The sequence below is a fragment of the Theropithecus gelada genome, chromosome 18 (assembly GCF_003255815.1).
Source record: "Theropithecus gelada isolate Dixy chromosome 18, Tgel_1.0, whole genome shotgun sequence".
Taxonomy (NCBI): domain Eukaryota; kingdom Metazoa; phylum Chordata; class Mammalia; order Primates; family Cercopithecidae; genus Theropithecus; species Theropithecus gelada.
In genome coordinates, this window is record NC_037686.1 from 56,333,865 (window position 1) to 56,405,953 (window position 72,089).

General features: G+C 38.4%; 2 protein-coding genes across 6 annotated transcripts in view; both read left to right on the forward strand.

Annotated features, from left to right (window-relative positions):
* The first annotated feature begins 31,551 nt into the window (after window positions 1-31,551).
* SERPINB12 (serpin family B member 12) lies at window positions 31,552-42,741 on the forward strand. Of its 2 annotated transcripts, none has more exons than XM_025365560.1 (7): window positions 31,552-31,719; window positions 34,021-34,155; window positions 35,133-35,273; window positions 36,639-36,756; window positions 39,526-39,668; window positions 40,972-41,139; window positions 42,126-42,741. In XM_025365560.1, exons 1-7 carry the CDS (start codon window positions 31,552-31,554, stop codon window positions 42,528-42,530), a joined length of 1,278 nt encoding a protein of 425 aa, XP_025221345.1. In that variant the 3' UTR covers window positions 42,531-42,741. The 2 variants fall into 2 exon arrangements, with proteins under 2 accessions (XP_025221345.1, XP_025221347.1); XM_025365562.1 differs by having other exon boundaries at window positions 34,021-34,095; window positions 42,126-42,711.
* A 19,016-nt stretch (window positions 42,742-61,757) lies between these two features.
* Window positions 61,758-72,089, forward strand: part of SERPINB13 (serpin family B member 13) — an 11,780-nt gene continuing 1,448 nt past the window's right edge. Inside the window, exons 1-9 of one of the 4 annotated variants that reach the window (XM_025365358.1) lie at window positions 62,087-62,220; window positions 62,505-62,543; window positions 63,747-63,930; window positions 64,782-64,841; window positions 67,441-67,569; window positions 67,948-68,065; window positions 69,447-69,589; window positions 70,121-70,276; window positions 71,755-72,089. The exon at window positions 71,755-72,089 is cut by the window's right edge and continues 367 nt beyond it. In XM_025365358.1, coding sequence (XP_025221143.1) covers window positions 63,766-63,930; window positions 64,782-64,841; window positions 67,441-67,569; window positions 67,948-68,065; window positions 69,447-69,589; window positions 70,121-70,276; window positions 71,755-72,089 — 1,106 coding nt within the window. In that variant the 5' untranslated portion in view covers window positions 62,087-62,220; window positions 62,505-62,543; window positions 63,747-63,765. Of the gene's footprint in view, window positions 62,544-63,746; window positions 63,931-64,781; window positions 64,869-67,440; window positions 67,570-67,947; window positions 68,066-69,446; window positions 69,590-70,120; window positions 70,277-71,754 lie in introns of those variants that run through there. The other 3 variants (XM_025365356.1, XM_025365357.1, XM_025365359.1) reach the window with 3 other exon arrangements.

Here is a 72,089-nt window from a genome sequence, read left to right on the forward strand (position 1 = left end):
TTTGATTTTTCATAGAGATGGGTTTTCACCACATTGGCCAGGCTGATCTTGAACTCCTGACCTCAAGTGATCTACCTGCTTTGGCCTCCTAAAATTGCTGTAATTACTGGCATGAGCCACTGTGCCTGGCCACAATTTCTTTTATAAATTTATTATTTATAAAACGTTTACAAGATGCTCAGAACTTCTACAACATGCTTGGATCTTTAGTTTTGTAGTTTTGTGCTATACTTCCTTTTACCAGTCGTTTTATTTTTCCCTTTCTTTTTTTTTTTTTTTTTTTTTTTTTGAGATGGAGTCTTGCTCTGTCATGCAGGCTGGAGTGCAGTGGCATGATCTTGGCTCACTGCACCCTCAGCCTTCTGGATTCCAGTGATTCTCCTGTCTCAGCCACCCCAGTGGCTGGGACTACAGGCATGTGCCACCATGCCTAGCTGATTTTTGTATTTTTAGTAGAGACAGGGTTTTGCCATGTTGGCCAGGCTGGTCTTGAACTCCTGACCTCAGGTGATCCACCAGCCTTGGCCTCCCAAAGTGCTGGATTACAGGCATGAGCTACTGTGCCTCGCCCCCTTCCCATTTTGAAAAATTCTTTGGTTTTTAACCTTCCTTACCAAAAATGTATTTTCATACCTATAATTCTTTTTAATTTCTTTCTCACATGCTTACTGGTTTCATTCTATGTTGTTTCTCTTTCCTTTCTAAGTCGGTATTTTGAAACAACCATTAAATGACCTCCGACTTAGACAATAAATAACTCATTTTCTATGCCTTTCTTATAATTTTTTCCATCAAAAATACATCTTAGTTTTCTGATATACTTTGAGTACAGATTTATATATACTAATTAGGAATTTTACTCATAGTAATCTTAATATCTAGTGAAACCTTAGAAGTGAGCAGTTTTGAACTCTTATTCTTATACCAACATCTTATAAATACATATTTTATAAGTTTTAGAAACATAGCTTCTCATAGAACAATTTTTAATAGTTAACAATTTTATTAATAGAGTCAAATATATTTAGTTGTTCTATAAAATTTAAGAAGTCAAGAACAAACTTGTACTTGTGTTCAGCAATTTATTTTTCACAGTGGAAATGACCCAGGCACTTAACAAGTATTTATTACTTAATTCAGCATAATATTACTCTAACATTTCAAATTACATGAAAAGTTCATTTATAAATATTTATCCAACTTATGTTTACCAAATTTATTTATTTTTTAAACAATTATACCTAGATTACTTATGAAAACTGCAATATTCAACGGGTCTAGTCATTATTTCAAGTGATTTCTTTGTTAACTGCTTTTATAGCCTGTAAATATTATGCATTTATTGCCCAAGTAAGAACTTTAAAGTAAATATGTATTTTGCTAATAATTCAGAAGGTATAGCTATTTTCATTAAATTAACAATATTAAGCTAGTCTTATTCGTCAAAAACTTACACAAAGATCATTTTATTTTTAAGCTAGATTTATACTTTCATGACTTTAAAACATCTAGGGAAGACAAATATAATCCTGTCTGACCAATAAACCCAGGCAAAAATGTATGCTGATAATTCTGAAGACATTTCTATTTTTATATTATCAATAATTAAAAAATCATGGGAACTTAAAAACATTTGAGTTAGTTGCTATATTTTCGATAACATATTTGATTTAAACACTTATTTTTTTCCTTTAAGTTAGTTAATTAACTAGTGCTCTTTCATGAATTTTGGTTGAAAGGTATTACATACACACAACATAAAAAGATACAAACAACGTAAATACAGAAGCAGATTTCCTAGCTTCAATTTTATTTATTTATTTACTAATACTTATTTACTTATTTTTAGAGATGGGGTCTTGCTCTGTTGCCCAGGCTGGAGTGCAGTGGTGTGATCACAGTTCACTGCAGCCTTGAATTACTGGACTCTACTGATCCTCCCACCTCAGCCTCCTGAGCAGTTGGGATTACAGATGTGAGTCATGATGCCCACCTTCCCTAGCTTTCATTTTAGAATTTTAGTTGTGAAACAGTAAAATATAGTAAAACAAACTCATGACATTAACTGTTTTATATTTTTATCCCAATTGTGTTTCTGACAAAATGGGACAAATCTATCCTGTTTGATAGCTTAGCTTTATGATTTTTGTTTGCCTGATAATCTTATGAAGACTGTGGAATACACTTGGGATAAAACAGTTTGGTGTAAAAAAGTATTTTACCATGTTTTCCCCTCTCTTTTCAATTTTAAGTGAGTTGAGGGATTGTTTCAATGTTTACATTTTACAATCATGTGTTGTTTAACGATGAGGATACATTCTGACAAATATGTCATTAGATGACTTCCTCATTGTAGGAACATCACAGAGTGTACTTACACGAACCTAGGTGGCATAGCCTACTACACACCTAGGCCATATCATATTGCCTATTGCTACAAACCTGTGCCACATGTAACTGTACTGGACATTGTAGGCAACTGTAACACAATGGCATATTTTTGTGTATCTAACATATCTAAGCATAGAAAAGGTACAGTAAAAATACAGTATTATAATCATATGAGACCTCAGTCCTGTATGTGGTCAGTTGTTGACTGAAATGTTGTTACGGAGTATATGAATATAGTTAGAATTGGCTGAATTGTGCAAGACCATCTCCAAGTGGTCTTACATTTTAGTAACAAATTTTCCTTTGTTTGCTGGTCTGGTTTGCTTGACTAGTCAATGCAGGCAGGGAAGCATTTTAGAAAAGTTTATTCACAGTTTTTTCTTTTTTTATGGCAGACCAAGTAAGTTTTATGCTGGACAGAGATATATTATAGCTCTGAGCTCAAGATATTGACCTGTTTGACCTGGAAGCCTTTTATAAGAACATTTATCTAGTTCTTTCCTTTCAGACTATCAATCCTTCAAGTAACAGTTCCATTACTCTAAGTGATTATTAGACAGTCAAATCCAAATTTACATTAAAAGGGATGACTCCTTAAGAGGCTGTCATTGAGAATGGTCTTCTGGTGGGGGAAGTGGAAGTTGAGAGAAAGATTGCATGGACCTTTTTCTTTTGTGGCAATATTTTTTTTCCAGTCAGCTGCTTTTTTATACTAGTTTTTATACAGGGAGCTTCTATCTGTCATAATTGAAGTTTAAGGGTTTTAGTGGTTTTCTTTGTAGTAGCATCCTCAAGAGTGCAGGCAAGCTGGTTTGCTAAATTAATTATAGGGAGTGGGCATAGTTTCCTATTCTGTGTGAACTCCTTTAACAAACTGGGAAAGTTTTTAAGAAAAGCAATTCACAAACATAGAATTAAAATTACTCAAATAGAATCAACATCAATAGGTAATTGATACGGTTTGGCTGTGTCTCCACTCGAATCTCATCTTGAATTCCCATGTGTTGTGGGAGGGATCTGGTGAGAGATAATTGAATCATGGGGGCAGGTCTTTCCCATGCTGTTCTCATGATAGTGAATAAGGCTCACAAGATCTGATGGTTTTATAAGGGGGAGTTTCCCTGCACAAGCTCTGTCTTTGCCTGTTGCCATGTGAGACGTGACTTGCTCCTTCTTGCCTTCCACCATGATTGTGAGGCCTCCCCAGCCACCTGGAACTTTAAGTTTATTAAACCTCTTTTTCTTTATAAATTACCCAGTCTTGGATATATCTTTATTAGCACCATGAAAATGTACTAATACAGTAATCAAGAATTAGCTAGGAAACTTCTAAGAAAAATAAGTTTAGGGAGTTTGAAAGATCTGTTTAATAGCCACAAATTATCCTTGGTGTAATTTTTCCATTGATTAAAAATGTATACAAGAATGGACCGTAAATTTTGAATAGATAGCTGGCTGGAGTCACAGAAAATTTGGCATGCCTCAAGATTTGAGAATCCCATTTCATTTCTTCGTCTTTGAGAGCAAAAAATAAATAAATAAATACAGTCCGTAAATCCTATCAGGCCATGTCAGGGGTTTGGATTAATGTTTTAGATGGTGGATACTGCCCTAGGTCTTTTGATTTTGGCCATCTTGTGCCTACCATATGGAATGTTCATTTTTAGTCTTGGGAGATGTTCAGAAATGAGGTAAGGGGAAAAAAGTAAAATAGCCAGATAATTTACAGAAATGTGTAGCCAAACCAAGATGAAATTAAAGAGTGCTCACAAAAATTTTAGACCAGGCAAGCAGACCAAACAAAAAAAACTTAAATTAGGCATGTAAAAAGATCCCAAACTGAATTCACCAGAAAAAAATGAGGTCCTTACAAACAATGTAAATTTGGTAGAAGCTAGAGTACTCTCCAAAAGGACACTCGTCTATATCAGAAAGGGCTTGCCAAAAAACACTTTATAGTCTCAAGAGGGATGCAGGGTCCTTCATTTAAGGCAGTCTTATACCAAAAGAGAAGATCCCAAATAAAGTCAAAAGAACTCATCAAAAGGAGGGAGTACAAGAATCAGAGAGGAGATTCACCAGAGTAGAAAAGGCGACTACTGGAAGTAGATAGTGCAAAGAGCTCTGCTGGGACCACTCTCAGTTCCAGGGACTATTGATCCATCTGAGTTGAGCTCACTCTATCCTGCTTCTGGACACTATTGTGTCAAACTAAATAACAAGCAGAGAGGAAAATTCTCTAAATAAAAATATTTATTCAGGAGTAGCATTGCAGTGGGAATACATGTGCCTTACTAAATCGTATGTGTATTCAAAGAGGTTCAGGCAAGGGGAAGTTTTTGAAGGCAAAACAAGGAGGATTATGTAAGTTGCTTTGAATTCATTATCTTTGGCTCCAAGAATCAATAGCAAGGATGGCATCAGTCTAAGGTTGGTCAGGAGGTTGCTGGACAGATGCCCTCAATGAAGTATTTTCTAAGGTTTTGATGGCCTGTATGCACAGTTGCAGTTTTGCAGAGTCTTTGGTGATAGTTCTTGTTATCAGGCATATGTGTGTGAGAACCTCCCTTCATGACTTTCCCAGGCTACGTTTTGTCAGGGATTGGTACAGGTGACTCGATTTTGATTCGACAGCTTTCACAGATGACAAGCAGTTTGGAGGAAATAGATTGAATTCAGTTTGGATTTGCTAGGTTTGATGTGTTGACAGTTTTCTACTGGCCCAGATGTCAGCACTTCATTTAAAATTATGTATCGGAATATTCTTTCATAACTTTACTGCATAAACTGGTGGAATGCTCTGTGTGTGTGTGTGTGTGTGTGTGTGTGTGTGTACCTGTGTGTATAGTTTGGGTGGGAAGAGGTGTTTAAACCAGTGAAACATAATTATGCCAATTAAAAAATAAAATAAAATAATGTTTTGTTTATTGATTGGGGCACAAGATTAGGTTCCTTTTTTCCCCTCTGTTCATATTAAAGAACTCTTATTAGTCATCTCACTTGTTATGTAACGTTTTTCTTCCCTTTTTCAGGAACTCCTTCCCATGACAATTAAAAAACCTACAGGATGCACACTTGCTCCCAGGAATCATTGCAATTGCTAGAATACTATAATATTGAGGAAAAAAAGTTATCTAAGTCTGTGAAGGGGTCTCATTCTATTGCCGTGGTCACTGTCCCTGTTCAAACACAGGCACAAGGTACATGACTTCATTCGCTGCTAAATGATCTGGGTGACCTGGGTATGTAATGTCCCAGCCAGGTTGCTTTTCAGTGGTAGGGCATCCCTGTCCAATGAAACAAAGCTCTTTGGTGACCTAAGGCTGAAGCCAGTATTATTGGCACAAGGATGGCATTTTAAGGATAGAGTGGGAGATGTCTTTGCCTTGATTAGTATTCTGAGTTACAAAAAGACCACACCACCATAGGCCTGGACTCTCTACCGTTACACTGCCATTTGGGTGCTGATGTTTGTTTATTAATGTATACACACTTGCAGCCATTTTTCTAAGGAATGCCACAGGATGCCCAGGTCTAGACCCACCTTCCCCCTAAACTTCCATATCTCAGCTTTTGAAGCAGAGGAAGAACTTCCTTCCGTTGGATTCAGGGCTTGCTTCTACTTCTTGTCCTAGAATGACACTTCTTTAACCAACTTGTTAGAATCAATCAAACAATAGATGAAAGTCAGGCGGCTGTCCCACTGCTGCCTTCGAGAGATGTCTTACTTTCAGAGGTGCCTCAATGCCCGGTGTCAAGTTGTACTAGACAACATAATCAGGTCGTGAGTACTTATCAGATGCCCACAGGGGGTGTAATACATGGTGCTCACACACTCAGGCCCTCCTTCAAGGATTTATAGGTGATAAGTTCATAATTAAGCGAAGTATATCACAGAAAGGCAGTAATTACAACTGTATCCTTAAATGGGAGGGGAAGGTTAGAGAGGGGGAGAACGAATTGGGAAAACCTAACCAAGGTGACCGACTTTGAACCATTCAGAAACTCAGTTTCATATTTAATAAACACTTACTGATCAGCTACTAAGTGCCAGGCACTTCCACATAATTATTTTTGCTCTAAGAAATAGAATTCATTCTCAAGTGTATGCTGCATGGCTCGAAAAAAACAACAATTCTTTAAAATCATAGAGTTCTGCAAGACCGAATAGACCTAAATCTTTCATTACAACATTGTAGCCTAAAGAGTGTAGCCTGCTTGCTCAAATGTGCAGGAGTTTGCCAAACCCCAGATGCTCAAGAGAGTTCAATGAGCAATTGTCGATAATTATGAATCCATGCACAAAAATGGATGAAGAGTTTCCTTGGGTCATTAATTTTCTCTTTCTTTATAGATCCTGAGACTATTAAGCTTGAGTTACTGTGGCCTTTCTCAAATGGTAGTCAACATTTGGATTACTAATTTGTTCCAACTTCCCAGGGAGGGACAAGAAATGTCAAAGACCTGGACCACGTCTGTGTTTCTCAAACATTCAGGGATGGACCGCCGAGCAATTTTTACTATCAAACTCAAATAGCATTGTTCTTTGGATGTAAATACAGGCAAATAGTTTTTGAGGCAGTAAAGATTTAAGAGTAGGAAAGATACGGGTTTGAGTTACCCTACAATTTAGAGTTCAGAGACCTCAGCAAGTCACTTCACCTCTCTGAGCTTCCATTTCCTAATCTGTAAAACTGAGATAATATTCCCTGTCTCCTACTGAGGGTTAAGTGACATGAACTAATAAAATACCCAGTTTAGTGCCTGGCAATAGTCAATATTCAACAAATATTTGTTACTTCTTTTTCCGTTCTCCTAAATTAAATATCATCTTACACCTGGTCCTAATATAGATAACTTGCAACAAATGCCAAAGCTTTAAGACATTCTTTCAATGAAATATAATTGTATTTATTACCTTTTCATTTCTGTGATTTGGGGAAATGCTGTTATTTAAATATGGTCGAGGAAAATTTTAATCCAAACTGTGGCACCCAGGGCATTGTGAGATCACAGCTTGAGACCCTCTAGCCAGTGTGGTTTAGGGATGACTGTTGCTTTCCATAATAAGGTAACCGTGTAATCACATAATTCCCACTGATTTAAATAGTTATTTCCAAGATCTTGGGAAAGAGGATCATTGTGAATTTTCAAGATCTTTGGAGTAGTATCTTTGTATTAATACAAACCCATCAGATGGATTTCAAGGCCACTTGGACTCTAGCTCACACTTTTGCCTCCTTGTACCTTATATTCTACTGGGAAAGACAGAAGACATCCTTTCAGTGGTAGACACCCTACACAGATATAGGACACAGTCATACATCTTCGTTCAAGAGACTCAGGGGTTGCTTATCTCCAGCCTTCTGCTTACAGTTGCTAAGACCCTGACGTCCTCTTTCACATGGTTGAAAATACTCCCCATCGATATTTTAATGGTTGTCCATCAAAAACAGGGACATCTAGAGAAGGCCACATAGGTTATAGTAAGTTTTCACTTAGCACTAGTTTGTCACACCAGCTAGTTGACATCTTCCACTTCCATGGGAGTGATGCAGACGTCAGTTTCTGGCTTGGGGCCTGAATATTGGGGGTTTGGGGTACAGCAAGAGAATGCTGATTAAGGAAGTGGGTACTATGTGGTATAGCCCTGGGCTGTATGTCTATAGGAGTGGTGGGGATTTAGGAGGAGGAGACGAAAGTTTTGGACAGATTTTACCTACTCTACGGTTTTGTCTTTTACTTGCTCTGGCTCATCTTCAAGAGCAGGTTGTTTGAGATTAAAGAGATTGTCTCTATGGTAGATGTAAATGATTCTTGAAGTTCAGTAAGAGCTTGCTGAAGGGTTGCTAACCTCTCAGGGTGTGTCCACAAATCAGGTGGTACTAATTCTGGCTTCTGAGTGATGTTTAATGAATATAATTGAAAAGTAAGGAAAACAACAACAGTAGCAGAAGCAAACCTCATCCCCATTCTTGTTTTTAGACCAGAATATGTTTGTAGCATGTCCCTATGCCTTTCTGAGCCTGAAAAAGTTGACCTAGCAGGTAATAGAAGCTTTTTATTATGTAAACCTTTGGTACCTAGTAAGTACTCAGTTCATGCTTGTTTTTTTTTTTTTTTTTTTTTTTTTTTTTTGAGACAGAGTCTCGCTCTGTTGCCCAGGCTAGAGTGCAGCAGTGCGATCTCAGCTCACAGCAACTCTGCCTCCTGGATTCAAGCAATTCTCCTGCCTCATCCTCCTGAATAGCTGGGATTACAGGCGCCCAGCACCACGCCCGGCTAATTCTTGTATATTTGGTAGAGATGGGGTTTCGCCATGTTGACCAGGCTGGTCTGGAACCCCTGACCTCCTGATCTGCCCACCTCGGCCTCCCAAAATGCTGAGATTATAGGCATGAGCCACCGTGCCGGGCCTCATGTTTCTTAATGAATGAATCAAACTTAAGTTCTGGTGGTAGGGAATGTGTAAGAAGGTTGAATCCTGAGTATGATATTTAATGAGATATTTCAACCTTGACAGCTTGATAAGATTACCAGTTAGTCCACTGTCCTCCCATACATTTCTCTTGTAAACAAATATGGCACCCAATTACACCTAATGCCGAGTCTGAAATTATAGAACAACAGAGCTGAGAGCAGTCTTAGAGTTTCATTTATCCAACCCCTTAATTTTGCAGATAATGAAACAGAGGCATAGTTTTAATCCTTTTGAAAACACGTTAATCCAGATTCCCTCCTGGCTGTAATGAGTAGGTGCTGATCTCTTTCACTGCTGACCCAGAGCTGGGATTTTAGAGATTAGTTTGCCCAACACTATCTATAATAGAATATTTGTAACTCTGGCATTTTACCACCTCCCTTTATGTATACCCTCCCACCTCTTGAACTTTCATCGCCAAAGGAATACATCTACAAGCTTAGAATTACAGAAATCCACTTGTGCATGTGGGAAATAAGCATATTTGGAGAAGGGGAGATTTTTTTCCCTCCCTCACATTTTCCTAGATGTAATCTTTTAGGACCTTTTGAAATTTTGGGGCTGAGATATAGGCATAGATACAGAGAATAACTGACTAAATGGGAATAGGTTGAATTCTTCAAGAATGTATATCATCTCCAGAGAACAAATCTGTTCTGTGAGGTAGTTTTGGGATGCACAGACACTGCTCTGGGCAGAGTTTGAAATCACAATGACACATCCTACTGCTTCCAGTCTTACTTGTCCTAGCCTTGATTCTGGCTTTGCTTTATGGCGTGATTTAAAAAATTGATCCCTGTCACTCAACTCACAGGCCTTGTTGGAAAATTCCTCACCAATATTTTTAAATTAATGTGGCTTCACTGACAGTCTTAGAATCTAAAAATAAAGAACACACTCATCAAAAGCAATTGTAAGACTAGTAGCAATTGATACTCTGTTTTTTAAGGAGACAACTCATTGAAAACAAAAACAAAAACAAAACAAAACAATAAAACCACCTAACAATTATCTGTGGATACCTGTGGGGAGTTACCAAAGTTAGAGGGCCCTGAATTTGTCAACTGTGTCCTTGCTGCCTTATTGTATTATTATTTTGTGTATCACACAAAAGGACCAGGTTTTCTAAATCTGAATTACTCAGTACTCATGAAATTGTTTTATGAACTTTTCATGAACAGGTATTATATTGGCCAGCACAGAAAAGCTAGACTCTGCTGATACAGATAGTAGACTTGATTTCTGAGATTTTAATCTAGTGGAACGTGGAAATAACCTGAAATTCACAAACTTTTGTTTTCTTTTTTCCTGGTAGAAAGAATAGATGTTTAGGAGAAACCCCATCAAGCAGAATCCCTGGTAATTTGTATTCATTTCCATTCTAATATGGTTTCTCTGTAGTCGTCAGTACTTGTCTTATGAGTTGCTTTTCCAGAAGTGTTGACACTTTGCAATAACACTTTTGTCTTTGTGGCTTCTGATACAATGATTGGGTGGCGGAGGAAGCTGTTTGCTTGTGATCGAACCTATTTGGAAATTGAAACTGCAGAACATGGTCGCATTCACAACACATTATGATCAACAAACGAGTGCAGAGCACAGTCACATATGCATGTGAAACACCCTTAGATTTATCATGAGCAGAGTAAATGTCGCAAATAAAGAATATTTTTCTTGAAACATTTTAGATGAGAGATGGAAAGCAAAATATAGACAAACTATGCTTAGTCAGAATGTTGCTAATGGTTTATGGATTTTTCAGAACAGTTTTCCAGGTTGCCAACTAATAAATATAGAGAGAATACTGGTTAGAAACTAACTTTTAAAACATTATAGTAGTCATTGATTCAAGCAAAAATCATTAGTGGATGCTAAAATTTGAAAATGTTTGATGAGGGCAAGCATACTTACAGTCTCAAAATAGCTCCCTCCTTTATATTCATCCAATAAAAGGGGCAGTAATAACTTTACAATGGAGAAATCTACAGGACATCACCCAACCAAATGATCAAAAGTAGAGTGCTCAAAGGTAGAATGGGAAAAAGGAACATGATGCGCCTCCCGAGGTGATGCCCCAAGATAACTTAGGCATTGTGCTTGCCAAAAATGCGTAAGTCGAATCTAATCATGAAGAAACTTAAAAATAATACCCCAAACTGAGGGAAATTTTATAAAATAACTGGCCCTTACCCATCAAAATGTTAATTCCATGAAAGTCAAAGAAAGGCAGAGAAACTTTCCTACATTAGAAGACAAAAAAGAGATGACAACTAAATGCAATGTGCAGTCCTGGGTTGGATCCTGGACTGAGAAATCTGGACATAAAAGACATTTTTGGGATAACTGGTGACATTGGATTATGAACTATGGACTGTGGATTATGTTACATTTCCAGATTTCAGTACTTGTGCTATGGTTAGGTAAGAGCATTCCATTTTCCTTAGGAAATGCATAACAAAATATTTAGAGCTAATAGGACATGATGTATGCAACTTATTCATATATAAATATACACACACACATATATACACACATACACACGTGTATATATATATATTCAGAACTATTAATAAGTTACATAGATGTGTGTGTATATATATGTATTCAGAACTATTGATGAATAAGTTGCTATACATGTGTGTATATATATGCATTCAGAACTATTTTCTCTCTATGTATAATATTTATATGTATTCAGAACATATAAATATTGTATATGTAGAGAGAATTGTAAAACAAATGAGACAAAGTGTTAATAATTGGTAAATCTGGATAAATGATATACATAGTTCTTTTAAGTATTCCCACAACATTCTATACATTTGAAATTAATTACAAACAAAATAGAAAAAGACAGACTTGATTTAATAAAAATTAAAACCGTACGTTTTGAAAGAAATAACCATATTTAAATGTCAAATGACAAAAGTGGAAGAACATTCACAGTAGGTACAGTTAATATTTATAACAACAAAAGAGGAAGTATGAATCAATGAGAAAATATAAATTACTCAATTTTAAAAATTATTGATGGATACAAAGACACAGAAAAAGAAATAACCTACAAATGCCAATTAACATGATTAGATGCTTAACTTATAACTAATAAAAAAATGCAACATAAAGCAAAGTGATTCCACTTTTTGCCATTTTTGGAAAGTTTATAGGAATTAATGTTAGAAGAAATTGTCTTTCTTATAGAGAGAAGAGGACTTCCTTTTTTTCTATTCTTGTGAAAGAAGCACATAATGACTAATAATTCCTCTCTTTCTACTCCCCATCCATTTCACCCAATGAGGATTGGTTAGATTGGACAGAACCTGATCTCTATTGGTCTAAAACAACTAATCTCTTTTGTTGAGAACATTTGTGTGCTAGGTACTACATGGTGTATTTTATATACATAAATTATTTCATTCACCTATCACAATAATTTGTTTTACAAATAATAATAGTCTTATTTTACAAATGTTTTAACTTTATCATATATATAAACTAACTAGATGGTAAGAGAAGCAATGCCAATCAAAGGAGGAGTTGGTAATTCATATAGTGCTGGGAACATTGGCTGGGTATTTAGGGGAAACAATTTATTTAAATCCCTACCTCACATCATAGAACAAAATAAATTTTTGGTATACTAAAAATAAAGAGTTAAAAATAAAACCTAGAAGAAACTGAAGATGAATAACTATCTGCTCTCTGGAAGTGGAACAGCTTTGTAAATATCAAATAATTAAATAAGTTATCAAGAAAAGATTAAATTTATCACATGAAAACCTATGTTGATCAGAATCAACTAATACATCATGGACTACATGTCCAACATATCTACATCATGGACTGATTGCCAGCAATGGTTTGTTTGGAGACAGCTAGGGCCCTGTGAAAGAAGTGGCCTGCAGAGATGGCAGGTTGGCACCAGGTGCACTCTGTGTCTCTCCTAATAAGCTACATGTTCCTCCAGGGAAGCTACTGTGTTCTTCTGACCTGTGTGTTCCTAGTTTCTTGCACTGCACCTAGTACACCTTGTGCATTGTGTTTTCTGTTTTGGTAAATCGAGTAAATGAAAGAATGTATTCAGGTGTGGTCAAAGGAGAATGATAGAAAAGCACAAAGCCATGTTCCTAGACTGATGGCATACCAGGGGTAATGATAGTGTTGGAACAGTTTTATGCTTGAAAGATATTTGATTTAATTCTACACCCATATTTCTAAATTTGTTAGGAGTGTGGATAAATTATGTGAATATTCTTTCGTGCCCAATAAATTGTTATTGGAAGCTTGGGAGATGAAAACAAATCAGCGGAACTCTGACTTTCTAGGGAGGCAACTACAAACAATCAAGCCCAAGTTTTAACACTACCTGAATGAAATCTTACCATATGGAATCCTTCTTGTGCATGGTTTGAAAAAACTCATAAAGGTTGTCACATTTATTAATTTACACTTAATGACTAATCTTCAGAAACCATTTAATTACTGTTATTCAAAAATAGCATTAAGTCTTTGCACTTAGAGATGAGGTTTAGAGCCTGAGGGAGCACATTTGGATCAGTTGAGAGTAGGTGGGCCAGGTATGAGACTGTGGTGGGATGAAGGCTATGGTTGAGGCTTTTCTGATATATAGGAGAAATTCCACCAGATGCTAATTTTGGATCTGTCTTATTCACTTCTAGATGCATCCACCGTAGTATTTAATAGATGCGCAATGATTATTTGTTGAATGATAACTGAGTGTAAAAATAACATGGAAATAAGATATGGAAGAACTTCAGGCACCAGGACTGGGTGACAGAGTCACAGAGTCTGCTGGAAGCCTTGATCTGTTGAAAGCAACATGTCTAGCACTTTTCTTAGAAAACTACTTTAGTAAAATATAATTCACATGCAATAAAATTCACCCTTTTAAAGTGTATAACTTAGTGATTTTAAATAAATTTACAGAGTTGTACAGCCATAACCACAATAAATTTTAGAAGATTTTCATCATCCTGAAACAAAACTCTGTGTATTAGTAGTCCTCATTACCCTTCCCTCTAATCCTGGCAACTACAATAATCTACTTTCTCTGTCTGTAGATTTGCCTATTCTGGATATTCATGTAAATGAGATTGTAAAACATGTGGTCTTTTGTGACTTGCTTCTTTCACTTAGCATAATGTTTTCAAGGTTCATCTATTGTTGTAGCATGTATTAGTTACTTCATATTTTTAAAGGCCAAATAATATTCCATTGTGTGAATACATTACATTTTGTGTATCCATTCGACAGTTGATGGACATTTGAGTTGTTTTTTCTTTTTGGCTATTATGATTAATATTGATATGAGTATTTGTGTGCAGGCTTTTGTGTGGACGTAGGTTTTCATTTCTTTTAGGTTTATACCTATGAGTGGAATTGCTGGATCATATAGTAACTCAATGTTTAGCATTTTCAGGAACTGCCAGACTGTTTTCCAAAGTGGCTGCATCATTTTGTTTTCTAAAGTGTCTGCATCATTTTACATTTCCACCAGCTATATATGATGGTTCCAATATTTCCACATCTTTACCAAGACTTGTTATTGTCTGTTTTTCCATTATAACCATCACATGTGTATAAAGTGGTATCTCATGGTAGTTTTATTTTGCATTTCCCTAGCAACGAATAATGTTAGGCATTTAAAAATGGTGGCCGGGAGTGGTGGCTCATGCCTGTAGTGAATTCTCCTTGAAAATTTCCCCTTTGTTTCTGACCAGTATATAAATGATAGGGATCCACCTGGGATGGCTGAGACCACCAACCTTTCTCTCTATGAGAAGAGAATGAAGGTTTCTCCCTGACCAGGGTTATTTCCTCTCTCCTAGCACTGTTTTCTGTCTATGACCATGACTCTTCTTGAGGTCTCCAGTAGCTATCATCGGCAACCATAGCCAAGGCCCTCCCACAGGCTCAGTCAGAATGGATAGGGGGTTTGGAAAAAGAAAGCACGGTCTCTATATGCTTGTCCAACTTTTCAGTAATTCTAAAAGTGCGCTAAAGAAAATAAAGTCTATTCCACTTCCCCATGTCCCCTGAAAAAATAGAAACAAAATGCACAAAATTTCCATACTTTTTCCAGCAAAGCTGAATGAGCACCAGGAGGTGCTGCATGCCCCAGTGGTTTTATCCCCATTTCTCCAGAAGTAGGAAGAGAAGGGTTCTAGATACATGAGATAGGGGACAGCAGAAGGGATGTGGGAGGATTGTTTCCTGGGCCTGGGTCAAGGAACTAATGTCTATTCCCTCAATTTATCAATCTATTCCCTCCACTCATCAGGCGCCCCCCCACCCCACCCTGCCTGCTTTCAAAACAAAACAAAACAAAAACCACAGCAAAATCTTTTCATTCTTTGGGGGCATGCACACCAGTGTCTGGCACGGTGGAGTTTGTCTAAAATGAGTTATATTCCTCAAGCACACTGAGAGGCATGGTATAGGGTCATCACTCTCCCAGAAACCCTCCTGATAGAAGGGAGAACCGACTGGGCATTATTTCCATGTATGCTGTTTCTTTTAGCTTCCATTTTGTGCACAACTTTTATGAAATAAATTCAGTTTTTGAGGGTGATCTTTCTGTTTTTCAATGGTGTGTCCTATAGAAGTCATTGCTGGGTGCCACTGGAGACAGTTAGTACATGGACATAGAGAATTGCAACTGGGTGATAGAGTCACAGGGAAAATAATACAAGAAAGGTAGGCTCCAATTTGTTTTTGGTGTTCCCCTAAGAATACTCAGAAAATTAGGTGGTTACACCCTGTTTCCACTCCCTGGTGAGAGACTAGTTTGAAGGATGCTTAAAACCTGGCTCAAATGAACTGTAGAATGTCTAAATAGTCACTTGTCTGATTGTGCAAAAGAGTGATTTGTGTTAGAGGAGTTGTACAAAATGCTGATCTTTTTCTTTCCTCTCCTGAAGAGAGTGGAGGTTGGTTACTAGGTTTTAGGAGAGGAAAATGGGATGAAAAACAAAATAGTGCGAAGGCAGTAGATTCCATGCATTGCTGATAGGATCTCCCTGGAGTACAATTCAACGCGACACATTCAGGCTTAAAAATGTTTGTGCATTTTTATCCCGTAATTCAACACCTAGATATTCTATGCTAAGGAAATCATCCGAGATTCAGATAAACTGTTAAAATCCCACTGCTGATGGGATCTCCCTGAAGTACAATTCGACACAATACGTTTCAGCTTAAAAATGCTCATGCATTTTCTCCAGTAATTCAGGACCTAGATAATCTATGCTAAGGAAATAATCTGAGATTCAGACAAGCTGTTAAAATCGCACTGCTGGTGGGATTTCTCTGGAGTAAAATTCAACATGATGCGTTCAAACTTAAAAACGTTCATGCATTTTCATCCAGTAATTTAACACCTTGATATTCTATGCTCAGGAGGTCATCTGATATTCAGATAAACATATTAAAACCAGATATTTATTAATAAAACTGTGTATATAAATTAGAAATCACTTAAATGTTGAGTTAATAGGAGAATGGATGTCATTAACATAGTCACTAAAATAATTCTTATGATCGGAATTTTAAAATATGAAGAAATATTTAGGTTTAAGTATTAAATGTTAAAAGGATACAAAATTACAAATTAATATGAGCTCAGCTATGTATAAAGTGTGTATAGAGAAAAGGAAATTGTGGATTTTGATGGGCTTACAAATTATCTTTACTTTTATGTTTTCAGTATTTTTCATATTGAAATATTTTCTCAAATGATGTGTATTATTTAAAATTCATTTGCACTCGACTACCCCAAATTTTCTACCATCTCCTTAATTCAAAACTTTTATTGCTTTGATAATTATATTCTCAGTTATATGATTATTCTGTGGGTTAAATCTGGTTCATGGGAACCTAATTTCATGTTTGCAAGTTACATGCCACTCGTTCCCTCAGATTCTCTTACTACCTGGTTTATAGGTTAAGCGTTCACAACTTTAACACCCACAGCACCGTGGGGCTTTCTCATGTAGTGGGGTAGGGTCTTCATTTTTAATACAATTGCAGACAGTGCATGCTCCCCAAGTTATGATCCTCACTCAATCATGATGCACGATGGGTTTTTGTAGATCTTGAGTGTACTATCCTAAAGTTACACTTCGTGACAGGTGCCTCAAGAGGAGGAAACTTTTTGTGGAAATCCAAGGGCATGGCTTTGCTTTAAGACTGCAAATTGAACTAAATGTCCTCAAAATATCTCAAAAAACCTCCAAGGATGTGTTATTTTTCTTAACCAAATATGAACCACATTTTGAAAAAGAGCTGATGTTGTTCTATGATGATAGGTAATATTTAGTGAGTTTTGCAGGTGAATGAAGTCTTCTGAGGTGTTTGTACTGAGCTAAGGAGAGGAAGAGGGAGAGGGAGAAGGAGAAAGAGACAAGCAAATGGGATGGGGTGGGACAGAGGCGAATGGGGATGGAGGAGATGAGGAAGACAGAGATGAAGAGAAGGAACAGAGACAGAAGGGAAGAGGGGAGAGATGCCTTTTGTTCATTTGCTAGGTACAGTCTGAGATACCAGAAGAAAAAACAATAACTGGTGAGGATGCTCAGGGAATTATCCTAGACAGCTGTGGAGTTGCAGTCATGATAGAGTAGCTAATAACACTTGATAATACCTGAAAAGTCTAGCTTCACACTTCACTGAGAACCTCACAGTTCAGTCACTACTCAATTCCTTTGATAGTGTGCATTGGGATAGGCCAAGAAAAATATTCCGCCTGGATTTTGTGTATTCTGTTATAAATGATGAACTCATGTGTTACACAGTGACTGCAGGGCTCTGTAAGTTGTTTAGGGAGAATAAGGGACAGAGATATGACGCTTCCTCTTTACTGAAGGCTCTAACCCCTAACCTGTGTTTTCCCACTGTTCCCCTCGAAAGGAGAGGCCCTCGTGGTGGAACAGCTTGTTCTAAAGGAGCGATAATGTAGAGATAATCACTTTAACTTAAAATTCATTGAATTGATGGCCATAAATGCATGTCTTGTTTTCCCCCTCATATGTTAATTGTCCTGATTCACAACTAGTATTTAAAGTGACAGAATAGCTTGCTCAATGCCTCTCCTTGTAAGTTTTCACAGGCTGTAGGACTTGCCTGGTTCCTCCTCTGTTTGATTGATTTTTGAATTGACTTCATCAGAGCACAGACCTTAGCTGGGGACGGTCCTCACTGGCTTCCAGGTAGGTGCTGGGAAGTGGACAAGCTATTGTTGGTAGAGATGCCTCTGGGGACTAGTTGTCCTGGTAGTGAAGCTATATGTGTTGCAGATCTCCATTTTTGGGATCAGAGAGGCAGAGAGGTGCTAAAGTTATTCTGCTACTTTCTTTTTTTTTTAACTTTTATTTTAGGTCTGGGGGTACGTGTGCAGGTTTGTTATATAAGTAAATTGCATGCCAGTGGGGTTTGGTGTGCAGATTACTTTGTCACCCAGGTCATAAGCACAGTAACCAATAGGTAGTTTTTCGATTCTTACCCTTCTCCCATCCTTCACCCTGAAGTAGGTCCCAGTGTCTGTTATTCCTTCTTTGTGTCCATATGTTCTCAGTGTTTAGCTCCTACTTGTAAGTGAGAACATGTAGTATTTGTTTTTCTGTTCTCGTGTCAGTTCCCTTAGGATAATGGCCTCCAGCTCCATCCATGTTGCTGCAAAGGACATGATTTTGTTCTTTTTAATGGCTGCATAGTATTCCATGCTGTGTATGTGCCACATTTTGTTTATTTAAATCATTCTGCTACTTTCTAGCATTATGATTATGAGCAACTTAAGGCCTTCTCTGAGTCCTTGTTTTCTTATTCGTCATATTGGGATAATAATGTCTCTCTTCCTACTTATCAGGAATGAATGAGATAATGGGCATGGAAGGGCTTGTTACATAGTAGTTCCTTGAAAAATGTTTATTGTATCTAAATGCAAGTCATCTAGTTGGACTGTAAGCTCCTACTGCATGAGGCATCATGAGTGCAGGGACAATGGCAGTCCCCTCTACTAAAGGCTCTAACCCTAGCCTGTGCCTTTCCCACTGATCCCCTTGAAAGGACACTCTCATGGTGGAATGCTTCATTCTAAAGGAGTGATAATGTAGAGATAATCACTTTAATTTAAAGTTCATTGAGTTGATGTATACTCAGTACCTGACACATTGTAGACACCTGATAAATAATTGTTCAACAAATGAATGTCTAGGCTGTTATTTTACTACAATACTGAAGGGCATTAAGGTTTTGCTTGGGGTTAAGATCTAATCAAAACATACATTTTATTTATGTATTTATTTTTATTTTTATTTATTTATTTATTTATTTTTATTGAGACAGAGTCGCACTCTGTTGCCAAGGCTGGAGTGCGGTGGCGTGATCTTGGCTTAGTGCAACCTCTGTCTCCCTGGTTCAAGTGATTCTCCTGCCTCAGCCTCCTGAGGCAGGAATTACAGTCTCCCGTAGCTGGGATTACAGGCATGCGCCATGACACCGGGCTAATTTTTGTATTTTTAGTAGAGATGAGGTTTTGCCATGTTGACCAGGCTGGTCTTGAACTCCTGACCTCAAGTGATCTGCTGGTGTCAGCCTCTTAATGTACTGGGATTACAGGTGTGAGCCACTGTGCCCGGGCAAAATGTATATTTTAGATTTAAGAAAATAGGTTTCTTGTTAGCATATTACAATATTTATTCTATGTAAATAGAGGTTATGTATCTAAGGATGTAAAAACTTCACAGGTTTTAAAAACCATGGTATTTCATCATTTAAAGCAGGGATCAGCAAACTTTTCAGTAAAGGGATAGATAGTAAATATTTGCAGCTTTGCAGGCCATGGGATTTCTTCTCCACTACTGCTGTTCAACTCTGTCATTGTAGAGCAAAAGCAGCCATAGACAGTAATAAACGAATGGATGTGTTTTGTTCCAATAAAACTTTATTTACAAAAACAGGCAGAGGGCTGGATTTGGCCTGTAGGCTGTAGTTTGTAAGCCATGATGTGAAGGATGAAGTCCTCATTTCCAGTTTTGGAAGAAATAGATAATGTTATAAAGATTTGGCTAAGAAATTAAAAAAAAAAGCTTTGTGCAATACTAATTCTATGTAATTATATTAAAAACATGAATAGTTGTAAACACATAAGAGCTTGGAAAAACCATATTATTATTCTTATTTTTTTATGGGTGAGAAAATTGAAGTTTTCATGATGTAGTTGCCTGAGGTCTCAGGCTAGTAAGATTCAGCCCAGGGTCTGCTTCTTCTGATTGTCAAGTTTACTGCTTTTTCTATGTGTTCTTTGCTGTCTCATGGCTTTGCCTGTCTTTGATCTCTGTGTCTCTGTCATATTGGGGTGGACAGTTGACATTTTTTCAATCCTGGAGACGTCAGTTTTGAAGCTGAAAGAACTAAGGGCTTTTATGAGAGGGGTAATTGATATCTTAAGGGTGATTGCAAGTTTTGAAACGAGTTTGTGTTTTAGTCTTTATTGTTGTTTTAATAGATTTTTTCCTCTTTTTATGTGTTATAAGACTCTTCAATTTGGAGGATACAAGATGAACATCAGGAAAACTGTCTGCTTTAGATAAAAGATGCGTTTTTTCATTAGGTTGAAAGTGTCTATGCTGATATTTTTCCTATAAACGTGTTTTCTTTTCTCAATATTGGGTTGTAAAATTAAATGTCAAAGAGCCTCTTTATAATACTTCAAAAATACTTCCTTTATCATTAGGGGAATATTAATCATATCATTTTGCATCATAAACTGGCAAAGACTTTGATTGTTGAATCATTCTGGCATCCTCACATTTTTAATTCCAGGCAGAAAAAGCCTAATTGCTGAAAGATTGATTGGCTTATAATTCATGCTGAGTTGTAACATACCTAGGAGGAATCATCTAACTCTATACTTGATGAAGTAAACATTATTTTTACAGCTTGTTGACATAGAAACGTAGACCTTTTTTTTTTTTTTTTTTAGCTTGCCTTGAATAGCACTGTCAGGCTAGTTGACCTCCAAAATTCTTTCAAACCCTAGTGTAATTCTCTGGCACTTGAAGTCACTGATACTAGAGAGGCTCGCTTTCTTCAGTCATTCAATGATAAATTACATGTGTAAAGTACCAAATGCAGCTGGGCATTTATTAAGTGCTCAAGAAATTCTCATCCCCTTGTTAGTGATTTATCAAACTGCTTTAATGTTTAGCTACATTTAGTGTCAGATTTCATCATCACTCATTGAGCAATTGCACCACACCAAATTTTTAGGCTTGTAGGGTACAATTATCTGTAGTTAGATCTTTGTTGAATGATTTGAGAGGATAAACAGATGCAACCCCAGATGAAAGATATTCAAACAAGTTTATACTCTTCTCAGGTACCCAGAAGGCCAGTGAAATTTGAATATTATCCCCCAACAGTAACAGATGTGACACCTGCTTCCAGGAAGCCAGGCAAGGACTCATCCTGTTCTGAATGTGAATGGTATATACTTTTGGAAAGGCTATCACGGGCAACATGAAGTAGTAATCAAAGACATAAGATACGTGAATTAAATAATTCACATGTTAGAATTTTCCAAACTCTTAAAAATCATAACCAATGACTAGACTGGTTTTTAGAATTTTGTGGAAGAATTTAGAAAAAATAACCATAACTATTTTCAAATGATCACGGAGTAAAGAAAACTAACAGCACCTTTCTTTTCTATGCTTACTATTGAGAATTCAGAAAAACTCTGGATGCTTACTAATTTCCACTGGTCAATATCTTATAAAATGTTTTTTACTTGTTTTATTTATACACTAGCTACATAAGTAGCTTATATTTTCCATAAAGGCCATCTCTCTAATTTAAAAAGTTTTCTTTTGAATTTCCCTACGGCTAATATATTTGTAGGGTCATGGTTCAGATAATATTGTTGTCTGACAACAAGTTAGAAAAGGAAGATAAAGGGCTCAGCAGGAGAACCAGGTCAGAGAGGAGCCCTCATTTGTCCTTAAGTCAGGTCAGTTCCTGGAGTTTGACTCTTCTTAGCTTTCTCCTAGTTGCTCCATACTTTTTGCTCTATCCACTGACCCTCATGTTTACAGTCAGTAATATAACAGGATTGTAGAGTGCTAGAACCAAAAGTAACATCAGAACATGCTTTGGCTAAGTTTAAAAAGTTTTGTGTTTTCAGTTGTAAAATATGTGTGTCAATAATCAAATAAGAATTCTCATCCCTACCACACACCTACTGCAGGGAAACAAAAACATTGGAGTAGCTTAGAGCACATTTTGCAAATCCTATGTAATAACTTACAAAGATTTTAGAACAATGCAAAAATTCAAGTGTAAGAGGTCATCCAATACAATGCATATTTGAAGTAAAATACATTTCTGCTTCATGGTCTTCTGGTATAGAAATTTGAAATGAAAAGTGTGAGCAAGTGTTGTTTTGAGGGCTCTATAAATTGGAAAGAGCAAAGAAAATATAAGCATATTAAGATAAATATTCAATTACTTGAAAGCATAGCATTTGTTTTAAAAAGTGTATGCCACTCTTTTCCTTTTAATCTATCAATGATGATTTTACTGTGGGTTCCAAAATGGCATTGGAAAAGTGCCACAGAGGGAGGGGCAAAGTTGATATATTTCCATTCCTGACAGGGTGTGTCTGGAAGCTTACCTGACCAGCTGTTAGCAGCAACTCTGAAGGCAAGAAGGTAAATGCTTGAATTGCCTGATATAATTTTTAACAATGAACACTGCATTGGAAAACCATTTTAAAGAATAGAAACCCAAAGGAGATGTGATTGAAATAGAAGGATACACTTTTTAAAAAATTAAGTCAAATACTTAAAAAAAGAGAGTTAGTTTTATGATGTTCTGGATTTTCTGCAGATGTGGCAGTCCTCACTGGGAGATATTAATAACACTTGTCGCCTCGCTCAGCACCAACCACCTGGTCAGATGCCTGATGTATATGATTGATTTTTTAAAAAATGTAGATGCTTGAATAACTTTTTAAACTTTCACATAACTTGACATATTGTATTTTATCTTTCAATGAATTATTTCTGAAACAGAAAATGGTATAATATTTAGAATATCTATATTTTAAACAATGAGAGTTTAGATTTTTTTTTTTGCACCGTAAGTTGGAAAGCACTTTCGATGGTATCTTTCACAAGTATTTCTTTGTTTTTAGATATTGGTTATTATTTAGTTCGCTATAACCTGGTTTCAATATTTGTTCCTGCAGAATAGCATCTATCTGTGTAAAGTTTGAATTTCATTCTTGAGTTGTTAGCAGTTTTGTGGGAATTATAGAAATTATGAGACATGAAATATTTTTGGAGTTAAATATTTTTCTTCCTACTATATATAGAAAAAAACAGTTTTACTCAGAATATTTTGGGTTGTTAGAACGTCTATCTTGTCTAAACCTTTACATTTTTACTACAAGGGAAAATTGTAATAAATGAGCTTTTTCTTATATAGTAAATGAACGTTTTCTTATATTGTAGTAAATGAACTTTTTCTAATATAGTAAAAATTAATAAAAAGTTGAATCTCTTATGCAGAATCTGTTAATTACAGCTGCCTGCAGAATGTATAAAGTTAATATGAAATACTAAATAATCTTCTAGCATATCAAACATTAGGATTATCTACAATGAAAAATGGGCAGATGATAGCAAATCAATTCATAAATATTATGAAGGGCTCTCATGTGCTGCCATTGTGTTCTTCACTGATGGATAAAAAGATGAATTAAAAACACTGAACATACCTTCAAGATAATTATGATTTGGAAGTAAAGACAGCAGTATAAAAAATAATTACCTTACAGTGTGATAGAGGAGTTAAGGGAAACAAATGCTGTATGGTTATTGTATACAGTGGTGACTAATTAACTCTTTAGAGGGAGAGGTTGGAGGAAAGTGAAAGAAGGTTTTACATGTGTAATAAAGCCAGAAGGAAAGAAAACAAGCAAAATAGATCATTTGTTGATACCTCAAACACTGTAAAAACGGAAAAAAATACCTTTAAAAAATTAAAAATGCTACACATTCCAGATAATTAATATTTAAAAATGTATCTTCAAAGCTAACAACATAAGTTAAAATCTTACAGGAAATATTTTTTTTCTTGTAAAAAATTGAAAGTAGATGAAGCTTTAAAATTAAGTTGAAAATACATTACTTTCAAGGTTTTGAAGTGATAGAAGACAGCGCCAGAAAATATCGATAATTTTAAGTAAATAAGAGTAAAAACAGTTCTATAATAACAATAAAGAAAATAAATAAAGGAGGGTAACAGCTAGAGGAATTTTTTTTAAAGAACAAGTTTGAGAAACATAAAATGTTTATATAATATGAAGAGTTCATAATGATCAATAAATAAATGATCAAGACTTCAATAGATAATTGACAAATAAGTAAGAGACAGTTAATATGTGAGAATTAATAAAGAGAAAAGAACGCATGGAGAAACATTCAAATGTTAGCAAGTATCAATGCCATGTAAATTTAAAAATAATACAATTTTCTTTTTATTTTTTAAGTTATTAAGAATGATAATAATATCTGAAAAAGGTGATTATGATATAGCTGTTTCATCTGTAACTTTTGGTTGACAGTACGAAAGTTAAAAATCTTTATAATACTTGACCTAGAAATCCCATGTTGAAAAAGATACTCTGAAGAAATAATATGAAGGGAGATAAAAGCTCTATTTATGACAATGTTTATTGTAGAATTATTCATATCAATAAAAACTGGGAAGCTAATTTAAATATCTAGCAATAAGATATGTTTAAATGTTTAGATATATCAATATAATGAGACATCATAAGGCCATTAAAAGAACATGTATGAAGGCAGCATTAGTGAGGATAAACACTGAAGATGCAATTCGAAGTGAAGACAAGTGAACATAAAATGTTCATATAAACAGACACACACACACACACACATGAATGCAGTGATTGAGAGACTGGAAAGCGCATGGAAAAATAAAGGCAATTTATTTGTCAATATTATGAGGGCAAAATTCCTCATTACTATTATTCTGCCATCTGTATAACAAATTAGACTTTGAGAATAAAATACCTTCTTCTGCTTCATCAGAGGTTAAATCGTGAATCACTTATCTGGAAAACATTATAGGCAAATATATGATAGTATTTGTATCGATATAAAATGAATTTTTTTCTTTTTCTTCTGACTAGGAACTGCTTATCATCTCCTTCCTATATAGCTATGGTCAGTAGGAGGTGACGTTGGGGATAGTACATGGGAGATACCATGTAAGTCAGTCCCAATTAGGCTAAGATTGTTTGCAATCTTGAAATCTCAATCTCTATTTATGATACATTTGCACAGATTTCAACGCAATTTGAGAAGGATTTTTTGAGTAAATTTTCAGTCTAGAGAAGCAACCCCCATAAAGATTGTAGGAGTCTTTGGAGGACAAACTGGAGCTTGAGATGTGCCTTCCAGAGAGGGAGTTCGAGGCCATCCTGAGATGGACTCTCAGTGCTAGGGGGTCCTTTCTATAACCAGTGGCCTTGGTAAGAGACACAAACAAGACATGGACCTGCTGGTGGCATCTGCATCTCATAGAGCCACATGGTTGTCACTCAGGACACGGCCTTTGTGAGCACAAGTGTTATCTGCTCCAGAGGGTGGCCTGGTATAGGAAGAAAGAGGGTGGCTTTGAAATCAGACTGACAGAACTGATTTGCCCACCACCTGTGCCACGTAGTGGTTGGATGTAAAATGAAAATTATTTCTAACTTACAGGATGTTTTGAAAAATAGAGACAGTATTTGTGAATTGCCAGACATATCACAAGCTCAAATTAAACGGTAGCTATTAGGACTATAATGTCATTGCGGGTGGAGTTAGCACCAATTACTTAAGCTGAATGAATTTTCGGGGACCTTACTATTTTAAAAGGTTATTTCAAGTCTGTTTGAAAATAATGATGACTGAAGTAAATTGCATACAAGTTTTTCAAGTTGTAGCTTACTAAGAGGCAGCCTGTGTGAGCAATTGCCTTTAGACTCAATCAAACAGTAACTTCTTTGTGTGGTGGATATTTTCCAGAGTAAACACCAAGTACGGCCTGTGAGTGCTTGGGGAGCATTTCCTAAATGCACCTGGAGCCAAAATTTCATTGTGAAAAATTTCTCTTCCATTTTCCATACACAGTATTCTTAGCTATTGGGTTAGGTACTAACTTGCAATGTCTTAAAATTAACTGCCATGTTTAGTAATACATCTACAATACATTTTAAAATTAAACTTTATACATATATGCCTACATGAACATCCCCCCACACATTAATACATAAGTGCATAAGAAATAATTGTAAGTTTAATGTGTAACCAACACTTCAATCAAAAAAGGAACCAGTACCAGCTTCCCAGAAGTCTCCTTCATGCCTAGTTTACTTCTGTACATCTTTCCCCAACTCTGGGTACAATGGTGTCTTGTTGGCAGTTTGAAATTAACCTTAATGGGGTATTTACACCATAGAAATGAGCAAACATTGTGAATCATGGATTTTTGTTGACTTTTGTGTTTTGAGGGACAGTTTACTAGTCTGCTGCTGCCCCTACCTGTGGCTAACCACAATTCTCCCCACCCATTCCTAAGGGTAGCCACTCTCTTGACCTCTAAAACTGCAGAGTAGTTTTGCCAGTTTTGGAACTTTATGTAAATGGAATCATACAGTATGAAAGTTTTCATGTATGATTTCTTTTTCTTTTTCTTTTTTTTTTTCTTTTTTGAGATGGAATTTCGCTCATTGCCCAGGCTGGAGTGCAATGGCATGATTTTGGTTCATTGCAACCTTTGCCTCCCAGGTTCAAGCGATTCTCCTGCCTCAGCCTCCCAAGTAGCTGAGATTACAGGCATGAGCCACCATGCCCGGCTAATTTTGTATTTTTAGTAGAAACAGAGTTTCACCATGTTGGCCAGGCTGCATGTATGATTTCTTTTACTCAACGTTATGTTATGATGTGATGTGAGATCCATGCTATGTGTTTATTCTGCTGATGATGGACATTACGTTGTTCCTGAGTTTTGGCTATTATGAAAGTGTTGCTATGAACATATTTGTACATATTTTAAAAAAATTCTCAAGGTGATTTTGCTACATACCTTTGAGAAATCTCTCTTACAATTACATTTTAGTATTATAATATTTAGATCTCTGCCTTTTCTATTTCTTGCTAAATGGGTCCTATTTTGAATCCAATTGATTCAGAATTTGTGATTTAGTCATTACTGTTTTCACATTAGTGTCCATGTAAAAGGCATTATTGAAATGCCAGGGGTTTGGTCTATGTCCTATTGCTCACCGCACAGACAGGCAATCACTGAGACAAGTGTTGCCAGGGAAGAAGGCTTTAATCAGATGATGTCAGCCAAAGGGATGGGGGATAAATCTCAAATCATTCTCCCTCGACTGACTAAAATGGGAGGTTTATATAGTGGGGAAGAAACATAGCTACATATGGGAAAATAAGAATTAGGGAGCAAAAGAAAGCCATCAAGATGAGTGAGGGTTCTGCCATCTCTCTGCGTGGCATGATGTAAATTTTAGTTGCTGGATACTCTCTGGGAGGCCTGACGATGGGTTTCCTGAGGAAGGAATTCAGATAAGACAAATGTGAGTTTCAAGCTTTAAGACCAGGAGGGTCAATTTCTATGTTTATTCATAAAGACCATAAACTCACTTCCATGGAACAATTACGCTGATTTCAAAGGGATGTTTGATGAGGACAAAACAACTAACCTTAAATTTCTTTTTCTTTTCTTTTTAATTGCAACAGCATAGCATAACATGACTTTTACTAAGTGTCTAAGCTTATTTTTAATAAATAAAAGCAATGTTAAAAGCTTAAAACTATTTTTAAAGTCTTATATTTTAAAATTGCTTATTTGAATCTGTGTTATTAGAATAATCAAATCTTAATGAGTGCTTCCTACAAAATACTCATTTTCCTTTTCTATTTCATTTTATAAATTAATATCTTACTCTTCTATGCTTCTTAAACTCTACTCCTGAACCTGTGAATGCATTATCTGCTCTGTCAGGTCATAGATTTCTTGAAGGCAGAGATTGTGTCTTGTTCAGTTCATCCTTTTATTTAGAGTGACTAACCCAGTGGGAGAACTTCATAATTAGGTTGGTGTCAGATTTAGGCAGTTTCTAATTTAAAAAACTGACTCCTCCCAACGCCCCCCAAAACCAAACAACCCTTTGGAAGGTGGTTAGCAGATGACATTTCAATCAAGTCATTAAATGTTCATTATTTGCTATGTTTCAGACTTGTATGTAAAGCCAGGAAAAATCTTCCTATTGTAAGTGCTTATATATAGTCATTAAACTTTAACAGCAACTGTCCAGCTGTTTCTTCTTTTTTTTTTTTTTTTTTTTTTTTGGTTGTTTTCTGTTACTGTTGTTCTTTCAACTCCCTTGGAAGGTAAGGCAGCATTAAAGCTGCACAAAACTGTAATGAAAGCTTAGAACCAGGTAACACTCAGAAAAGGGAATTGTTGCTGGGGTGAGAGCATCACAGTACTCCTGGAAAGTAGTTCACAAAGTTTATAGAAGCTTGATGCAGAAATGGGCAGAGAGAGTTTTGGAGAGTTCTGTAGCCCACAGAGTGAGTCAGTGTAGTGCCAGAATTAGAATGGAATGGAATGTGAAAAACTGTGTGATCTAGGAGGAAGCAGCCCTAGGCATGAGGAGGTCTTAGCCTTGCTTTGCTTTTGGACAGCTGCGTGATTGTTGCAAGTCACTTCACCTCATTTGACCTCAGTTTTTTTTTATCTTGAGAAGTAGGGAGTTGGCCTGCATGAGTAGTCATGTCCTTTCTAACACAGGCAAGACTCTGATCATTCAGTTCTGGGAGTGCTCATGTTAGAAGACAGCAGGAGTGAAGCTAAGTGATTAACTGGAATATTTGAAGAGCCAGGTTGGGATCATTCAGTCTTTCTATCTAATCGCTTCTTTTCCTTCAATATAGTCAGGCTCTAGTCTTCTTTTAATAGTGGTGACCAAATGGCCAGAATGCCCTTTACCTTCGCCTCCTTTGATGCTGAAGATTTTGATCAAATATCAACCTAAGTTATACAACAAAGGTTTTAAAAAATATTAGACTACGTTTCACACAAAATTTTATCATTAATCAAAAGCCTGTGAAATCCCCCCAACTCAGACCATCTTTAGTTTGTTGGTTTTCTTTTCTTTGTTAGTAGACTTGTTACTATATGGGTAATGTGAGCCATGTGTAGAGAAAATATGCTGGACATCAAGATGTTTACCAATATATGCAAAGGTAGCTTTCTGAGATGTGAGGCGTTATTGAATTTTCAGACACATCCAGGACATTCATTACTCAAAAAACACCCACCAATTAAGGCATAATGCTCCTGAAAGCACTCTGGTAGTCTCTGATTACCCTGAAATTCATTTGAAAATACAAAGCATGTCTCAAACCCAGTTCACAGATGCCAGATGAGAACTGTGAGTCAGGTACAAACTTGGCAGAAATAAAACGTAAGAATAAAATGGACTATAAGCTGAATAACGCGGGAAAGTACCCACATAGCAGGCATGTGTTTGATCATCTATCATCAGTTGAGGGGCAAGTTAGAAATGGTAGATACAGTAGAAAGAGCACTAGTTAGTTTTGGGCCAAATATATGTGCTGTTTGATTCTGCAGTTTTCTTCTCTGAAAAAGAGGGAATGATCACATCTACCTTGCAGATTGTAGGATTAAAGCTAACATATGTCAGATATTTAGCACACATTAGACACATTTTTTTAAAAGTTACATAATGTTATCTTTTTGAATTAGGTTTTATAGGCTAAAAAAGTCTATTTTAACTGGCTGGGAAAGTGTTAAAATAAATTACACCATTCCATTCAATGCAGCAATATTTCTTCATGCTTATGGTGTGCTGTATCTGATGATAAAAGCACGAATAAGAGGATTTACATTTCTATCTTGGAAATACACAATATCTATAGGCAAAGAGACAAAAGAAAAAGTATTTCATTTGAGAGGCATAGGTCAGTGGTGAGATCTACATATTCTCTTGATACTCTGGAATAGATTGGGTGGGGAAGGCAAGATACCTGTTCTTAGGAAGTCACTGTCTTACTTTGGTTCTATATTATCTGTGGTTCTACACTGTCAAAGAGGACATTGAACCTGGTGATACAGTTTGGCTCTGTGTCCTTACTCAAATTTTGTCTCACATTGTAATCCCCATAATCCCCACGTGTTGAGGGGGGGACCTAGTGGGAGGTGATTGGATCATGGGGGCAGTTTCCCACACGCTGTCCTCATGATAGTGAGTGAGTTCTCACGAGATCTGATGGTTTTATAAGTGTTTGGAAGTTCCTCCTTTTCTCTCTCTCTCTCCTGCCTCCTAATGAAGAAGGCACTTGCTTCTCCTTCTCCTTACACCATGATTGTAAGTTTCCTGAGGTTTCCCCAGCCATGCGGAACTGTGAGTGAATTAAAATTCTTTCCTTTATAAATGACCCAGTCTCTGGTATTTCTTTATAGTAGTGTGAAAATGGACTAGTACACTTGGTGACATCAAAACTCCCAGCATCATTCAAGATTTATTGTTTCTTGAACAATATGAGTGATTGACTGAAGTGCCTCAAGTTCTGTAGTTTGCATGTGGCATGAGTCAAAAGGGGGTGAGAATGTTAACAAGGGACATGACCCATGGGAATTTGCTGGGCATATCCTCAGTCGCAGAGCAATGAGGGGAGAGTACAGGCAAAAAGTGTAAGCTGAACCAGCCACAACCTGTGGAGAACAATGAGATGGGATGATGTTTGCTTGGCTGCTAACTCGATAGTAAAGAATGTTAGCCTTTGGCTTCATTTTGCCTGAATAAAGGGAGTTCTACCACAAAGTGGGTAGGATTGTGTCCCCTCAAAATATAGTTAAAGTCCTAATCCCTCTACCTGTGAATATGACCTTGTTTGGAAATAGGATCTTTGCAGATGTAGTCAAATTAAGATGAGGTTGTACTGGCTTAGGATGGGCCCTAATTCAATGACTGCTCTCTTTAAAAGAAGAGGGAAATTTGGATACATACATGGATGATAAAGAGAAGAATGTGAAGATGGAGGCAGAGAGATGAGTGATTTGTCTACAAGTCAAGGAATGTCAAAGTTTGCTGGCAACCACCAGAAGCTGAGAGAGAGGCGTGAAACAGATTTTTCCCTGAGAGTCCTGAAATGAACCAAATCTGCCGACATCTTGATTTTGGACGTCTGTTCCCCAGAACCATGGGAGAATAAACTCCTGCTATTTAAACCACTCAGTCTGTGGTAATTTCTTATGGCAGCCCCAGGAAACAAATTCACACCACTAAATGAAAATAGATCCCTGTCTATCAATATCAATATCAATATCAATAAATATCAATATCAACACCAATATTTATATACAGGGATGATAATGACCTTAGTTTTCCAGTTCTTAATAGCATACTGAATAATTGTGCATGATTGCATTTCAGGTATGTAAAATAATAATTGTTTGTTCACTTATTTTCTTACAATCACCATTTTCTCCTTCTCCTTTTTTTTTTTTTTTGGTTTTAGATCATTATAGGTTTTACAATGGACTCTCTTGTTGCAGCAAACACCAAATTTTGCTTTGATCTTTTGCAAGAGATAAGCAAAGATGATCATCATAAAAACGTATTTTTCTCTCCCCTGAGCCTCTCAGCTGCCCTTGGTATGGTCCGCTTGGGGGCTAGAAATGAGAGTGCACATCAGATTGATGAGGTACGTGTCCACTAGGGTGCTACACAGGGTCCTAAACTCTGGGTCCACACTCAAAGTCAGATGCTAATCCCACTCAGGCAAGCCAAGGTGCTTATTGCACCCTGGGCTTGGTCAGAACCCATCCCGGTCTCTGAGTCTTTATTTGTATTTTCCCCACCTTACTTCCTCTTCGATCCTACCATTCTTAAAATCTCACTTAAACTTCTACCTTCTTTAGGGTGCTCCCCAACCTCATGTCTGGCAGCTTTTCTCATTCATCTCTATCTTTATCTCTGTATACATTCTGTCACTCTTTTACTCTATAATTACTAATACCAATATTGCCAGCAATTTTCAGTATGTGTATATGTCTTCTCTCTCACTCATTTCATTAAATATTTATTAAGCACCGTAAATGGTTTAATTGGCTAGACAGCTTGGTGTCCTCCTGGACTCTTTCTCTCTCACTTTATACCATCTTCGTTAACAAATTCTGTTGGCTTTTCTTTTGAAATATATCCATAATCCAGGCACTTCTCCCAGTCTCCTTGAGGCCTGAACCACCACCATCTTTTCTCACCTGGATACTGCAACAACTTCTGGATGGGCTTTCCTGCTCCCACTGGCAATCTATCCTTTGCACAGCAGCCCAAGAGACCCTTTTAAAACCTGAGCCAGATAATATTTCTCATCTGTTCAAAAACCTGGATTTCTCATTTCACTTATGATAGAAGTTCAAGTCCTTACTTGAACTTAACTTAATGGAATAAGAAAGTAGTACACCAACTCTAAGTAGATGAATAAAGCAGAATGACCCCAGAAACACATTCTGTCTTAATCCATAAATTCTCCTGCTCCATGTTCAGGGGAGACAGCCTGATTTGTGCTCACAAGAATTTGTGCCACAAGGATCTGGAGATCTGAATCCCAGATAAGCCCTGTGACTCCATCTCTCACTTTCATCCCTCCTCACTGTACCTGTCACACTGGCCTCCTGGCTTCCTTGGGTAAGCCATGCCCATCTTATCTTGGGGCCTTTGCTCTGGGTCCCTTTGCCTGATGGCTCTTTCCCCTGGTAATTGACCTCAGCTCACTTTCTCCTTCAAGACTTTGGTCAGTGTTTATCTCCTCTACGGGGCTTACTTCGACCACCTAATCTAGTGCTGTACCCTGAGCTCCAACCCCTAAGGGATACTTTTTTTCATGTGGCATTTTCCACCGTGTAACATACTGCATACAGTAATTAATTGCTATGTGTCTTGATTTTTGTATGCCTCCTCCACTAGAATATAATCTTCTAGAGGGCAGGGATTTTTGTCCTAGAACAGTGCTTGGCTTAGAGTAGGCACCTAATAAACATTTCTAGAACAAATAAATGAAGGTGATAAGAACAAACCCCCAAATAAACTACAAGTTCCCGTGGTTGGCCTTATACTTCCTCGGGTGTAGCACATAGTGCAGGGGTTATGCACAAATCAGGTTGTTTCCCCTGAACATGGAGCAGTAGAATTTATGGATTAAGACAGAATGTGTTTCTGGGGTCATTCTGCTTTATTCATCTACTTAGATTTGATGTATTATTTTCTTATTCCATTAGCAAAACTTAGCTTTAGAGCGTAGTTTGCATCTTGCCGGGCAGAATTCAGATGTTCTTTCTTAGGCACTTGAGGGCACCTGCTGACCAACTAGGTCTGAGCAGTGCAGGATGTGACGCCTGTCTCCTACCTTTCTACCAGGCTCTGGATAACTTGTCTTTTGCTGTCCTCAGTCCCTTGATTCATGTGAAACTCTAGATCAGCACTGTCTAACACAAACATAATGAGAACCACATAGTAATTTAAAAATTCTTAGTAGCTGCATTACAAAAGTAAAAAGAAACAGGTGGGACTAATTGTAATAATACTTTTTTAACCTAGTATATGCAAAATACCATATCCACATATAATCAATATAAAAATTTTAATGAGCTATTTTTTTTTATACTATATTCAAGATCTGGCGTGTTAGTTTGCACTTACAGTCAATTCAGATTGGGTATCTATGAAATGCTCCATAGCTACATTTAACTTGTGGATACCTCTATATTCTTTTAGTTTGGTTTTATTTATTCATAAATGTTCTCCCAGGGTAGCAGTTGGTACTTCTCCTCCATTCCACCTCCCAGCCCAAGGACAGAAGCATCCACTTTCCTTTAAACCGTTGTTGATTGTTTTGTTTGACTATGTAATCGTTGCCATTGTCTCACTACGAAAATGTTTCTGAAGTTATTCAGGCTTCCCTCTGTTCATACTGTCTGAAAGACCCCATCCCGTTATCATGCAGGTACTACACTTCAACGAATTTTCCCAGGATGAAAGCAAAGAACCTGACCCCTGTCTGAAAAGCAACAAACAAAAAGTGCTGGCTGACAGCTCTCTGGAGGGGCAGAAGAAAACGACAGAGCCTCTGGATCAGCAGGTGAACCGCCACCATAGTAAACTCTTGCCCTTCTTATTTATAAACTGCTCATTCTGACTGTAGGATATTAGGTGATAGTTGCTTATCCCCAAACATTAGACTCTGGATACCATCAACAGCAATGACCTCAAGTGATCTGTGATTCCTTTCTGAGTATGGATCTCAGATGTCCTTGGCTATGAGCTAGTTTCCTAAAGAGTAGGATCTGGTATCTTCTGCTTATGATAAAGAAACCTAGATCATCACTGTGTTACTCATCTGCTTCTACAGGCCACAGGGAACCAACATAGAGCATGGTCAAAGATAAAGGTGGTAAGGAGTAGGGTCAGCTGTGGGATTCCTACCGTCTCCCTCCACCTCTGCTTGTTCCATTTTGTGCTGAAATCTGCACTGACAGACAAAACTTTTATTGGGTGCCTCATGCCAGGAGGAGGAAACATATTCTCCAGGGTATGCATCCCCCTACCTTAGAAAGTTTAAAAGGAGGGTAGAGAGATGATTGTCTTTCTTTTTTTTATTTTCCTGAGATGGAGTCTCGCTCTGTCGCCAGGCTGGAGTGCAGTGGCGCGATCTCGGCTCACTGCAACCTCCGCCTCCTGGGTTCAAACGATTCTCCTGCCTCAGCCTCCAGAGTAGCTGGGATTACAGGCGTGAGCCACCGTGTCTGGCCTCTTTTAAATATAAAGAAAATCACGGTGTGTCAGTCTGAAATATAGTGAGCATTGCTGAGTTCCCCAGATGTGTTTTTCCTGGATGATCTTGATATAGATGCGGGAGCCATAATCTTCCACTGGGACCGCTTCTCACCCTCCATTCCTCTGCTCTTCCCAGCTCACTTCCCCTGCATGGTAACAGAGACAACTGACATCTTACTAAGAAGCTCTATCTTGCTTCTGTACAAAACACGCATCCTTTAGTTGTGTTTAGCTCTTCTGATAGACACTGTGAAGGTCACATTTTGTTTCTGCTTTCCTTAGGCTGAGTCCTTAAACAATGAGAGTGGGCTGGTCAGCTGCTACTTTGGGCAACTTCTCTCCAAATTAGACAGGATCAAGACTGATTACACACTGAGTATTGCCAACAGGCTTTATGGAGAGCAGGAATTCCCAATCTGTCAGGTGAGTTGCACACAAATGGTGACAAAAGCTACCATGTAGCATACTATTTAAAAATCAGGGAGTAGCTGGGTTACTCACCTGCCATCTAGAACACAACCTCTTTGATAGGATGATGCGCTGTGGACTGGTGAGGTGTCCAGGACCTCCTTCTTTCAGTCCCACACTTTTGTTCTCTTCCCAGCGTTCAACGTGAGCATCGTGGGTGGAATAGAGTGGGTGAAAAAGGGTTGTGTGAGTAATGGAGACTTAGGAGCATGTGTGGGCTTGGTAATGGCATCCTCTCCTACTGTCTTCCCCAGTCAAGGTGCCTGGTTGCTGCGCTTTTCTCTCCCTTATCTGTTGGGTGCCCCCAAGACGTTTCTGTGGAATCTCCTTTTGTGCCAGGATCATGCTACCCCTGCAATGCAATCGTGTTCACTATGCTCTTTCGAGAGTGGGGTAGTGGGGGAGTGGAGAAGACTGCATTTTGGCATTTGGAGCTGAAAGGCACAGGACTTGTCTCTGTGGCTAAACAGCTTTGTACCTAGAGCAAGCTGTGTCTCCATCTGGGCTTCAGTTTCCTCTCGAATTACTAGAAGGAGCCATGTACTAAACAATAAATGTGGGGGATACGACCAATGGTCAAGATGTGACATGGCTGGTTAGTGAGGGACTAGCTAGGGGTCCGGTGGCCTCCTTTGGCCAAAATAAGTGTGCTCCCTTGCAATGAAAGTAAGATTTTTCATGCTGGGTTTTTAAAAACTAGCTTTTTTTAATGAGCTGTAAATTCACATATTAAACAATTCACCATTAAAAGTATACAAACCAATGGGTTTGGTATATTACATTACTGATTTTTTTAAATTATGGTAAGATACACATAAAATTTACCATTTTAACCATGTTTATGTGTACATTTCAGTAGCATTACTTACATTCACAATGTTGTGTAACCATCACCTTATCTATTTCTAAAACTTTGTTTCTCATCACTCTAAACAGAAACTCTGCAACCATTAAGCGGGGGTTTAATTCTTATAAACAGAAGCATTTTCCAGGCAAGTCTCTCAAGTTACTTGATATTTACCTTGTGAAGGCTCCACAGATGGGTTGTTGAAATAAAAGGATATCCAGCAGGAAAGCCTTGTCCTGTTGTAACTATAGACGGTTCATGAATAATGTTCAATATCCTCATTTGCAACTACAAAAACTGAAATGTGTCTGGCTAGTTTAAGACTGGGGATGACTAGAAACTGTCAGGCCTGTCCCTGCAATGTGAAATGACCAGGCTTATCTTTCTTGGGAGACTTCTCAGGAGAGCCTTACTCCTATGAGCATCGCTGCCTGATTTTATTGCACTATTTCCCTTTTATTCCAATTGAACAGGAATACTTAGATGGTGTGATTCAGTTTTACCACACGACAATTGAAAGTGTTGATTTCAGAAAAAACACTGAAAATGCCAGACAAGAGATTAACTTCTGGGTTGAATGTCAATCTCAAGGTAAGAAAGCCAAAAGCACGGGAGCTGGTATTGATTTCCATTTAAAAGAAAATTGGTCTGCCTAGCTTTGCAGATTGCTGGGCTACTGGAGGCCAGAGGTTCACATATGTGAACTGTGTTCAAAGCATGGTTTGCAGAATGAGACACCATCTCACACCAGTCAGAATGACTATTATTAAAAACTTAAAAAGCAACAGATTCTGTCAAGGCTTCAGATAAAGGGGAACACACACTATTGGTGGGAATGTAAATGAGCCATTGTGGAAAGCATTTGGAAATTTCTCAAAGAAGTTAAAACAGAGCTATCATTCGACCCAGCAATCCCATTACTGGGTATATATCCAAAGAAATATATATCATTCTACCAAAAAGACATATGCACTCATATGTTCATCACCACAGTATTCACAATAGCAAAGACATGGAATTAACCTAAGTGTCCATCAGTAGTGGGTTGCGTAAAGACAATGTGGTACATATACACCATGGAATACTGCACAGCCATAAAAAAGAATGAAATCATGTTGTTTGCAGTAATGTGGATGGAAATGGAGGCCATAATCCTATGAATTAACACAGGAACGGAAAGGCAAACATTGTGTGTTCTCACTTATAAGTGGGAGCTAAACATTGAGGACACACAGGCATAAATATGGGAAGGAACAATGGACCCTCCAGATACTAACTTGGGGCAGGGAGGGAGAGAGGAATGGGTTGAAAAACTACTTATTGGGTACTATGCCTACTGTCTGTGAACAACATGCCCCTGTAACAAACCTGCACATGTACTCCCTGTATCTAAAATAAAAGTTGAAATTAAAAAACAGAACAAAACAAAACAAAAAAGCATGGTCTGAACAGCATCAAACAGTTAAACTGCTTGGATATTGCTGTTATTTATTATTGCAGTTTTGGTCTCTGGTCTCGCTGGCTCTGGGTGGGAAAGAAAGGAGAACACCAGCCTCATTAGGGCTGATCTAGGTGAGATTTACAGAATGCTGCCTTCTGCCGGTGCCTGTGTGAATTTGAAAAACAGAATAAACTCTTCCCTCCAGGCACAAAGTTAGTGACTTGAAGGGTCAGGTCAGGCTGCTGGACACAGATTAGACCCCTTTTTGATCACTGTTGTTGGACTGGGGAAGATGTTCCTGTGCAGTGAAAAGTTTGGCGGGCATGAGAGAGCACAGGTAGTGCATTGCGTCTGCTGTCTTCAGTGAGACCATGACCCCAGGCATTTGCATACATTTTGAGTGGCTGGAGGCTGGGAAATGATAGTTGACTTATTTTAGGCTGTCCTTGGTACCAGAGCGACACTTTCGGTTCTTCCCTTCCATTTGGTGGCTTTCTCTCCCTGTCTCCTCTTTTTCTCACACTGACTTAGGGATGGGATACCCCTGCCTGGCCTTTCCTTGACAGAAGTCTGTAAATTCCAAAATTATGGCTTCTTCCTTCTTTCATACGCCACAAAAATGACCATTCTTTCAAGGCTCTACTGAGCTGTCAAAAGGAAAGCAATTCATTAACGAAGTTCATATTAAGGCCTGAATATGTCCTTTCCCCTTAGTGAGTTAACTCCTCCAGAGTATTTTAAATGTAGATGATGTCAATCTAATCTATTATTATGGGATTTAAGTAGAGCTTTTCTTGAGATGGAAGATCTTTTCTTCTTAAGTCATCTGTAGACATTCAAGTAACTGGTGATTTGGTAGTTTGAGGTAGAAAAGGGTGTGTCACGAAGATGGGCCATTGCCTTCTAGCCTGGGGCTTTTCAAGTTGGGTTTAGGGCTGTATTATTGTGGAAGGAGCCCCAGAGCTGAGCTTAAAGGTGGAACGCCTGAGGACCCATTCCCGCCAGTCTTACTGCTTCTTGGCTGTGTGACTTCAGCTCTCCCTGGATGCAATTGATTCTTCTATGAAGAAGGGATAACGATACCTCCTTATAGTGGTATGGATCAATTAATTGATTAATGTGGGATGGAATGAGAAAGAGCATGTAAAAGTATCTATAAAATAGGTTTCATATCATGGCCTAGCACATTTATGTGTATTTTAATTTATATGTAAGCATATATCTTATGCTATGTTGAGTGCTTGAGACAGGAAGTTTATATTGTAGTTCTTTGTTCTCAAGGGAGCTTATCATATTGTCAGATGACTAACTATATAATTTGAAAGATAAACCATAGTATAAGATGTCTACTGATAAGTTCCAAACACAAGCAATACAGGGAATCAAAGGAGATTCCTTCTGTTACAGTGCTGTGATTGGACCCCCTGCAAGGTCGAGTGAGAGCCCTATCACTGCCTCTCTTACCTCCAGCCAGGACTATGAATTAATCTTCTTGGGTTAGTTCTTGAATGAGACACTCCCTAGTCTTGGGGGTGATAAGCTGCGTTAAAAAAAATTATCGGCCGGGCACGGTGGCTCACGCCTGTAATCCCAGCACTTTGGGAGGCCAAGGCGGGCAGATCACCTGATGTCCGGAGTTCAAGACCAGCCTGGCCAACATAGCGAAACCCCATCTCTACTAAAAATAAAAAAATTAGCCAGGCATGGTGGCGGGCGCCTGTATTCCCAGCTACTCTGGAGGCTGAGGCAAGAGAATCGCTTGAGCTGAGAAGGCAGAGGTTGCAGTGAGCAGGGATCACACCACTGCACTCCAGCCTGGGAGACAAGAGTGAAACTCTGTCTCAAAAAAATGAAAATTATCTATACAAATACTTTTGATGTAATTCATACTCAGGATATTCTCTGGGATCTTTTCTTAGGTAAAATCAAGGAACTCTTCAGCAAGGACACTATTAATGCTGAGACTGTGCTGGTCCTGGTGAATGCTGTTTACTTCAAGGCCAAATGGGAAAATTATTTTGATCATGAGAACACAGTGGATGCACCTTTCTGTCTAAATGAGGTACTGTATCAGAACTCACGGTTTTCTAGCTATCCAACTCATAATTTGCACTAGGAATGATGTGCAATATGTATACTCAAAAAGTTACAGCTTACATTTACAATAAGAACATTTTTCATTGATAAGAACCAGTACCTGAATTTCACTGAGTGTTTTTGTGCCAAGTGCTTCCTGCACTGAGTAGTTTTCCATTTGTTATTTCATTTGTTCCCCCAAAGAGCGTTATGAGATGGGTGCTATTATGATTTCCACTTAGGATTTGAGACAAAAAATGGAAAGGCTAAGTTAGTTAGCCAGATTCATGCATTCGGATTCAATCTGTGAGCGTTTACCCCAGAAACCTGTATTCTAAGCTAGTAGATTTAGAAACGAAGGGTTGGGTCCCAGCCACCCACTTGTCAGCCGGCTAGCTTATTATCGGAGATGCATTTTTCTCTCAAGCACCGAATATCCCCATCTGCAGGTTGACGATCCCTCACCTGCCACCTTGAGGTTATTGTGAGATTTAAGGTGCCTGGGGTTGTGCCTTCCCTCTGAAGGAGCAGGTGTTGTTATTTAAGATGGAGATGATTCGCACTTAACGATGCCTGCCCTTGGTGCTGTGGTGGGGTCATCCAGGCCAGCTGGCATGGGGTGGTGTGAGGCCAAGAGGCTGGGCTGGGGCAGGCCTTACAGTGGGACAGCTGGCAGGGTGTGTTTCTGCTGACTTAACAGTGGAGATGCTTTGATAGTAAGTTTACCAATAGTCTTCTTGGGAGCCGAAGAACTGATCAAAACACATGGAAAGGGCCAGGTGAGGTGGCTCATGCACGTAATCCCAGCATTTTGGGAGGCTGAGGAGGGAGAATCACTTGAGACTAGGAGTTTGAGACTAGCCTGGGCAACACAGGGAGACCCTGTCTCTACAAAAAATAAAAAAAAAAAAAGCCAGGTATGGTGGTCCGTGCCTGTGGTCCCAGCTACTCAGGAAGCTGAGGTGGGAGGATTGCCTGAGCCTGGGAGGGCACCACTGCACTCTAGCCTAGGTGACAGAGCAAGACCCTGTCTCAAAAACAAACAAGCAACCCCCCCACCTCCAACCCCCGTCACTCCACAACAAAAAAAGGCACTGAGCGATAAAGTGTTGGCAAAGTAAGGGCCACTGATGAGTGGGCAGACTCTTGCAGTCTGGATCCCTGGTGTGGCTCAGGACTTCTGCAGGACCTTCTCATCTTTAGGAACCCCTGTCCTCAGTGAAGCTGGGACCATAGGAATTTGGGAGCTTCCCATAGCCATCCTGTGACTTCCTACCTTGACTACACAGAATGAAAACAAGAGTGTGAAGATGATGACGCAAAAAGGCCTCTACAGAATTGGCTTCATAGAGGAGGTGAAGGCACAGATCCTGGAAATGAGGTACACCAAGGGGAAGCTCAGCATGTTCGTCCTGCTGCCGTCTCACTCTAAAGATAACCTGAAGGCTCTGGAAGAGGTAAATCTTCATTTCCACATCTCTACAAAATATTTAATGATAGATCCTTAGAGAACAACGCTGTCTACCATCTACCATCTTGAGGAAATACAGTACCTCAGCTGTCAGACATCAAGGAATGTATAAGAATCTGCATTAGATTAGATATTTATCCTCATTTGTTTAGAAGTAAACAACAAAAGCCAGAAATATTGGGACTGGGGTTTCTTCTTTAACCTCATAGCTCTCTGCCACTGTTTTAGCAAACTGAGGAATCTGGGTTCTGAATAACTTGAGAAGTTTTTAAGCTTTTCCTTTTCTCTGAATATCCTGACTTCTGGCCTCTTACTCATACCATTTTTCTATAGCTCAGTTAAAGAATTAACTGAATCCTGTTTTGGGGAATAGGTACCTTGACAGAAGCGTAGAGGTGACCCCAGAATTGATTGCTTGCCAGGCAGGAATTAATAAAGGCTAGAGAAGCTCAGCTACAGATTTTGTCCAAGGGGGTAAAGAGATAAAGATAGAAACAGAGAGAAAGTGAGAGAAATACCAATACAGCAGGCAGAGTAATTACAACATCAGTAACAACCATTATTCAGAATTTGCTACGCGCTATCACTGTGTTAAGTACTTTATACACATGATTTCGTTAATGCTTGCAAGAACATAATCGTATTATCTCTGTTTTATGGAAGAGGAAATTTAACTTCAGAAAATTAGGGCTTGGCCACAGCACCCAACTAATCGACTGAGCTTTGCTGTGCTTTGAACATTTGTCTGTCAAACACCAAAGCACACTGGAACCTGAGTTGTCTCCTAACTCTTTGCAAAGAGGAAAGATATTTGCTTGAAGTTTTAAATGAAATCAGACTATTCTCTGGCTTAGAGGAAGGCCTTGAAGGTCGTCACCCACCACTGAAATGGACTCAGGCACCTTTAAGTAATTGGGGCATTCTTTGCGGTCCCATAATCTGACGCTAAATATTATTTCCTTTCTCTTGTAGCTTGAAGGGAAAATCACCTATGAAAACATAGTGGCCTGGAGCAGCTCAGAAAACATGTCAGAAGAATCGGTGGTCCTGTCCTTCCCCCGGTTCACCCTGGAAGACAGCTATGATCTCAAATCCATTTTACAAGACATGGGCATTACAGATATCTTTGATGAAACGAGGGCTGATCTTACCGGAATCTCTCCAAGTCCCAATTTGTACTTGTCAAAAATCATCCACAAAACCTTTGTGGAGGTGGATGAAAATGGCACCCAGGCAGCTGCAGCCACTGGGGCTGTTGTCTCGGAAAGGTCACTACCATCTTGGGTGGAGTTTAATGCCAACCACCCTTTTCTCTTTTTCATTAGACACAACAAAACCCAAACCATTCTCTTTTATGGCAGGGTCTGCTCTCCTTAAAAGGGAAGCATTGTCTAGTACTTTGGAGCTGGAGGAAAATGTCAATACAATCTTCCCCTGGCATAAGATGGGCATTTGAGTTTTTGGTAATATCTAAAGCATCCCCTTCATCCTCCAGCCATCAGCCTGTGCTTATCTTCATCTTTCCGTCACCCTGTAGCTTATTTTCGTCTGGGTCTGTTGGTATTGAAGGGCTATTGTTCTCTACCCTAAACTTTCAAGCCTATACATTCACCCTCTGTGACCTGAAGGTCAACACAATTCAGAACAGTACCTACCTCCTTTTGAAGGAATCCTAAAAGTTCAGGTCATTAGACCATTTCTAAGAGATAGCAAACTCAGAAGCCACTTTAACATGGGCAGCAAGAGAACATGTGTGACTGGAACGTGTTTGGAGACTCAGCTCTCTTTCTGGGGTAGTTATGATTGTGGTCATCACTGGGCAAGATGCCCTGTTTCTTCCTTTGACAGCTACTGCATGGAAGACGTCCTGTGAGGTCTTTTCACCTAGGAGAAGGTAGGGCTTGGTGGGTGTATTTAAGTGATAGCTCAAAGACGTATGAATGCCCCAACCAGCACTCACTTCGCACAGAGCAGGGGAATGATATTTGTCTTGTGATTTTGATACTGACCCAGAAAAGTGGCTAGTGGATTTAGAGGAGGTTTATCTCAGTTTTCCTTGTTGGGTCCCCCAACATTATCATCAAACACTTCCCTCTGTCTCTCCTCCCACTAGCTCCAAGAATTCCCACCTGTGGCTAGTTCCTCTTACATACCCAGCACAGGCAGGTGTGGAGAGGAATGCTGCTGCCATTGTGGATGGCTGGCCTCCTTGTGCTCCTCTCTCTGCCCTCTGGCCATGTGGACTTTTGTGTCTTCCCAGAGGTCTCATTCCAGGCCACATGGTGAGAACAGGCTTGAGCCTGGGCATGGTGTCCATAGAAATGCTTGTTGGCTGGGCATGGCGGCTCATGCCTGTAATCCCAGCACTTCTTGGGAGGCCAAATCAGGTGGATCACTTGAGTCCAGGAGTTCAAGACCAGCCTGGGCAACATATTGAGACCCTGACTCTACAAAAAATACAGAAATTAGCCAGGCGTGGTGGCGTGCACCTGTAGTCCCAGTCACTCGGGAGGCTGAGGTGGGAAGATCACTTGAGCCCAGGGCGTGGGCGCTGCAGTAAGCTGAGATGACGCCACTGCACTCCAGCCTGGGTGACAGAGCGAGACTCTGCCTCAAAAAAAAAAAAAAACAACAAACAAAAAACCCAAAAAGCCAAAACAAAACCTGAAATCCTTGTCAAGAAGGCCATTGGGTTCATCTCAAGTTCTAGTCTACTGAAGCCCTGACCCCTGAGTGTTCCTACTCGCGGACTCAGGACCTCTGTTCTCTGGTGTGGTAATGTGAGTTCCTCATTTCTGTCTTAGCTGAATGTTCTGCCGTGACCACTGACATGTCTGACTCACATCTCTTTGGAGTCAGTCTCTTTCCTAGCGAGGTGGGTTTCAGGTCTTGCTTGTGGCTCAGTTTCCTTGGCCCACCTTGTGGCTGTTCTCCTCCCAGCTGCCACCAAGTCATTCAGCGTGGCCACAGCAGTATTTTGTGGGAGGAGGCAGGTGAACCACACCTGCTCCCAGGCTAGCCTCCTCTCTCTTTTCTCACCTACCCCAGTGATTTCTTTGTGCTCTGAGAGACAAGTTCCACATTCTCCATACAACCCTCTCATTGTTGAAGCTCATGACCTAAAACAATTCGTTGTTGGTAACTGAGGCAGTTTGAATCAGTGCCTTTTCCAGAATGCATGTCCCATGGGTCACACTTATTTCAGATAACCAAAAACTTCATGTCCCCTGTAGTTCCTTTTGGAGTTGACATTTTGGGGTCCGTTTCCATGTTTGACTTGGCATCACTGCCAGACACTGAGCTGGAAACCATGACCTGTATATAAGCCTGCATTGCCCGGCATTTCTTTTGTTCTTATTCTTTTACTTGGTAAACACTTTTTTTTTTCCATTTATATCGGGATTTCTCATATTTTACAGCATGAGAGGGAGAACGTATCTGTTTACAATAATGAGGAAAATTAAGAATCTTAGATTTTTATGTAAATCATAAACATTCTTTACTAACTTTTGATGTATTAAACAGTTTCTTCTGAATGAATAAAGCACTTTTATTATTAGTTAAAATATGTACGATGTGTTGCCAACTGATTTTTTCAGGGATATGAATCTAACTTCAAACTGTTTCATCCAAAAATATAAAAATACATAATCTATGAAACTAACAATTCATTTCAGTTACACAGGAAAAATACATTTTGCCCCAGTAATAGTTTCTCTCAGCTTTCCATCATAATTACCCTATGAAGGCATATAAAACAGATGAAAACTGGCAATGCTAAAACTGGAGTGATAGCCAGCTGATCATCAGAATATAGAAGAAATTTCTGCTGACTACAAGTTTTTCCTTTTTTTTTCCTTTGAGATGGAGTCTTGCACTGTTGCCCAGGCTGGAGTGCAATGGTGCAATCTTGGCTCACTGCAACCTCTGCCTCCTGGGTTCAAGTGATTCTCAAGCCTCAGCCTCCCAAGTAGCTGGGATTACAGGCGCCTGCCACCACGCCTGGCTAATTTTTGTATTTTTATTAGAGACGGGGTTTCATCATGTTGGCCAGGCTGGTCTCGAACTCCTGACCTCAAGTGATCCACCTGCCTTGGCCTCCCAAAGTGCTGGGATTACAGGCTTGAGCCACCACACCCGGTCCCTGCTGAGTACAAGTTAACGAGTCTGGGCAGTGAGGCATTGTTGAGGGGTCATCAGCATCTCATTGCCAGTGAGTAGTCTGCCTGTTTCCTCCCATTGCTGCCTTCCTCTGAGTTCAGAAACATAAGCTCTCTCCCAACTTGAATTTTGGACGTCTATCTCTTTACTTTGCACTTGCTGCTGTCCTTTACCCTCTCTCTTTCTTACAAGTTAGTGTTTGTTTTTTTTTTTTTCCTGCAGCCGTTTGAAGACTGAATGACCTCCCAATTATGATTTGGAAGAAGGTGAGGACAGGCATTTGTTCCTTCCATCCTAGGCAGTTTAGTCATCAGAAATAAAATACTTTTGGTGACACCAAGGACAGGAAGAGCCTTGGTGGCAGTGTTCTTGGATATTTTATCTATGCTGTCTGTTTAAAGTGTCCCAGACCCAGCCCATACAAGGAGGAGAAGATTTACCTGAGCCCAGCAGAACTACACTAGATGGAACCCTTTCAGACACTGGAAATTATGCTCCAAACAGGGAGATCTTGACTCTTCATTTTTCTTGCACCAGCAAGATTGACCCAGCAATATGGTGCCCAGGGGTAGAAAGAACATACAAGTTGGTAGGCCGATATAATTGCTGGAAAGCCAACCAGAGAATGATTTTAAATCAACAAGAAAATGAACTCCCCACTTCCTCAGTTTAAGGTTTCCTCCGCATAGCATTGTTGACAGAACAGATGAGGTAATATAGATTCAAAGACAATTGTTTCGCTTATGCTGACTGTAAATATTCTGGTAAGAGACACATGGACATATAGTACTCCACAGGCTCCCTAATACATCCAGAATCTGTATGTTCAATTGCATTTCAAGTCCTCCTTAGAACTTCATACACTGTCTAGTGCATACTTCTCAAACTCCTCTGTAGTTTTTTCCTTGAGCTGGGACAAGCCAGAACATGTGTTGCTTCATTCCTAATTGCTGTTTACAGCTTTTGCATGCTGGTATTTTAAAAAATTACAGTGTCATTAACCCGAGGCGGAGGTCCAATTGGAGCAGCAGGGTGAGGAAGCTTGTGCAGTTGTCTCAGTGGATTTCTTTGCTCCACACTTGAATGCCAATTCCAGATGTGTTCTTGATCCACACCACTCATCTGGCATTCTTAGTTTCCCAAATCCGTTTTATTTTCTCCTTACTCAATTAAAAGAATCCAAATCCTCTTTTTACCCAATAAAAATAGAAAATATCCCCAAATGCGCATACTTAAGTATATTAAGCATATTAATATATGTATTAAGCATATTAAGTAACTCTATTCACAGTGTTTATATGAAGCATAATATATCCTTAATATTTAATTTATAAATGCTCATATTCTAATGCAATAAATTTTCCATTTAAATAATGTTTTCTTTCATATGCATCAACAAAGTTTTAGCTACAGATAGGTGAAAAGGATTTGAAAAGCAACCCAGTGCACAACAGTGGGGCTGAGAAATTCGCACACCCCTTGTTGACACACATAAGTTCTGAACAGATCATTCCGTGTTCAAGATTAAATAAGTGGAGACAAAACTATAAGGTATGAAAAAAATAAGTGCTGAATAAGAAGAGATATATCATGTTATAAATGAGAGAGAGAGCGAGAGGGAGGGAGGGAGAGAGAGAGGCTGACTTCATAAAATGATATACAGCAAGAACTGGAAGAAACTTTTAGAAAGCTTTTGGGCATAATTAATAGGATTTAAGAAGACACAAAATCTATGGAATAGGAGTGCAATGCTGCGAACATAAACTCTGGTAAGATGTGAAAAAGCTAAATGAGATAAAAACAGACCACTAGGGAATGAAAAAATGCAATAGATGCAATAGAAGAATTTAAATAGACTTTAAAGGCAATAAAGCAAAACTGAGACACCGGAAACTTTAGTTAGTGATGAATAGGGTGTATTTGAGTGTGTCTCTTAGAATGTATGGGAAATAATAAGAGAGAAGTTGGTAGATATAAAGAGAGAATAGAAAGTAAACCCAACAACTATGGTGTTTCTCAGGAAAAAAGAAGACTAATTGGCATAAAGTCAACAATCCAAGACATGATGGAAGAAAATCTTTTTAACTTGGATAGTCACAGGATCATACTCAATGATTCCCTCTTCCCCTGCAGAGCAAAAATAGACATGCTAAAAAACTTTAAAAGATTGAGAAAGTAATCCTATCAGCATTTGGGCAAAAAAAGAAATAGTTACAATGTATAAAGGATTAAAAAAACCAGATAAGCATCAAACTTTTGTTTTGTACAAAATTTCTGAAGATAGTGAAACTTAGTGTGCAGGTCTGAGGGAAAATAAATGATTAAAGAATTTCTTATCTAGGCAAGTTGGCTTTTTTGTATGCATGAAACAGAAAGCCATTCTCAGATCTATTTTGGTGTATGTGAGTGCAGATATACTTTATCTTTAGCTCCTGACATCATGATGTAAACATCACAGGAATTAAAATTAAATGCATGTTGTTTTGAGTGGTATCCAATGCAGTCAAAGACTCGGAAAGCTAGTGTATTAATCCATTTCCTACTGCTAATAAAGACATACCCAAGACTGGGTGATTTATAAAGAAAAAGAGGTTTAATGGACTCACAATTCCACATGGCTGGGGAGGCCTCGCAATCATGGCAAAGGAGGTAGGAAGTCAAAGGAGGAGCAAACTCATGTCTTACATGGTGGTGGGCAAGAGAGCATATGCAGGGAAACTCCCCTTTATAAAACCATCAGATCTCATGAGACTTGTTCACTATCACGAGAACAGCACGGGAAAGATCTGCCCCCATGATTCAATTACTTCCCACTGGGTCCCTCCCGTGACACCTGGGGATTATTATAATTCAAGGTGAAATTTGGGTGGGGACACAGAGCCAAACCATATCAGCCAGTAAAAAAATTCCTTCAGTAAAACTATGACCTCAATTGATAATCAATGGAAGAAGAGAAATTCCTCATTTAAAATTCTCACTATGCCCAATAATTGTTGGCAGCTGTGACTTTTCCCCTTAGCACTGGAGTTTTTACAATGTTGGGTTCAGGCATGGAATGAGTTTCAATATCCAGAATAAGACTGCAATAATGAAATATCTGAACTGGGACAGTAATAATACTATTACTTTTTGTGCTTATTGTATGCCAGCTTTGGTCGAAGACCTTTATGTTCACTAGTCCATTTAACGTTCTCAATCATCCTAAGAGGTGGGTTATTATTATTATCCGCCCGTAACAAATGAGGAAACCAAGGCACACAGGGATTAAGTAATTTGCCTAACATCCCTCAGATAGCAAATGATTGAACTAGCATTTTTAACCAGGCAGGCTGGCTGGATGTTATACAGAAGATGTATCACCACCACTCAATAAAAGTATCAAGAAGTAGAAGTTCCCAACAAGGTTTGTAACCACTAATATGCTTGCCCCAAAGCACATCCAGGCCATACCACTGTTAAACTGCCAAGGCAAGTTGTGGTAAACCCCAAAGCAGTATTCATAGATAGTTTAATGAGGAATCTCAAATACAAAGAGAAATGTACAACCCAGATCTCTCACATGATTGTAGAGAATAATCACATGAAAGAAGGGTATCAGCCTCAATGGGGTTAACAGGTTAAGCAAGAGATTTTAAAAAATATATAAGTAATATACTTGATAGCATCCATATATCAAGAACAGAGTATTATTAAAAATATTCATTTAGAGTTTCTGGAAATAAATTTGATTATTACAATTAAGTAGATTGAATAGTAGAAAGAAAATAACTGGAGAGTTAGCTGGTAGATTGAGCTGTGAAACTGTACAAAATGTAGAATAAAAGGATAAAGGGATCAAAAGTACTTAAAAATGTTGGCCAGGTGTGGTGGTTCATGCCTGTAATCCCAGCACGTTGGGAGGCCGAGGCAGGCGGATCGCCTGAGGCCAGGAGTTTGAGGCCAGTCTGGGCAACATGGTGAAACCTTGTCTCTACTAAAAATACAAAAATTAGCTGGGTGTAGTGGCACACCTGTAATCCCAGCTACTTGGGAGGCTGAGGCATGAGAATCGCTTGAATCTGGGAGGTGGAGATTGCAATGAGCTGAGATTGCTCTACTGCACTCCAGCCTGGGTGACAGAGTGAGACACTGTCTCACAAAACAAATGAAAAAACAAACAAACAAAAACCTTAAACATGTTAAGAATCATGTAAGGTAGTTTAAAGGGTCTCAACATTCATTAAGGGGCATTTCAGGAAAAAAGAACAGAGAGATAACTGAGGAATAGAAATACTCAAAGAAATAAGAAAAACAATGTACAGAATTGAAAACAGTCATGCATTCTCATTTTGAAAGGACCCATTCAGAACCCACACTTCCACACTGTGGCAAAATTAAAGAAGATCAATGCAAAAATAACATATTCTAAAAGCTTTTTGTGTTAAAAGGTCAAATTTATAAACTGGAACGAGAATCATATAGAGTTTAGCTTTCTCTTTGTCCTACAAGAAGACACAGACCAATATTTTGAATTTCTGGCAGAAAACAATACTGTAAACTGAAATATTTACCCATAAAAACTTTTATTCAAGTGCGACGGCAAGATGCATGAGCAAGCACTCTAAATTTACTATCTGAAAACTTTTACCTAAAGGAATGACTAGAAGTTCTGCTCCAAAAAATTTTAAAAAATGAATTGGCTAAAAAGTATGGAATATAAGTAGCAGTGATGCAAAAAAGAGAGTAAAACATGATTGAAGATTAAATTGGAATTAATAATTTAAGAATTAAAACTCAGATGATCTCACATTGAGAGGTAGAAGATAGTAGGCTTGAGGAGTATAAAGGGAATTATGGAGAGAGAATGGAAGGAAGGAAATAAAACCTCTGGGATTCTTGTTCTTTTCAGGGGATGATGGGGAAAATAGTTTAACCCTGAACATTAATTTAAAAATTATGTACAATATTTGTGTTAAACTGAACTATAACCAGTTGAAGATTGAAGTGGAATGCATAATCTCCAAAACAGTAGAGGAAAAAAAAGAATGAAAAATACTTGAAAAAAAATCAAAGGAATATTAAAAAAAAAAGAAAGTAAGAAAGCATAGCACATACAAAGCATAAAACAAGACAGCAAATAAGTACAAATATGACCAGTCTCAAGAAATGTGGATGTTTTAAATTGGCCAGTTGAAAGAAAGACTGCATTAAAAAGACAAAGATCTACTTATAGACGATTTATAGGACACAATTCTAAAACAGTAAAAACAAGAAGATTAAAATAATGATAGAGAAAAACAGACAATACAGAAGTATTAAAAAGAGAGAAGTAGAAATAACAAGAATAACACCAAAAAAATTCTACCCAAAGTCCAAAACAGTAATAAGAACAAATATAAATATTTCAGTTTGATAAAAGACGCCATGTGTTAAAGGTAAAAAATAATATCACCTAATAGCATAATTCGAAAATACAGGGAAGTACAAATAAAAGAAGAAATGGAAACATTTACAAAAATAGTGAATAACTTTAGCACACCTTTTCTAGTGATCAATAATTTAAGTAGAAAAAATTACACAGAGAAAAAATTAAACTTTTATTTTATTTATTAGAAAACAGAAAATAATTAAAATGTGTAAATTGTTTTATTCCCCAGAATTTTGAAAAAAGAAGAATATGCTTCACAAACCCAAATAAAGATGAAAATAATAAAGACAAAAGCAGACATATAAAAAGTGAAAGACAAAAGCTTAAAAAAATTAGAGTTATGACAAAAAGAATAATGACACTAACCAACAATTTAGGAACAAGAAAGGGATATATGCTATTTTGTATTTATGGAGGTATACCTTTAGGGTAAATTCCTAGGAGTTGCATTGCTGAGCCAAAGTACAATTGCATATGTAATTTTCTTAGCTATTGCTAAATTCTGGTTATAAGGATTACACCATAGCACTCCTATTAGCAATAATATGTATCTGCCTATTTCTTCACAACCACACCCACAGAATGTCATAAAGGCTTTGGGTGCCTGCCAAACTGATAGATAAAAAATACTATAGTAGTATATATGTAATTCAAATTTCTCTTGTTTTGAGTGAATTTATGAGCACGCAATCACATGCTCTGTCATTTATATATCTTTCCCTGTGTTATGTCTGTTCTTTTTTTTTGACATTTATATAGGTGCATTTCTTCTTGATTTTTAAGAGATTTTTATGAGTTACGAAGATTAACCCTTTGTATTAGAATTAGCATAAACCTTTTCTCAGTTTGTCAGTTCTCTTTGACTTTGCTTATTAAATCTACTTTAAAGTTTTTTATAAGCTGAATATACTAATCTTTTCTTCTACTGCTTCTAAATTTTTAAAATCAGGTTTTCCTTAGTTCCAGGTTTTAAGGTATTTACCCATACTTTTTTCAATTACCTGTATATTTTCGTTTTTAAAATTTAGAGCTCAGATTCAATTGAAGCTTACTTGGCATGAGATAAATTTGAATGCTATTTTAATCTTTTTCCAAATGGCTATTCAGTTGTTCCAATACTACTTATTAAAACATCTGTCTTGGCCACGCACGGTGGCTCATGCCTGTAATCCCAGCACTTTGGGAGGCTGAGGCAGGCAGATTACTTGAGGTCAGGAGTTAGAGACCAGCCTGGCCAACATAGCGAAACCTCATCTCTACTAAAAATACAAAAATTAGCTAGGCATGGTGGCGGGTACCTGTTTCCCAGCTACTCGGGAGACTGAAACAGGAGAATCACTTGAACCCACCAGGTGGAGCTTGCAGTGAGCTGAGATTGCATCATTGCACTCCAGCCTGGGTGACAAGAGTGAAACTCCATCTTAAACAACAACAATAACAACAGCAGCAACAACAACAACATCTATCTTTCCCTTTGGGATTTGAATTGCCACATTTATCATGTACTCAATTTCCGTATGTGGTTAGGTCTGTTGATGGATTTACTAGCCTCTTCCTTTGGTCTGTTTATTCATGTGCCAACATCAGTGTTTTAATTATGGAAGTTTTGTTGCTTTTCCTTTACAGTGTTTACCTATTTATTCTTGTTTGTCTGTTTTTCCATATGAACTTTAGAATCATATTGTCTTGCTATTTTACTATATTTTCTCTCTTTAATTTTTCCTTATGATATTTAGAAAAGTTTGTATTTTTGTTCTAGACATTATTTTTATGCTGTATTATGACCTAATGGCCTCACGTTACTCTTTTATTTACTTAGGCTTTTATCATTTTTAAGTGATATCTTTTGACGCCCATCTGCTGCCTGAGTAATAATCAACAAATTTATATTCTACTTTCTAATTTTCTTGCTAGCATTTCCTCTCATGTTTTTTGTCTTTTTTTTTTAACTTTGGCAGCACATATAAAACATAGAACATGTATATATTACTTTCCTACTCTTATTCATGTGTTTGCTTTAGTCTTAGAGCTATAATAAAATATATTTATATATATATCCGTCTTTTGCTAAAGTTTCTTAAATTTTTTTTTTTTTTTTGTTACTGGATGAAGCTCATCCTCTGGTAGATTTCTCAAGAAGGGCTAACAAGTACAATATTCTCTAAGTTCTTGACTGTTTAACACAGTTTCTTTATGGTCATGAAAGACCATTCATGAAAGAGTACTTTTTGATATATAAAATTCTTGGTTTGGATTGAATTGAATTGGTTTGAATATCTTTATTGCTCCACTGGTTTGTATGTTGTTCTCAAGAAGTCTGATGTTAACTTGCTTCCTTTACTTTATATTGACTTGATCTCTCTCTCATTCTCTTTCTCTCTTATCTTTCCCTCTTTTTCTCTTCTCTGCAGATGTTAAGACTGATTTTCCACAATATGTCTTAGACTTCATCATTCAGGGTCAATTTTCCTAGGTACATTGTAGGCCATTTCAATACAGATTTGGGATTTATTTTATTTTTGAAATTTTTCTTGGATTATAGCTTTAAATATCATTTCTACTCCACTGTTTTATTTCTGTACTTCAGAGACCATGGTTACACATATTTAGATTTATTTGCCTGTCTTTATTTCTTTCTTTTATCCTTTTACTGTTCTTTATTTTGTTTTTGTTCTCTAGCTTATTTTTTATTTCTCTTCTCTATGTTCTTTATTGTACTTTCTCCTGTAGGCAACTGGTTGTCTAGGCCCATTTCTGAGATGATTTTGTTATTTTTATTATTTCTATTTAATTCAGACATATCTCATTACAGTACTTTCTTTCTGTGGTTGTTTTGTTATTCATATATATTCTGAGTTTTTAAAATTATGACTTGAAGCATTCTTCATGTTCACAATCTCTTTCCAAACAATATTTAGTTCATACGGTAGTGTTACACTGCAGCTTTATTCTCCCTCATGATTGATTTCTTGGGTAGTATCTCCATGCGCTAAGAGTTTTAATTTTCACCATTTTCTTTGTATAGTAATTTTACATATTTGTTGGGTACTTTTTCTTGTTCATACTGAAATGTGCAGGATTTTTGGACGAAAAAGGACAGGCAGCTTTATGAAGAATTGAGTGCTATACTCTGTTTTCTTGGTGCAAGAGCGCCCTCTTCTGTCGGTACAGTTAAGTGCAGTTTTAAAATGATGCCTTATTGCTACGCTTGTTCATCTGAGTTTTGTGCAGAGAGGTTTGAAAGTAGGTGTCCTCCATTATACTGAAGAATAGTTCCATCAGAGGAATAAATGTTGGTAAAAAGAGGCCAAACCATTATTCAGAGATGTTATGATCATCTTTCTAGAAAATCAAAGCTAATAAGCTTATAATTTACCATAAAAGAATATTCTTCAAGATGGTTTGCTAGATATCCAAAATTTTTTTTCTTATACACCAGTAATAATTATTCACCAACACAATGCCTTATTCAATTCATAGCACTTAATTCTATTTGAGATTATCTTGTTTTTGTTTATTTATTGTTTGTATCACCCCAATAGAATGTGCATTTAATGAGAGAATGGACCTTTTACACCTACATCTTATTCATTGCTTTACCTCAGTACCTAAAGCAATATCTGGCAAAGAGTATATGCTCAAGAAATACTTGTTGACTAACTGACTGAATGAATGAATGGAAAACCCAAAGACTGTATTCACAAGAATATAAAAATGATAAAATATCTATAAATAGATTGAACAAATTTATTTTTCTTGTGATGAATAACACAAATATGGAAATATTAAAACGTATACATATAGCTCAATAAATTATCACAAGGCAAACAACCAGGGAAACACCACCCAGATTAAAAAAATAGAACATTATTATTGCTCCAAAATTCCTCTTACATCTCTTTCTAATTATTACTTTCTTCATCCTCTTCGATATGTAACCAATATGCTAACTTGCAGCACTAGACAGTTGACCCTCAAACAACACAAGTTTGAGCTGCATGGATCCACTTACACTCAGAGTTTTCTCAATAAATACACTGGAAAATATTTCTCAATAAATATACTGGAAAAATCTTGCAGATTTTTCAAATCACAGATTTTTCAAATTGCTGTGTAGTCTAGAAATATCGAAAATACTAAGAAAAAGGATGTCACGAATGCATAAAGTATATGTAGGTATTAGTCTATTTTATCATTTACTCCCATAAAATATGTACAAATCTATTATAAAAAGTTAAAATGTATCAAAACTTATGCACACGAAAACTTACAGATGGTCATGCATGGTGCTATTTGCAGTTAAGAGAAACATGAACAAAAGTAAAGACACGGTGTTAAGTCATAACTGCATAAATTAACTACAGTACATAGTGTATTACTGTAACAATTTTGTAGCCAACTCCTATTGCTATTACAGTGAGCTCCAGTGTTGCAAGTATCTGCTTGAAAGAGTGTGAGGACAATGATCTCTGCGTGAGCAGCTCATCTGTCCAGTAAGTTGTGTATCACAATAAAAAGTGATCTCTCACAGTTCTTGCGTATTTTTCATCATGTTTAGTGCAATACCATACAACTTGAATAACATCATGGGGCCTATACGAAGTGCCACCAGCGATGCTGAAAGTGTGCCCAAGAAACAGAGAAAAGTCATGATGTTGCAAGAAAAAGTTGAATTGCTTGATACCTCTCATAGATTGAGGTCTGCAGTTGCATTTTCCTACCATTTCAAGATAAATGAACCCAGCATCAGGACCATTGTAGAAAAAGAAAAGGAAATGCGTGAAGCTGTCTCTGCAGCTATAGCAACAGATACGAAAACCTTGCACTTTTTGAGAAACACGTTTTCATTTTATGTTGAAAATGTGGCTTTTATATGGGGGCAGAATTACTATAAGAAAGGCATACCTATAGACTCTAATGTGATTAGAGAAAAACCGAAGTCATTGTATGACAAAGCAAGAGGAAGGTGCAGGATCTAAAGTTGGAGAATTTAATGCCAGTAAAGGATGGTTTGATTATTTTAGGAAAAGATTTGGCTTAAAAAATGTCAAGATAACATTTTTTTTTATGACCAAGAGGCAGCAAATTCCCAGATGCCATTAAGAAAATAATTGAGGAGAAAGGATACCTATTTGACCATGTTTTTCAAGCAGATCAAAGTGCCCTATTCTGGAGGAAAAAAAGGCCACAAATGACATGTATTAGTAAGAAAGAGAAGCAGGCATCAGGACTTAAGGCAGGAAAGGATAAGCTAATGCTACTGTGTTGTACAAATACAGTTGTGTTATATAATCAAAATTGTCTTTATTGATAGCACTAATCTCCAACCCTTGAAGGGAAAAGATAAATACCAGCTGCCAGTCTTTCGGTTGCATGAATATGAGAATATGAGAGTCCTTTTTCTGGATTGACTAATCAATGGTTTGTCCCTGAAATCAGGAAGTGCTTTGCCAGAAAGGGACTGACTTTTACAACTCTTTTGCTATTGAACAATGCCCCTGGTCACCCAGAACCCCATTAGTTCAACATCGAAGACATCGAAGTTTTCTCCTTGCCACGAAACACAGTATCTCTAATTCAGCCTCTAAATCAGAGGGCCATAAGGACCCCTGCTTACACACAGTACTCTATGGAAAGTATTGCCAACACTATAGAAGAGAACCCCAGTAGAAAGAACACCATGGAAATCTGGAAGGATTATACCACTGAAGGTGACATCATTGTTATAGAAAAAGCCATGACAGCTGTCAGGCCTGAAACAGTAAATTCCTGCTGGAGAAAACTGCATCCAGATGTTGTGCATGACTTCAAAGGATTTATGACAGAACTGATCAAGGAAACTATGAAAAAGATTGTGGATGTGGCACACACACACACACACACACACAAAGGTAGGGGATGAAGGATTTCAAGATCTGGATCTTGGGGAAATTCAAGAGCAAATAGATTCCACACCACAGGAATTAACAGAAGACCATTTTATGGAGATGAGTACTTCTGAACCAGCTCCAGATGGTGAGAAAGAAGACATAAAAGAAGCAGTGCCAGAAAACAAATTGACATTAGACAATCTGACAGAGCAGTTCTGATTACTCAAGGCTGCTTTTAAATTCTGTTTTGACATGGACCCTTTGACGACACAGGCATTGAAGCTAAAGCAAATTGTGGAAGCAGGATTGGTACCATGTGGAAACATCTTTAATGAAATGAAAAAGAAAAAAAGTCAGAAATGATGATGTATTTCTATAAAGTTACACCAAGTCTATGCATCTGCTGCCTCCCATTCCACCTTCTCCACCTCTTCTGCCTCTGCCACTCTTGAAACAGCCAGGCCAACCACTCCTCTTTCTCCTCCGCCTCAGCCCACTCAATGTGAAGATGATGGGGATGGACTTTACTGATGATCCACTTCCACTTAATGAATAGTAAATATGTTTTCTCTTTTTTTATCTTCTTAATAATTACCTTTTCTCTAGCTTACTTTATTATAAGAATATGGTATGTAATACATATAACATACAAAATGTGAGTTAATAGACTATGTTATCGGTAAGTTTTCTGGTCAACAGTACGCTATCAGTCGTTAAGTTTTTGTGGAGTGAAAAATTATACGTTGTCTTTGGTTGTAAACTAGGGGTGACTTTTTTGCCCTCTTTATGCTTCCTTTGTTTTCTACAAGTTTTGTATATTATGAACATGTATTCTTGTAATCAAGGACAAACATTTAATAGCTTTATTAAAATATTATTGTGAAGGGTAAAAAAAGTACATATATACACAAGCTGGGCATGGTTATACATGCATGTAGTCCCAGCTACTCAGGAGGCTGAGGTGGAAGGATTGCTGGAAGCCAGGTGCCCAAATCCAGAATCTAGCCTGGACAACATAGTGAGACCCTATCTCTAAAAAGAAAATTATAAAAATAAAAAATTATACCTGGATTTTCAACTGTGAGGGGTGTTGGCATCGCTACCCCTGTGTTGTTCAGGGGTCAACTGAAGTTTAGTTTTGTCTGCTTTTGTACTTTATATAAAAAGAATCTCACAGTATGCATTCTTTTAGATTTGGCTTCTTTTGTTCAATATTGTTTGAGATATTTTTCTGGTTTTTGTTTTTTTTTTTTGCCTGTAGCTTTAGTTCATTCATTGTCATTGCTGTGTAGGATTTCATTGTGTGAACATATCATTATTTACATGTCATGCTGTTAATGTACATCAGTATTTGGCTATTATGAATGTTGCTATGGGCACATGTCTCTTGGTGCCCATGAGCACACATTTATATTGGGTAAATATCTGGGGTGAAATTATTAGGTCATGGGGTGTATCTGTATATATCCAACTTTGGGTATATATAGCTCTCCAACTTTGAAAGTGTTTTTTGATTAATAAAAGCTTTTAAATTTTGTGTTGTCCAGTTTACTAATTTTTACTATTATTGTAAATGCTTTTTTGTGTTTCAATGAGCTCTGTGATCCATTTAGAATGGAAATCTGTATATGGTGTGACGTAGTAGTTAAGATTCCTTTCTCCCCCATGTGATTATCCAAGGAACTCAACATAATTTATTGAAGAGACCATTCTTTCTCCACTGCTCTGCAACAAACTTGAAAAAAATCAAGGTGCATACATGCATCAGTATTTTTCTGGGCTTCTGTTCTGATCTATCCTTTGCCAAAAGCCATGCTGACAATTAATAATAAATCTTGCTATCTGACAGAGCAGGTATTACCTCTTCCTCCTCCTTTTTCGACAGTGTCATGGCTGTTGTTAGCCCTTGGCTATTTCATATAAATTTGGAATCAGATGGCCAATTTTTTGAAAAATGAACGTCCTGAGATTTTGATTGAGATTGCAGTGATTAATTTTGAGAAAACTGACATCCTTAAAATATTGAGTCTTTCAAATTATAAATAAAATGTACCCCTCCATTTACTCAGTCTTCTTAATTTCTCTAAGTTATGTTTAATCTTTTTCTATATGTAGTCTTAAACATCTTTCACATTTACTAGTTATGTGATGGTTTTTCATTATTTAAAAAAATGGACATAAAATTGTATGTATTTATTACATACAAGATGTTTTGAAGTATAGAACATGGCATAATGACCAAATCTAGCTAATTAACACAGTATTACCTCACATAGCTTATTATTATTATTATTTTTGAGATGCAGTCTGGCTCTGTTGCCCAGGTTGGAGTGCAGTGGTGCGATCTTGGCTCACTGCAACCTCCGCCTCCTTGGTTCATGCCATTCTCCTGCCTCAGCCTCCCGAGTAGCTGGGATTACAGGTGCCTGCCACCAAGCCAGCTAATATATTGTATTTTCAGTAGAGATGGAGTTTCACTATGTTGGTCAGACTGGTCTCTAACTCCTGACCTCAGGGGATCTGCCTGCCTCGGCCTCCCAAAGTGCTGGATTACAGGTGTGAGCCACCATGCCCAGCCTCACATAGCTTTTTTATACTCTTTTACATTATATATATTCAAAACGTTTCTAACTGTATGTTGCTAGTATATTAAAAACACATGAGTTTTTATATCGACCTTGTATTCAGCAATCTTGCTAAACTCACTTTTTAATTCTCATAACATTTGCCTTAATTCCTCTGCGAATGATTCTATTTTTCTTTTTAAATTATCTTACCTTTCAAATAATTATCTAATTAATCAGTTAATCAATTGCTTTGTTGCACTTGCCAGGGTCTCTGGTTCAATTCTGAGTGGAAGCAGTGACGGTGAGCATACTTGTTTTGTTTTTCATCACGAAGAGAAAACTGATTCTCTCTCTCCTTTGTCTCTCTCCCCGTCCTTTGTTTCTATTAACTATTGAACGACATGTAAGATGATCATACTACTTGCTCATTATGTAAAGATGACAGTTTTTCCCATTTAACATATTAATTCTAAAGAGTCCCAATCTAAACCCCAAAAGTGTTTTTCATAGGTCTTGATAAACTAATTAAAAATTTTATCTAAAGAGAATATATGCAAGGTTGCAAATAAATTTTTAGACAGCAAAAATAATGAGGGCTTGGGCTAGATATCGAAACACTTTTGTCATAGGTTTGGCACCCTAGCAGCAGAGCCAAAGACAGGGACTTTTCAGGTAATTTTGGGGGGGAGTGTGATGGGGAGGGTGCTTGTTTTAGAGAAGCAGAACAAGGCAAGGGGAAATGTTAATTAATCATGTGATTTCTGCTAAAGACTAGCTTCAGTCTAATCTTGTGGGGGAGGTCTGGAGGAGAAGTGGCACTATAAGTTAGTCTTACCCAGGTGGCTGTCTTCTTTTTTTTTTTTTTTTTGAGGTGGAGTTTCACTCTTGTTGCTCAGGCTGGAGTGCAATGGCCTGATCTCAGCTCACTCCAATCTCCACCTCCTGGGTTCAAGTGATTCTCTTGCCTCAATCTCCTGAGTAACAGGGGTTACAGACATGTGCCACCACGCTCGGCTAATTTTTGTACTTTTAGTAGAGACAGGATTTCACCATGTTGGTCAGGCTGGTCTCGAACTCTTGACCTTAGGTGATCCACCTTCCTTGGCCTCCTTAAGTGCGGGAATTACAGGCCTGAGCCACCGCGCCCAGCCAGGGGCTGTCTTTTTATGACCTTATGCCAGTGAGTCATGCCTGAAGTGTGCCCTGGTGAGGGGGATGCGGTGGTACCTGGCTTCCCAGGTAGGTAGCTCTCCTTTAGCCAAGAGAAGGGCATCTGTGAATTAAAAGGCAAAACAGCAACTGGGTAACAGGCGTGCTGGTAGGTTAAGGAAATCTGGTGGGAACATCAGCAGCATCCACTATGAGATTATATGCTTGGAGAAGAAAAATACTACAAGTCAGTGTCAGTAATAGACACACACAGGTTGGAACAAAACTGTGAGCTATGGAACAGGGTTGGGAACCTATCAATACTCTGCTTCAGGGGATAACTATTTCTTCTCCTCACTTGTCAGTACAAAAATCATTTTTTAAATGGTTCTTGATCATCAACATATATTCTACCTCTGGGGCAGTTTTGATCCTAGAAAGGAGAGACGGATAAAACAGAACAGGGAGGAGTCCTATGATAAGAGGTTGGGAAGGCATTGAAAATTAGGTTTAGAGAGGATAAGGATGAGAATCTGTCACCAGATGGAGGTACTTGAGTGTTAAACAAGAGCGATTCCTGGTGTGAGTGGGCTACTATAAGAGAGGGAAGGTGAAGGTCTGAGAATGAGAGGCGCTGGCAACAGGAATGGTGAAGGCGTACAGGGTGGCAGTAGCAGCTGGGGTGGACAGGAAGACCATACGCAGAGTCCTGGAGGGGCCCGTGGTTGGGAACAGAGCAGCACGGCACGATGGCCTAAGTTTCCAAAGGGGAACATGGGAGGTGACTGAAGGAAGAAAGACTTGGAAGAAGAGGGAGTGCGAGGGAGAACAGGAATGGTGACTTTGCTTTCCCAAGATATGAGTGGCCGTTCCCAGAAAAGACTACGGGATGTAGTAGTCCTCAGGAAAAGCCAGGTTTCCTGCTGAAAGCAGGTGGTAGAAAAACAGCTTTAGCAAAAAGCAGAAGGTCTGTGGAAATGGCTGGGCAATAGAACAGGAAGTCTAGGGGCCACAGAGAAAGAAATGAGGAGATATAAACTGATAGGGATATTAAAACATAAAGCATTATGGCTGACTCAGAGATTTTATGCCATTTTAAAAAAATGAACATTTCTATTTCACTGGCATCCTGGGTTAACTAAGTGTTAATTCTTTCTCAACCTTACTCAATTTGCAAGATTCTCAGTGCCCATTAAAAAGCAAATCAATTAATTGTGGCTTTGAGTTTGCTTAAAGAGTAGCAATTAAAATAGTTTGAAAAAAGTAAATTGTGAGTATGGAGATTGGAACACACATGACCCGTATGCCCTTCGAGCCTGCGTATCTAGGAGGTGTTCTAGGCAGAAGGAAGAGCTAAGACGCCCTTCTAGGAGCTGCTGCCCAGCAGCGATGGCAAATCTCCAAGCCCTTTACTGAAGATTAAAGCTGAGACTAATCCAAGCACAGTTTCTTTTAATGAACTGGTAGGGCCAGTAGAAATGCTGCAGGGTTGGCAGGAAAAACTGGAATCTGGGGATGTAATTTCCTGTTGAGGTTTTTTTGGTAGTGTTGTTTTCCTGAAATCAGTGAGGGTATTGAGGGCTTATGAATTATTAGCGTTAGAGACAGTAGCTGGTACATAATAGACTTGATAAATGTTTATTGAATGAATTAAAATGAGATATTTTATAATTAATGGATGGAATAATTGAGAATAAGAATAGGTGTGTGTGCGTGTGTGTGCGCGTGTGCGTGAACTCTTGCTTGTATGTGGCTGCCTACCCAAAATTTTCTTGTTCCTTTTTCTTATTCTTTTCTAGCAAGATAGTTTTCTTTCATTTTCTTCTTGGCATCTGGCACTCCTAAACAATACAACTGCAAAAATAACTCTGTTACAGAGAATGACTTGTGAGGACACAGCTCTGTCCATCGTGGTAAGTAAAGTATGCGTTTAATGTATGTCTTCATCAGGCTATATACCTTTGGTTCCCAGCGTTGGTTGTACGCTGTAATCACCTGGGGTGATAAAAATTCTGATGTCTGGTTTCCACCCGAGAGATGCTGACTCAGTTCGTCTGGGGTGGGGCTTGAGCATAGATTTTTTTTAAAGTTCCAAGGAGATTTTAAGGTGCACTCAAGGTGGAAAACCACTGCTGAAGCAGATGTGGAGAACTATAAATTAAGAATCCCAGCTACTTAATTGACATATGCTTCCTAGTTCCTTGCCCAGCCACCACTGTCTCTCCAAAAACTCGAGGTAAGTTCTTATTTTGGCTCCAATTTAAGACCTCTGTATTTTGAGAACAATGATGTTTGTTGTTTGAAAGGATTACTTGTATTGTGCATGGACTCTCTGGAGGTAGTTTTATTTCATTCAGTTCCTACATGGCCATGACAATGTATCATCTTTGACAGTAAATGAATCCATTTTCTTTATTAGTTAACCTGTAAAGAATCCCTGCAGGGAAACCCGAGGTTGAAATGGAAGCTTTGATATGGATGTGGGATGCCTTAGCAGGGATGGGCCCTTGAGGGCAAAAGGCCCCAAAGTATGTGGGCTTTAAAAAACTTTAGTTTTCATTAATCTTATTTTTGTTTTAGGATTTCTCCTAAAGCCTTTACTTCCTAGTTATAAAGTAGCTGATAATAAAGCAAACATTTATTAAAAACAGTTCTACCTATTTATTTTTGGCAAACATTAATTGCTCTTTAAAAATTATTTTTGTGAAATGACAAAAGTAATGCAAGCTCATGTACAAGCCTAAAACAATACAGAACAGTGTAAAACAAGAAAACCCTTTCATCTCCACCTAATAATTCATGACCAGAGATTGTGGTTTCTGCTTCAGAAAAATCAGCCCAGAGTCAAGTTTTTATGCAGTTAGGGAAAGGGGTTTAAGAGATTTAATCAATCCTGTCCCTCTCTGGGCTGAATTTTGAATCCATTGAGAAATAGTATCAGATAAGGATTCAAGTCTTGGCTTTATTATTGCTAAGTTTGGATCAGAGAGCGCTGCTTGAACTTGAGGGCCGTGGAGATTCTTGTGCCTACCCCCCTGCCTTATCATGGGCCCCACATCTGGACAAACTGGTGTTGCCTGGACAAGGGCTGGGTCTACCTGGGGAAGCTTTCGTGAAGAGGAGGTTGTGGGGAGGCAGAGGCAGGCAGGTTCAGACAGAGAACAAGAGAATAAAGTCATTAACACATGAACCCTGCCCCCCGGGGTAATGAGAACTGAGCACCACCAGAGGATGGAAGACTGCAGTGGATCAATGGATGTCTCCTGGCAAGAGAAGGCCAAGAGAGGATCTGAGAAGCAGGCAGCAGCGACCTTTCACCAAGAGAGTGGAAATCCCTGTATTCTGTATCAATGCAAGAAGAGGAATGGAAGCAGGAAGGGTTCCCCTGACACAGAGTAATTCAAATGTTCAGTTTTGATTGTTGTTCTTGCTGTTCTAGATATCGCTAAATCATCATCATGGATTCACTGGGCGCCATCAGCACTCGATTTGGGTTTGATCTTTTCAAAGAGCTGAAGAAAACAAATGATGGCAACATCTTCTTTTCCCCTGTGGGCCTCTTGACTGCCATTGGCATGCTCCTCCTGGGGACCCGAGGAGCCACCGCTTCCCAGTTGGAGGAGGTTGGGCGCAGTCGGGGGGCTTCCCTGTTTTCCACGCACAAATTCATTCTGGGGGTTGTTCAGCCCTCTTGCATTATCTTAAAAATATGCTCATGGTGGACCAGGAAACAAAGACTTTCAAGACGGGGAGCAATTTCAGGTCTATCAGGAAAGCCCTCTTCCCTTTCCAAATACCGTCTCCCCACCTGCTCCCAGAAACTTGAATTGTTTTGAGTAGGGACTGGTTGAGTGACTTCGTCTAAAGCCATTGCACTCATAATTAAGACAGAGCATGAAAAGCACTTATGGAAAAAGTGACATAATCCCCACAAGGGTAAAAATGACACATCCAAGATGAACACAGGAACACATAAGCCAATACAAGCTCCTTAGAAAAAAACCAGAGGTATTTTTAGTAGAGACGGGGTTTCACCATGTTGGCCAGGCTAGTTTCGAACTCCTGACCTCAGGTGATCTACACGCCTTGGCCTCCCAAAGTGCTGGGATTACAGGCATGAGCTTAGCTGGGTGTGGTGGCAGGTGCTTATAATCCCAGCTGCTCGGGAGGCTGAGGCAGAAGAATCACTTGAACCCAGGGGACAGAGGTTTCAGTGAGCCAAGATCATGCCATTTCACTCCAGCCTGGGCAAAAGTGTGAAACTCCGTCACAAAAAAAAAAAAAAAAAAAAAAAGAAAGAAAGAAAGAAAGAAAATCAGAGGTAAACACAGACCTTTTCATGATTTTGCAAGGAGAGAAGGACACCTCATATACCACCGAGGTTTCTTTCACAAGCGTCCACTCTCCCCCGACTGATTCTGTGTGAGGTTTTCTCTTCTCTGAGCACCACAGTAATATTTTCTATCTCTTCTAGGTATTTCACTCTGAAAAAGGCACGAAGAGCTCAAGAACAAAGGCTGAAGACAACGAGGTGGTGAGAATAAAGGCTGAAGGAAAAGAGGTGGGGAGATGTGTTTTACAGACTTCAATAGAGTTGCATTTTAGGTGTGGGCTCTCTGGGGAAAAGGGCTGAGACAAGCATGAAAACAATATTATTTCTTTATTATTAACCAATAATAATCATGGTAGACAAATAATGTTGTAAGGATTATACAGTAGTAATAACCCCTTAGTATTGAGAAGAGACCTTAGGTGTAATGGACAACACCGCTATGATAGAACTGGTAAGGCTAATAGACTGAAAAGTTCCCATAGCAGAGTGGATGGGTTTTGGAGTTAAACAGACTGAGGTTCAAGTCCTGGCTCAGTCACTTAAGAGCGAGGCTACTTTGGGCAAGTTATTTATCTTCTTTCAGCCTCTGTAAAGTGTCCAGTAGGGGCATCTGGTAACTGAGCCAGCGGTGGTGGCAGTAGTAGCAGTAGGTGATATTATTACTAAACTCCACTCATATTTTTAACCCCGTGCTGATATTGTATTTAAAAAGTTAGTACAGGCCCAGTGACTTCCTGAGGTCTTTTCCAGCTCCAGTGTTCCTGTATTCCCCACCCAAAGGAGAGTCTACTCAAACACAGGAGAGGAATAAGCCCATTAGGTCAGGGCTAGGATCAGATGTTAGCAGGCTCAGGAAAGGCACAGCTGCTCTGACAGTAGTCATAGTGCAATTCCAGACCCTCCTAAAACCATGGCTCAGATCACCCAGCAATATGGGCTGCTCATTTCACAACCCCAAAAGGCTAGGTCATGTGGGTGGCTCAGTTGCACCTGTAGAGAGTCAGGCTTCCTTTCAGGGTTTGTGCAACCAAGTTGGGTCACATGGCCACTGCAATGTCCCCTCAATTGAGGAGTGCAGTTGTCTTCAGAGCACATTCTTTCTCAGCCATGATAGCCCATGTAGAACCTTTGTGCAAGTTAGAAAACAGCTCATTCTTTGGGATAGCTGCCCTACTCCTATGTAAAGGGCTGGATGACTTGGGTGGGAACTGAATTTCAGCTTTGTGTAAGGCACAGCTTACATATACACGCTGTCTAGCAGCTTTGCCCATTCCCCAAAATTTTCCTGGGAGCCACAGAGGTATGAAGAGAATAGACTGAAAGGATATTAGGACTGGAATACATCTTAAAGGTCCTCTACTCCAATCTCCTCATTTAATAATTTGTCCAGAGACTGGCTTACCAGGTACGTATTTGATTATTACGTAAATTCAGAGTATTCTCAATTTTGCTTTTAAAAAATGCTGGTAAAATCTCAAGACATATATACAAAAGGTATACGGAAAAATGCAATAAACACCCTTTAACTCCTCTTTTCAGTGTATGAAATAAACTATTATCAAATCGCTGATGCCCCTTAGGCTGATGTATAATACCTTCCTTGAGCACACCCCCATCCTCTCCTGAGAGAGGAAGTCCCACTATTGTGCATTAGGTGTTCATGATTCTCACATATTTATTATTTCATTACATACCATATATTTTTGTCATTATTCTTTGGAACTTGGTTATTTTGGGCTTAGCATTATGTTTGTAAGATTCATCTATTTTAAGTGGATACTTATAGCCCTATTTGATTCATTTTTATAGCTATTTCCTCATTTATTCTGTTGATGGGGACTTCCTTCCTTCCTTCCTTCCTTCCTTCCTTCCTTCCTTCCTTCCTTCCTTCCTTCCTTCCTTCCTTCCTTCCTTCCTTCCTTCATTCTACAAACAATGCAAAAATGACCCTTCTAATACAAGCCTCCTAATTTGCCTGGGTGAGAGTTTATCTAGTTCCCAACTATCCAGCATGGTAGCCACTCAAGTGGCTATTGAACACTTGAAATAGATCTAGTTTGAATTGAGATGTGCTACAGGTGTAAAATGCGTATTGTATTTCAAGAACTTAGTATGAGAAAAGAATACAAAATATTAATTGTAATATATTATTTTTGCTGAAATATATATTATATATAAATATATAATTAATATTGATTGTATTGACATGTTGAAATAATGGCATTCCAGATATGTTGTTAAGGTAACATAGAACATGAAACCTTCAACCAGAAAGCTGATGGGTCCTACACAAAATATCCAGAAAACATTCTTTTTCCCCTGGAGACAAGGATAAATCTCACTTCAGCCCGATGTGGAGTGACTCATACCATTAGGAGTCACTCTTCTTATTCACTCTGGAAAAAAATTTCCAAACTTCAATAGATAAGAATTGTCCAGGGAAATCATTTACTTTCCTTGATGCTTAGAATCTTGTGAGGAGCTTAAAACAAGCTTATTTAACATTTAGTGAGCACTTTTATTTGAGACCAAAAAAACCCACAACTTGGGTTATAAAAGCAAGATCTGTGATGTTGGGCTGGCAGAGAAGGCTTCTCTCTGGAGCTCAGATTGGTCATAACTTACATTATCATATGACTTGTGTAAAGGCCACCTGGTATCCAGGGGCCACATCAAACACAGAGATCACCCTTGAGGCTGACAAACTGGGGGAGAGACCCAGCAGCCGCATCCTCTTAGGGGAGAATCTAGGCTTGCTTTTGCCAAGATAACCTGTTGAGATTTTGTTTTAATTTTCAAGATTGAGAAGACAGAAGCAATACATCAACAATTCCAAAAGTTTTTGACTGAAATAAGCAAACTCACTAATGATTATGAACTGAACATAGCCAACAGGCTGTTTGGAGAAAAAACATACCTCTTCCTTCAAGTAAGTTTGCTGTGCTTACCGTATCTGTGAGTGGTATTCTGAAATGGCCAAGGGGCTCTAGTAGGACTGTGGGTCCTGAAGTCGGGCTGCCTGGCTCTGGTCACATCCCTGCAGCGCTTTTCCATCCTGATCTACAGATATTCAGAACTGCAGGGAGCTTCTTTATAGTCCTGGCAATCTGAGCCTGATTTTTGCCTCATCCCCAGATAAGCTGCATAAAAATGTGCATGCAGGTACTCAATGTGAGATGCCCAGGACCTTACAATTTCTCTTACTGTATTACTCATCCCAATGTATACATAAATTTATTTAGAGGTGTTGGCAATTGATAAATTGACTTTTTAACCTCTTTTTATTCCTTCCTTGTTTCTCCTAAAGAAATACTTAGATTATGTTGAAAAATATTATCATGCATCTCTGGAACCTGTTGATTTTGTAAACGCAGCAGATGAAAGTCGAAAGAAGATTAATTCCTGGGTTGAAAGCAAAACAAATGGTAGAGTATGGGTGGGTCATTCATTGCAAAAAAACCAGAAACAAACAAACAAACAGACATAAAACACTTCTTGACAATCTGCTGTGAGTGAAGCCCTGGACTTGTCACTGCGTGAGGTGCCATATAATGCACAAGCTTTGGGAAGGGACGTGAGACAGGTTTTGCAGGGTTGGAAGGGCAAGCCTGGGCCTAGGAGGTAGGGAGGGCACTGCAGATGGTGGAACAATTTCAGCAAATGTGGAGAGGCCAAGGGGAGCCAGCGGGGGACTGCATGAAGCCAAATGCATGGAAACGCTTGCTGGAGAACTGTTTACACATAGCCATGGATCACAATATCTTGGGGGTCCCGAAAATGGGATGATGCCTGTCTTGGGTTTACATTCTTTCCTTTATATCGGAGCCTTTCTTCCTGAGTTTTTCTCTGTCTGTGTTAAGTGAGAAACACGCAGCTCTCCCATCAAGACTTGTTCCCATCCACAGCTGGGGCCACCTGGTCTTCGTCTTCACTTAAGCATTGTGCAGGGATAATGACAAACGACAGCCCCCCCCACAGCAGAGGATTTGACAAGTTTCTTATCCCATTCTTCCTTTCTCATCCCCTAGTATGAGAAATCCACAGAGAAATGTTAATGTGGAAATTCACCTTGGGGAGCAATAGCTGATACTTTAGTGTTAGAGTTTCAGATTCCATTTTTATACCAATTATCAGAGACACCTTTGTTACTTAGAATGTGTTTTTTTCCCCCTCATCCTTGGCCTGAAGAAAGGAAATAAGAAAAGCAGAAAAAATAGGATCTTTCAAAAAGTTGGTTGAACAGTATTTTTTAGAATTTATTGTGGGATGGGCTGAACTCAGACAAAAATATCAACTCCTTCTCCAATGTAATAAGTAATCCCTCAATCTCAGGCGGTAACTATATTAAATGGTAAACATAATAGCTAACACAGAGTGCTTATTATGTGTGTGAGATGGTGTTCCAAGAGCTTTACATGTGTTGAATCATTTGCTCCTTTCAACAACCCTATGAGGCAGATTTTATTCCTATTTTACAGATGTGGAAACTGAGGCACAGAGAGTTTAAATAACTTGCCCAAGATTCCTCAGCCGATAAGAGGCAAACTGGATGCTAACAGAGGCATCTGACCCCAGAGTCCGGACTCTTAACCATGAACCTCAATTTATCCAGTGGGATAAATAGGCGATGGGCAAAATGAGAACCTCCTTGCCGATTCTGCCAGCGAACCCTTTGTCAGCAAGGCCCTCAGGTGCTGACCTGGCTGGTTTTTAATGATCAGTCAAGTCCATCTGCATCATATGTGTCATGCATATTACTTGTCATTTGGAAGATGGGCCAACCTTTTTCTGTTTCTTCATTTACAGAAACAATCAAGGACTTGTTCCCAGATGGCTCTATTAGTAGCTCTACCAAGCTGGTGCTGGTGAACACAGTTTATTTTAAAGGGCAATGGGACAGGGAGTTTAAGAAAGAAAATACTAAGGAAGAGAAATTTTGGATGAATAAGGTATGCTCCTTAATTTTTTTGTGTCATGTGCTTACACATGGAATATACAATCTAAAGTCACGGCTAGGTGCGGTGGCTGACGCCTGTAATTCCAGCACTTTGGGAGGCCAAGGTGGGTGGATCACGAGGTCAAGGGATTGAGACTATCCTTGCCAACATGGTGAAACTCCGTATCTACTAAAAATAAAAAAATTAGCTGGGTGTGGTGGTGCGCTCCGGTAGTTTCAGCTACTTGAGAGGCTGAGGCAGGACAATCGCTTGAACCCGGGAGGCGGAGTTTGCAGTGAGCCAAGATCGCACCACTGCACTCCAGCCTGGTAACAGAGTGAGACTCCATCCCTCACCCCGCTAAAAAAGTCTAAAGTCATATTTGAGCAAATGCATACTGGTAGATAGTAAATGCTCATTCTGAGACTCTGATATTGGGCTTTATTTTAGATTGAGTTAATTATTTTGATGAACTAACTTGGTTGCCTTAAAGCCTTTGGTCTTATGTCCTTTGATATTGTGTGCTCTGTTAATTTGTTGCAGAGCACAAGTAAATCTGTGCAGATGATGACACAGAGCCATTCCTTTAGCTTCACTTTCCTGGAGGACTTGCAGGCCAAAATTCTAGGGATTCCATATAAAAACAATGACCTAAGCATGTTTGTGCTTCTGCCCAACGACATCGATGGTCTGGAGAAGGTAAACGCTTACTTACATCTCCTTACTCTTGCTTTCATTTCCTGAGGTTTTCTGTCTCAGGGCTTCTGAGTAGGAGCTGGTGGCCAGCAGTGTCAAACAGAAAGTGTTTCTCACTCTCCAACAGCTATAGATGGATGTCTACTGGGGAGCATTAAATAGTACGAGTCAGGTTTATTGAGAAAAACCAATCCAAGAATGTTTGGGATGAACTGAAATGAATAAGATTATATGGGAGTCATAAAGATCATCCACCATTCTGAGAAATGGTTGATATCTACAGACCCCTTTCCTGGAAAAAAAAATTCACATATGCGTATAAACAACCAATTCTGCGCACTGTACAGTAGGCTCTTGGAGCTTTTGAATTTCTTTCTTACACTCTTAGTCTTGGAGCATTTGAATTTCTTTCTTACACCCTTACACCATTGATTTACTCTCACCCATTTTGCGGTTAAAAAATTATGTGGCTAGTGTCCTGTATTTTGAAAATCAGGAGAGCTTTGTTTCAAATCCCTGCTTCTCTAGTGGCTTTCTGACCCTTGAAGCTTCTTAACTTCCTTGAACTTCAATACTTTCTCATCTCTAAAGAGGGCTCCATGGTGCTTAATGTGTAGCAGTGTTGGAATGATTATAGAATTGTAGACTAGAAGGGGTCTAAGACATAGAAAGCACTCGACAAATGATAACTGCTATCTTCTTATACTATCAGATGCTGTGCTACTTCTGTGAAATATTGCTAGTAGCATTTTAAGTTGGAAAATATTTTGGGACAGCAAAATGGCAGTATGTCTCAGAGCTGTAAGAGTATTTATATTCTGATTCAAAAACCCCAGTTGTGGGAATTACCCTAAAGAAATAATGCAGAAGAAAAAAATTGCCTTTCTGGGTCAACTCAGTTATTTCGGTATTAAATACACTGGAATGCCTGGTTTGAAATTCATCATAATTATTATTTTCGTATCCTTAGTAACTATCAAATCTATCACAATGCCTGATACAGACTAAATGTTTGTAAAGTGAATGAATAACTAAATATTGGGAAAAATTTATCAACTTCATAAGAATATTATCTAGCTGTTTGAAGATAGGAGAGATATGTAATATTGTGAAAAAGTTTACTTTTTATCAAATAAAATGGACATTCACTGTGATTGCAACTATGTAAATATATATGCATTCAAAGACTAGGGGAGGTAGTTAAAATGAAATATATACTAGGTTGATAAAAGAAGAAATGACTTATTTTTAATCTTTAAAAACGTATTCAATGCTATGGTATTTCCACATACAAACAGATAATTTACATAGAGAAATATAAGACGACCACCTGCAGTATAAAGACAATAATCTAGTGAAATAAAATTTCCACTTTTAATATTACTAAAATTAATAACTTCTGACTGACACAAATCAGTGTTACACTGTTTTAGATTTTTATTGATAATCATACCATTCTACTGTTCTTTTTTTGAAAATAGATAATAGATAAAATAAGTCCTGAGAAATTGGTAGAGTGGACTAGTCCAGGGCATATGGAAGAAAGAAGGGTGAATCTGCACTTGCCCCGGTTTGAGGTGGAGGACAGTTACGACCTTGAGGCGGTCCTGGCTGCCATGGGGATAGGCGATGCCTTCAGTGAGCACAAAGCTGACTACTCGGGAATGTCCTCACTCTCCGGGTTGCACGCCCAGAAGTTCCTGCACAGTTCCTTTGTGGCGGTAACTGAAGAAGGCACCGAGGCTGCAGCTGCCACCGGCATAGGCTTTACTGTCACATCCGCCCCAGGTCATGAAAATGTTCACTGCAATCATCC

Excerpts from the sequence above, each read along its gene's own strand:
- SERPINB12 (XM_025365560.1), top strand. The coding sequence starts at position 31,552 with ATGGACTCTCTTGTTGCAGCAAACACCAAATTTTGCTTTGATCTTTTG. Across the intron at positions 31,720-34,020 it reads GTGCACATCAGATTGATGAG|GTACTACACTTCAACGAATT; the intron begins GTACGTGTCCAC and ends GTTATCATGCAG. Across the intron at positions 36,757-39,525 it reads GGTTGAATGTCAATCTCAAG|GTAAAATCAAGGAACTCTTC; the intron begins GTAAGAAAGCCA and ends ATCTTTTCTTAG.